The sequence below is a fragment of the Aulostomus chinensis genome, chromosome 9, assembly GCF_037954235.1.
Source record: "Aulostomus chinensis isolate RoL2024-O1b breed Wild chromosome 9, RoL_Achi_v1.0, whole genome shotgun sequence".
Lineage (NCBI taxonomy): Eukaryota > Metazoa > Chordata > Actinopteri > Syngnathiformes > Aulostomidae > Aulostomus > Aulostomus chinensis.
In genome coordinates this window covers 2,346,187-2,417,232 of record NC_141328.1, presented here as the reverse complement: position 1 = coordinate 2,417,232, position 71,046 = coordinate 2,346,187, and the positions used below count along the sequence as shown (strand labels likewise).

The window sequence follows — 71,046 nt, the reverse complement described above, 5'->3', positions numbered from 1 at the left end:
CTTAGGTGGTTTAAGTAGAACCAGGTGTTGCTTCTGCTGGGTTGAAATGAAAACCTGCAGCCACAAGGCCCTTACAGGACCAGTCTGACCCCCCTGGCCTAGAACCACACGCGTCTTCACCTGTGGATTTACAGACCCGCATTCAGGCAGGAGGAGGAAGGCGTCGCCGTGGGCTCTCCTGAGCCCGGAGGGAACACAGCGACGGCGGAAGCTCAGGCAACCATTTCCCAGGATGCTGCGGTTCTACACGAGGTGCTGCAGGTGCCGTGTCACGCTGTTCGACACCAGTCTTCCGTTTGTGTTTACTGACTGTGTGGTGGTGTGTAGTCGTGGCCTGAGGTCTGCTTCCTTACTTGGATTGTGAGCGCCAGATAATGAACGATATTCCTCCCCTCAATGTTCTCCTTTATTCACGGACACATTTGAAGTGAAGTGCTTGTCACCGGCAGCAGCTGAGAGGTTCCGCTGGCCGCTCAGCGCACCTGAGTGACTCATTCGTTTCCTGCGGAAGGAAATAAAACGCCCTTTTGCTTCATCATCAGCTTCCCTCCCGTGAGGGACTCCAGCCTCCGTGGACGTGGAACAGGATCCAACGACCCGGAACTGTTGAGCTGGCGGGTAATTGCGCGAAGGTGTGAGCGCTTTAATTGGCAGCCGGCGGACCAATCACGACCCGGATTTTGCGACCGAACTGTTTTCCAGAAATCACCAAAAACAAACGGCGGCGGTCTGCTTCTGCGTCAGAGAACCATCAGCAGATCAGCGGGGACACGCGCGCGCGCGCGCACACACACACACACACACACATACACAGCAGCGTGTCTCCCCAGTTCTGCTTCCCTCAGCAGTTCCAGCTGCAGCTCATCACCTGACCGGCTGCTTTTGTGCGGATGCAGCAACTGTTGGGGCTCACCGTGTTCTTCTTGTGCACCATCTTATCCAGCTTCTTAGCGATGCGCTCCACCTCCTGGTTCTTCGCCATTTTGCGCGGATTCCTGCCCGTCAGATGGTCTCCTCCTGCGCGGACAAACGCTCCATGGATGTGGAGGAAAGTCTCTCCCCGTGTGCCTCCCTGCCCTTCGCTTTATGCAGTCCTCGCCCAGCTGCTGCCTCCCTCTCGCTTGTTGTTATGTGCCCCAGTGGCGAGCTGGGAGTTGTAGTTTTCTTCCTGGCTCCGCGCTAATTGGAACAGAACCCGTCAGAACCAGCAGCTCCATCGGCTCCTGACTCCATGATGAGAGAGCGGATCCGCAGTAGTTGACGTGTTTTGCAACTGACGTCGTGTCACGTACAGATTTTTTTCTCCTGTTTTGTACTGCTTAGAAGTTTATTGAAGTTCTTTTTTGTTGTACCAAAGCAGATGCACGAGTAGGACTGTGAATCACACACAGGACAACGACCCCAAATATAGACAGGTTAAGTGTGCTCTCTCGAGCTAGTTGGTGCATGGCTTGTGGTTTTCACACAGTCAGTTGTGTGACGCGCGTGTTGTGTCCTGCTGCTGCTTTTGAGATCCCTCCACGAGCTCTCCCGTCTTTTGTGTTTCTCGTGGGAGTCACGTGAGGACAGCTGATGAGTTCCACACAGAAACACGTGCGGTGATGAAGAACTTCAAAGGCTCTCCTGCGGGACTTTCTCGGTGTGACGTCAGAGAATAATTCAAACTACATTTAAAAGAAACGCAAACGCAGTGACGTCTCCGGAGCCCGGAGGAGGACGCTGTGCTGTCATCGCATGCGCTGCCTGCGCCCGTCCTCTAGGTGTCACTGTTGTTACAGTATTGCGTGTCTGCTGCTGAAGGACTCGCGCCTGCTGAATCTATTACGTTCCTAACCAGAACCATACACGCTGAGTAAATCCACATGGACTCGACAAACATTTGTGTCTTGTGACTCTCTCAACAGTCCCCGGGATTCATCTAATAAGAAGTAAATCATGCCGCGTTTCAAGGCAGCTTGTCAGACTTTGAAACAATCTTTTAGGTCTGACGTTGCTCGCCTCTGACAAGAGTTAAATAATGTGACACATGAAGCCAAAGGACTACAGTGCTGCAGATCATTTAGAGTCAGTGACAGAACAAAGCTGCTGGTCCGTTGTTGTGCTCCTCTAATCAGAAACAAACAGCCTCATGTTTCGCTCCTGCGTTCGGATTCCTGATGAGAGCGTCTCACTTACAGAGGATTTCGTTTCTGCTCCACCAAATCATGGCAGGGCTTTTCTCTGGGCATTTTTAGTGCAGGTGACGCTCTTCCTACATTTGATGCCTCCTGAGCCCAGAAAACCCCCCTGCAGCAAATCTGGCAACAAGTGACGAAGCAAGTGATGGAGGGCTTTTCCTCAGCTGTGGAGGCCTGAGGTAGTCTAGGGGTAATTCAGGTTGGAGGCGGTTGTGCTTGTGGTGAGGAGGATCCAGGCCTGCTGGCTGATCCGACCACAGCTGGACAGCTCCAAGTACAGCGCTTCACACCGCTTTTGAAAAAATGGACACTGTTACGGCACCTCAATGATGGTATGATGTCACTGCGGTGTGGATGAGGAGGCCGCGTACTTCTCCTCTCCACAAGCGTTGAGCGATCAGCATCTGGGCTGCACCCTGGTAGATCTCCGGTGTTTGGATCCCCCTGACGGGTTCACGCTGTTCTGATCCGAACTGAGACGGTCAGAGGTGTGGCTCTCACACATCCAGCAAACACACACCCGAGGGCCTTTTCCTCACGGCCGCCATCTTCAGCGCCTCCAGGGGGAAATGAGCCCAACAGACACATTTCCTGGATGTCAGACACATTCTCCTGCTCAAGGTCCCTCCAGGACTGGAATGTTGTGATATGCAAATTCTCCCCGCCTTTAACTTCATCCTGTCAGACTCAAACGGTCCGTCGCCTGAAAAAGCACCGATGATCACCGCGTCAGCCGGATTCCCAGCAGCTCCTCTGAGTGTTTATCCAACTCATTCTGCTTTCATGCCGAGTTTCACTGAAATAAATGAATCGAGTTCATCAGGAGACTGCAGTCCCAGCGATGAGACACACCCGGCTGCTGAGAGGAACCCGTCTGAACTTGATAGATGGGATCTCGTTGTTTTTACGGTTTTGAGTTGAGGCGTCTCGGCGAGTGTGGTCACGTGATGCCCACCATCTTGTTTGTCAGGTGTCAAACAGCAGCTTTCCCCTCCAGACTGGGAGGATCTCTCTCCTTTCTGGGAATCTCCAAATACTTCCTGTTCACTGAAGAGCACCTGAATCCCACGTCGCTCGTTCAAAAAAAAGGAACATTTGTGAATACGTATATATTTGTGTTTGTAATCTGGAACACATGACTCTGTTTCCCCAGCACTGACCCCCCCCCCCCCTCTAAATTTAAGTCAGACTCTCCTCACTTCATTCGAGATGAATAAATAAAAGTTGTTTTTTTTGCCTCATGAATTCTTGCCGCTTGATGTTGGCGGCCAAGAACCTCCTCCAGCCGAGGATCTGCAGAGCAGAGCTGGCAGCAACATCAACAGCTGCTGGGCGAGATAGCTGCGAGTGTGTGTGTGTGTGTGTGTGTATGTGTGTGTGTGTGTGTGTGTGTGTGTGTGTGTGTGTGTGGAGGATGATGCAGAGGAGAGATTCAGCTGAGTGAAAGGAAAGTAAAGCGGCTTCCCCTCCTCATCAGCCTCTTTGCTTTTCTCTTCTTCCTCCTCTCACCACCTCCTCCTCATCATCATCATCATTTCTTCTCCTCTTCTGTCTCCTCTTCTTCTTTAATTTTTTTGTTTTTCATTCTGTCTTTCACAGTGTTACTTCCAAAATGTAACCTGTACTGGATGTTACTACTTCGAACACTTTGCCTCGGCCTTTTCTGTTCTCTGATTTCTTCTTTGTTTTTTCTTTTTCCAATAATTTCCCTTCTTTATTGTTTTTCCCTTTATTTCTTCTCTCGTCTCCCTCCCTACCTTCCTCTTCCTCATCTCTTCCGTCCCTACTTTTACTAGTCTTTCCTTTCTTACAATCTCCTACTCATCCTTCCCTCTAGCTAGTCTCCTCCCCCTCTTTCTCACCCTTCTTACACCATCTTGTTTCCTTTTTTTAATCTTTTCTCATCTTTTTCTCCAACTTCTGTCTATCCTCCATCAGCAGTTGGCTACTCTCCATCCTCTCATCTAAAGTTTTCTTCTCTTTCTCCTCTCATCATTTCTCTCTGGTGTAGGACCCCCTCCACCCATCTTCTTCACGAGCTTCCCTGCTCATCTCCCACTCCTCTTTCCTCTCCTTCTCTCTCTCTGTTCCTCTCCTTCTATTTCCTCCTCAGTAAAGAATCCCTCCAGCCTAAATCGCATCCTAGATTTAAATCACATCTCAGTCTCAGGCAGATCTGTTTGGTTCTGCTCTTGTTGCACCAGATGATGAGGAGGAGGAGGAGGATGAAGATGATGATGATGATGAGGAGGAGGATGAAGATGATGATGATGACCGTATGAAGTCTCCGCGCTCGTGTAGGAAGGAGGAAGCAGCAGAGGTCAGTCTGGTTGCGTGATGTCAGCGATGTCTACACACAATGAGCCGTTACCTCCAGAGTCGTTCCATGAACGCACGTTTGAGATGGGTTTTTCTTGGTGTTGTCATTAGTTTGGTTTTGAAAGTTCTGCCCCTGTGTTTTGTTGTGGGGTTTACTTGCAGTCGAGAGCGTTCTAGAACCAGAACCAGGTCTTAGAACGGGGTGGAACTCCATACGTGTGAACCATCGTCACTCCTAAGTGCCGTCGGGTTTTGGGCTCCTCAACAGCTTCACCGTGGAAACGGTGATGACATCCTGCTGATGTGCGCGTAAGGAAACGTTTCTTCTTGAGTGAGTGAACCTTTATTTTGGAGGCCAACATTTAACCTGCATCTTTGTGGTCGTTCCCCGGGCAGCTGCTGCGTTAGAGGGTGTTTCTTTGTCAGGCTGGCGACTGGATCAGCAGCATGTGTCCGTGTGTTGCTTTGTGTCTCGACTGGTTCGACTCATGGACAGATTTGAATGGAATTCGTTGGAGAGGAAGGAAGGAAGTGATTTGATCCTGAGGATTTAGCAACGTGTCATCGACGAGCTCTGATCATGTTCCTGGAGTCCATGTGAAATGGTTAAAAGAAGATGATCATGACTTCTGGAAATCATTTCCTTCATATAATGTATCTTTGTTTTTTGATAATCAATAAATGATGGCGGCGAACAGACTTTGATGAATTTTGTTGAGATGTATCGTAGGGATGAGTCTTGAGCTCCTGGATCCTGCACTGGTTGTTTACTCCCTGTCCTTGACGGAGCCTCCCGGTCTCTGGTTTCTAGTTGTATCTGACTGGCATGAAGGTTTTGTTCTTGGTTGTGTTTTTCCTCAAGAGCTCCAGAGGCGTCGTACCTTCTGATTGTGGGTTTTGGGATTAGCATCTGACAGCAGGAAGCGCATGTTCCACCTGCAGAAGGCCCATGAAGGCAGGAAGTGTTTGTTCTGTAGGTTTTAGATCAATGGAAGCTGCTATCAGCAGCTGAATTCAGGAAGTGCCCTTTTCTCTTGATCTATGGACTCATTCAGAGTCACCTTTGACGCCAGGAAGTGTTCCTCTACTTCAGCTGGATCTATGGAGTCTCCGCCATTGACCATCCCGTGCAGGAAGTGTCCACTCTCCTTCATCTGGAGCTGTTCGTTTTGACCCTGGGCACCAGGAATTGTCCTCTCCACTTACGCTCGATCTATGGAGGCAGTGCTGGTAATGACCTCAGACAGGAAGTGTCCTCTCCGTTGGATGGATGGAGCCATTCTTATTTCCTTCAGAAAGCGAGCCAAGTATTGTGTGGCGTTGCCTCCTTCTTCCTCTCTTTTGGTAAATGAGTCTCCTGAAGCTTCGTCAGAGCGAACACGGGCAGTTTTCAGCCCCTGGCGTGAGTAACACACTCATTTAGATGTTGGTCGTTTACTGATGACTACATAAAAGTGCAACAATGAGACTGAAAATGCAACGATGGTAGGCTGGTTAAACACATGATGACTGTGTTGTCACGCTGCACATTGCAGCTAACAACTTAATCCTTTAAAATGTTTTGGTAGCCCGGAATCAGCCCTCGCCATGATGTCACCAGAGTACGTCTGCCCCAAACTGATCCGCTCTCCTGTAGGTGGGACAAAAACTTGGGACAACTTCATTTTAGAAGCAAGTGACTGACAACGATGGCGTGTAACACAACCGGAATGATTCAGAGCGTAAACCTCCACCTGTGGGGGCAGAGAATATGAGCCACATCTGAAGGGGGTCCGGCCACATCGAGGGACTGTCTCATCAGCTGAGGTCCGCTGGAGAGGCGGGGGAAAAAAACGCGCTGGCAGATGCGTGAACAGTAGCGCTTTGTGGCAACGTCTGATCAGGTCGAAAGCTCAAAGAGAACGTCGTGGCTGCACCGCACATTCATGGTGGTTTGGTTTGTCAGGAAGTCCCAGGTGTTGTCGATGATTCCAGCGGTGGTTTGTTATCCTGGCGTTCCACTGCAGGACAGAGCAACCTGGAAACCGTCCCTCACAGTTCATTGGTTCCGAATGGCACAGCCCTTCTGTACCGTGTTACTGGTGCAGGACGTCGTTACGAGGCTTTCCTGGAAGTTCCGCCGTGATGTTTTCTAAAATCAAGGAAACAGAAGCAGGAAGGGGAAGCACTGATCAGACCACATCAAAAGTTTTCTGACGCCCATCATCTCTGGGCTGCGTGAGCTCCTGTCAGACACGTCGCGCCTGTGGAGTCGTGGAGCGGCGGTCCGAGCTGCTGAAGGCCCTTTTATCTTCATAAATCTGACGACATTCTGTGTAAGAAAAGAGAGCCTGAATTTTTATCCGACACACAACATTCATGACTTTGTTGGTTGGGGGTTCAAGTCGTGTTGGTCCACTGAGCTCAAACTGCTGGAATCTGGATCTGCTAATGTCGGTTTAGGATCAATGACAGTGATGAAACAAAAGAGGACGCACGGATACAAAATATAAGGTGACAAATAAAACGTGCTCAAAGTATTGAAATACTTGGTAAACTAATGAAGTCTGCAGAAATTAATCAGGCGTTCCACAGAATGATTGGCCCTGCGCCCAACGATGTGCCACACTGGACCGACATTCTCATTCTCTGTCCCAGGATGATGACATCATTTTATTTCTTGTTCCTGACTTCCTGTCTCCTGGTAGGAATGTTGGCATCCAGCCGGGAAAACAAACAAATACACACACACACACACACACTTGTGTACATGCAAATTCATAACTACCATTCTGCACAGAGAGATCTGCTGCGTCCTGAATACCAGGCTAACATGCGCTTTAGTGCATATCTATCTGTCTATCTACCTATCTATCTGTCTATCCATCTATCTGTCTATCTATCTATCTATCTATCTGTCTATCTAACTATCTGTCTATCTATCTGTCTATCCATCATCTATCCATCCATCTATCCATCCATCCATCTATCTATCTATCTGTCTATCTATCTATCTGTCTATCTATCATCTATCTATCTATCTATCTATCTGTCTATCTATCTGTCTATCTATCTATCTATCCATCTATCTGTCTATCTATCTATCTATCTATCTATCATCTATCTATCCATCTATCTATCTATCTGTCTATCTATCTGTCTATCTATCTACCTATCCATCTATCTGTCTATCTATGTCTATCTATCTATCTGTCTATCTACCTATCTGTCTATCTATCTATCCATCTATCTATCTACCTATCTGTCTATCTATCTATTCATCTATCTATGTATCTGTCTATCTATCTATCTATTCATCTATCTATCTATCCATCTATCTGTCTATCTGTCTATCTATCTGTCTATCTATCTATCTATCCATCTATCTGTCTATCTATCCATCTATCTATCTATCTGTCTATCTATCTGTCTATCTATCTATCTATCCATCTATCTGTCTATCTATGTCTATCTATCTATCTGTCTATCTACCTATCTGTCTATCTATCTATCCATCTATCTATCTACCTATCTGTCTATCTATCTATTCATCTATCTATCTATCCATCTATCTGTCTGTCTGTCTATCTATCTATTCATCTATCTATCCATCTATCTATCTGTCTGTCTGTCTATCTGTCTAAAGGGAAATATGAGCACTGAATATATCCCACAATGCAGTTTTGATGATGTCATCTAGAATATTCTCAACAATACTGGACGACGACCAAAGCAGCTCCGGTTTAGCTCCAGTGCTGCCTCAGGTGAGGTGTCAGCGTGAGTTTATCCGTTGCTAGGATACTGGTGATGTCAGCAGGTGGGATCGGCCCTGTTTGTACCAGGTGTGGCTGGAGGACACGCCGCCTGTGAGTGCATACCATTTTTCTTTGTCGTGATATCTCTGGAAACCTTTCAGAGAGTTTCTCCAGATTTGTCTTGAAGTGTCCGGTGGGATGCAGGGATCGATGTCGAGATTTTTAGACGGTCAAAGGTCAAAGGGCAAGGTCGCCGCCGCCTCACAGGTATGTCATGTCTCTGGAATTGCTCAAAAATTTGCCACAAATGTCTGACATCAATATTCATGACAAGAAATACATCACATGTGTCAAAACAGCGTCCGACGATTTTGTTCCTTAACACCAAAGAATTTTAAACAATAGATCCCACTGCTTTCTGTCCTGAAGGCCGGACGCAGTCCAGAGGGTTATTCTGTTGATTCTCTCTTCGGCGAGTGGGCACTGGTTTGGGATGAGACAATACACCTTTTGTTTCTAAGTTCTGCTGAAGGACGTTCTCAGCCTAGAACAAAGAGAAAAGAAACCATGATTTATGAACGTTCCTCATATCACCAGACTGAGATCATGACGAGAAGGCATGGCCGACGCGCGCGCACTTCTGATGTCTCCCTGCTTCCACGTCTTACTTTTTGTGAAACAATTTGTCAATTTGGACTGTGTGTGTGCGTGCGTGCGTGCGTGCGTGCGTGCGTGCGTGCGTGCGCACACTGGGGGGGTTTCCTCTTTGCCAAATCACAGCGGGACTCATTTGCTGCTGGACCATCAGCGTGTGTGTGTGTTTTATGAGTTGTTTTATGATGTGTGTGTGTGTGGGAAGGCACTGGCAGTCCCACTCCCACACACACACTCCAACACCCCCCACCTCTCATATATTCACACTATAGAAACACATTTTCTGTTTTTAATGTTTTCTCCTTTCTCATGAGTTGAGTCACGTTCTTCATCTTTGGACGAAAGATACTTTTTCAAGCACCAAAGAAAAAACATATTGTCACATTTTATCCTTTTATACCAAACAGTGAATTCTTGTTGACAGACTGTTGCCAGTGGGATCTTCAATCATCATCATCATCACTGGTAATAAGCAGCATTGGGATAAATTCTATTGGATGATTGTTCAGTCCATCTCTGTCAAACAAAGGAGGATAGAAATGAAGTGAAATGAAGGCATTTTTGGTCACTAAAGACGAGTGAATACACAGAACTGCAGGGATGGCTTCTGTCTGGAGGCCAGCACAGACATCAGCGCCGCCGCGGTTCCCTCCTCCAAAAGCCAACAGAATCGTTACTCTGCATTCTGGATCACTGCAGAAAATCAACTCTTCTGAAAACAAGAATTTGAGACTCAGAGACTCCAGATGTGCTTCCAGAGGTCCGACCTCGTATCACACAGGCACCCCTGACGGATGTGAGAGAGTGACTTTGACCAATATTCACATTAAAAATGAGCAAGAACTCTCGTCACGAATGTGTGTGTGTGTGTGTGTGTGTGTGTGGGGGGGGGGTTCTTGTTGAAATGTGGGCTAAAAAGTGCAAGTGTGTGATTTTCAGGTTATTGTTAGACAAATGAACACAGCGGACGGTTTATTACATTTATGAGCTCGACAAACACGCTCCACTACACCACGTCTGTTTATTGCCCTACTTTGTTTACTCGTCTTTCTAGTTGTGCATGCGTCGTCATGTCATGCATTGTTTTAAGGCAGGGTGTGTGTGTGTGTGTGTGTGTGTGTGTGTGTGTGTGTGTGTGTGTGTGTGTGTGTGTGTGTGGGTGTGTGTGTGTGTGAGAGTGGTGTTGCTCCTCTGGGGGTTGAGACAGAAGAATAGCAGCAGCTCTGCAGTGGTGTGAAACTGAGAAAGTCTTCGCTCCCTGCATCTTCTTCTTCCTGTCCCTCTGTCCCCCCACATCCACCTCCACTTCCTGTCAGTGGGACTCATGGGAGTTAAAAATGTCTGCCCATCTGTCCGTCTCCCAACTCAAGACTGTTCATGGTTCGTTGTTGGTTCTTTTCCTGGTTGTTTCAATCACTTAAACAGTCCTTCCAGAAAAATGCAGAGCTTTTCGTGATTGTTGCAGGCAAAAATCCTTGATTATGCGTCACGTTTTCTCAAAAAATGCGATGGAATATGCAGGATATTTATGCAATTAATTGCAGGAATTTGGAAAAACTGTGGTTTTCATGAATACTAAAACAAAGTGCTTCCCTAACACTCTGTTCTCACGAGGCTTCTACCTTTAACGTAAAGAGTCGCTTCTACTCTAAAATGTACGCTCCACTGTTCTATGTTGTTAATGTATGAGAACCTTTGTTGTCCTGCACTCGTTCACGGTATCACCGAGTGTGACCAGCTGGCGCGTTCACTTGAACCGCTTGCTTGTGCTGGTCCGCACTTGTTTACACTTTTTCGAATGTTGGTTTGTCTTTTGCTGAAATCAACGTGTTTGTTTTTCTCCTGCTTATCTTGTCTTTCTGTGTGAGTCTCCATGTTCTCCCTGTTCCTGCTGGGTTCTCTCTGGTACTCCAGCTTCCTCCACAGTCCAAAGACATCAAGAGGGACCAGGTTAATCCAGACTCTAAATTGACCGTAGGCGTGGCTGGGAGAGCCAATGGTTGTCTGTCTCTATGTGTTGGCCCTGATGGACTGGTGACCTGTCCAGGGGGAAGGCTGCTGGGATAGGCTCCACCCCCACCACCCTGAACAGGAGGAGAGGGAGAACATGGAGGGAGGGATGGACATTTCCACCCCCCACAAAAATAATTCTATTTTGGAAATTATTTGGTGGCCCACTTGCAATACCTTCACGGCCCACCAGAGGGCCGCGGCCCACAGGTGGGGAATCACTGCTTTACAGGAATTTTGAAGTACTTTCCCTGCAGGGCATGTTGTCTTTACCGTGCACTCACACCAAAAGACCCAGTATCACCAGCACGTGTCAAGCAGCGCTGCTGGCATCACGTGTGGTTGTGGCCGCCATCACGCGTGTAGTGGAGCCATTCAGCAGCCTTGACTGAGACAAGAATGAAAAAGTGAACACGCACTCAATTGTGCAAAACCTCAAGCCTTACATGGACAGAGATGCGTTTAGGGGCTATTCGGTATGATACGTTTGATGACGTATTGATCAGCTGCTGGAACCTGCAGTTTCCTTGTGAATGCCGATATGAAACTGAACAGATCCTGGTGGGACCGTCGCTGCTTGGTGCTGCTAATGAGCACAAAGTCAGCCTGCTCAGCTTCATCTGGCAGCTTTTGGCGCTGAGCTCCCACTGCTCACTGCCGGCTCTGCTCCTGAATGTGTCATTGAGGTTAGGTGGAGGAGCTCAGGAGGACCGCTGCTCCTCCGTGTCCGGAGGAGTCAGATGAGGTGGTTAGCGCATGTGATGAGGATATGCTTTGGGCACCTACTTTGGAGGTATTCCTGGCACGTGCGGCTGCTAGGAGGCCCTGCGGTCGACCCAGAACACACTGGAGGGATTGTTAGCTCAGCTCGTCTGTAAACGCCTCAGGGTCCCGGGCAGCGCTGGAGCTGGACGTCTGGGTTACATTACTCAGTCTGCTGCTGGTGTCTGAGAACGGGTGGATGGACTCTTCTACATCTCTAGCATCGCCTGGGTTATGTAGTGATTTTAGTTGCATTCAAAGTGCTTGTTGGTCATTTTTGAGCCCCCAAATAAATGATCCTGCAGTTACCTAATGTTATTCTTCGACGTCTACAAAGTTTATTCCAAAGGAAGACATGACTTTTATACGCCTTGATAGGGCGGAGACACTCATTTTTTGGGGGGGATGCAAAACTTGAATCGAAAAACAACCCATGAAAAACGAAGGATATCAAAAGGGATTTTTAGAAATCTGATCAGAAAATGTTCAAATCAACTTGAAAACCAATACGATGACAGAAAAACACGTTATCCTCCACTAAGCCAATGAGCAGTCGTGTCTTTGGCCGTCACACTGAACATCCGCGTCTGCAGACCACAGTTTGTTATTCTGCGATGTTTAAAACACAGTCTGGAATGATGAGTTAAATCAACTTCGGCACAATAAATAGGTTTTCATAAATTGAAAAAAACGCTCCAACCACAAAGTCCATGTATTGGGTTGTTCTGGAACTCCACTTTGTCATTCGTTGTAACGGAACACCTCTGTGATTTTGACTGCTGTTTCCGAGCTCTGGAGGTTTCTGTTAAACTGTGTCTGCCTGCAGGCCCTGGCTGGCTGCTGGAATGAGACGTGAAGGCAGCAGGCCGCCGTCCAGCAGGTCAACAGAGGTTTTAGAAGGTAAATAAATGAGTCTCCGTCACTTTCAATCAACACCAAGTACCAGGCTTTGTCTTCGTTTCAGCATGCCTGCCCTCATTATTCTGTGTGTGTGTGTGAGTGTCTGTGTGTGCGTGTGTGTGTGTGTGTGTGTGTGTGTGTGTGTTTGCATGCAAAGTTAGATATGGGTCAGACCAGAGTGTATGCATGGCTTTTTGTCTGTGTGCGTGTGACTTTGAGTGTTGAAAAGCTGCTCTAATCTTTATCCATGTAACAAGTGAAAACAATGACCATACACACACACACACACACACACACACGCACACACACACACACTCCACCCTCCTGCTGCTCAGCATCTCCCCACTGTGGCAGCAGCACAATTCCCAGAAACTGCCCTCAACCAGAACATGCACACATAGACAATCACACACACACACACACACACACAGTATAGATCCTATCAGCTTTGTGTGTAAGTGAACGCAGCACGTTTTACACGTGTGTCGACTGCTGTTTACATTGTGTATGAACTAAGTGCAGCAGGACAATGGTAGGATGCAAAGAATGCGGTACAGTGTGTGTCTGTGTGTGAGTGTGCTTCTGTGTGTGTGTGTGTATACATTGATGATGACTGCGCGCACACACACACAGAAGCACAGAGGAGATGTATGTTTATTTGTGTGTGTGTGAGTGTGTGTGTGAGTGTGTCTTTTGTGTGTCTGTGTTTTCCTCTACACACAGAAAGCACCGTCAGCTGTTTCTGATTGTTTGTTTGTGTGTGCTGATGAACATGTGACCTTATTTTCTGATCTTTGTGCCTATTGGACAAACAAATGGCAGATCTGTGAGGCTGCGCGACCCTGCTAATGACGACGGCATCCGGTCGGTACCACGTCTGAATGTGACTCGTGTTCCGGACGGATCCAGTAGGACTCAGAAGTGAAGGGACAAACGCTGAGCCGTCTTCGGTCACATTTTCAATAAAATAAAGCAGTTCATAAATAAACTCTGGCCATCAGGAGAATTGGGAGATGTGAGTTCACTGCAAGAAAGTAATGTTTGACCTCATCCATCCTTTTTTTATTTTATTTTTTTAGAAATATCCAAAAAGAAGTCAACAGTAGATTCCTGACACGTTCCTAAAGCAGAGAATGATTTGCACGTGTTGTCGCAATGATAAATCCTGTTGTGCTCGTGCTTTGAAAGTACACGCCAGTCATAATTAGCAGAAGATAACGGTCACGACTGTGGAGCACACAGAAGGAAACACAGAGAGACGTTAAGTATGAAAATCTACACTGCAGCGCAGCGCAGATTCCAGCCTGGACAAACTGTAGTTGTGGAGCAGCGGCGAACAGCTTCGAATGGACGCGATCAGTCCACAGTGGTCCGGGTCAGCTGTTTGAAAGTGCTAACGAGGAATGAAACGGTGCACAACGTGTGTAGAGTTACAAGTTCCGTGCGTGAAAACTGTCGCATCTCAAAGACAAGCTGGTACAAACTGGACTGAGAGCATTGAGTGTCAAACAAATCCCTCTTTCAGTTTTACACCGCCATCGTCAGCTCATCACAGTCTGGAACGACAGGTCCAACAATCCACAGGAAGACTGCACTCTGGTGGCAGCAGGTAGCCGGCTGTTAGCTTAACTAGCAGCTACCGTCCAAAACACGGCAAAAGGCCAAAAGGAAAGCAGGCGAAAGTGTGGGTTTTCAAATGCAACATGAGCAGGAGGAGAGGAGGAGCTTGAGCTTTGGTATCAGGAGTCCACTTGTTCATCCGACGCAGTCTCACCACCCAGTCGACAAAGAACGAAGTTTGGTCAAGTCCTCTTGCGTCCACAGGGTCCCCCCTCTGCATCGCTCGACAATGTAGACCGCAAATCCGGCATCATCGGATGATGACGGGAGGGGATTTTGCATGCAAACAAGACGGTGTTGTGGTCCCGAACTCTAACCACTGCCTCTGACCAGTGAAGGAGAAACATCTTTCGACAGAGACAGTGTTGTGGGTGTGCTTGGCCTGAAGAAGACCTTTCACAGGTCGAAACGTCGCCTTTGTTTTTCATATAGAACACCTTCCTCTGTTTATTGATTGTTTTGTGGTCAGTCCTTTCTTTTCAACAATGGAGGATGATGGAGAATGGGTGGTGGTGCGACGCAGGCGCCGTTGCCCACGCCGAGGAGAGGGGGACTGGGGAGATGGGAGGTCTCGAGGTTGGAAGGACCGTGCTTCCCCTTTCTCTCGTGAGAGAGGGACCTATTCCTTTGTCCCTAACCTTTAACTTTACCCTTAACTTAACCCTTACCCTTACCTTTTACCTTACCCTAACCCAACCCTTACCCTTACCCTAACACTAACAACACTAAGAATAGTCAATAAGTAAGCAAAAGGACCAGACGGAAGAGGAAGTTGTAAGACAGAGTCCGGCGTCACCAGTAGAAATGGATGAGAACGTAGCAGAGACAACCATATGACATCACGGGGAACCCCAGAAATAAAACCCTCAACGTCAGCCGACGACGCAGAGGGAGCACTCTACACGTCGTCTGTGGACACCAGGGGGACTTGACCAACCGTCATTCTTTGACGAAGAGGGTGCGAGACTGTGGTGGAGGGACATGCAGGAAATGCAGCGTCACAGTGCAAAAGATGCCGCGTTTATTTTGCCGCCAGTTCGGCGCCTGCATGTGCGCCTGCGTTCCTGCACGGCAGCATCCATGTTGGTCGCTCCACTGTCTTCACCCAGGGTAGTCATGTGACCATACGTACATGCTACACACACATCAGGACACAGTAATGCTAACAGACAAGACACACTCAGAGGATGGGTTGTCACGCTCACTCACTCACTCACACACACACACACACACACACACAAATTTATTTATTTCACAGGAATGAATATCAAGTTATTAGATCAGGCACCGGCAGCCTTTTTAATAGTATGGACTTAGCACTTGGATCGTTAGAAATAAAAAACAACACACACACACACACACACACACACACACGAACACACCCTCCCTTCCATCTTTCACATTTTCTGAATAGTTGCAGTGACCACAGAATACTTTCCCAACGTCTGTGGCTGACAGAAGTGGAGGCTCTGAGTTTCCTGTCACTTCCATGTTGTCCTTCTTCTCTCCGTCCATCTGTCCTCAGTCAACTCCGCTCACTTCCTCTCCTCCTCCAGGAGGATTCTTTTTTTTTTTTTTTACGTTTGCTTTTAATCTATCCCTCGGTTTTCTTCTTTCCTGCCTGAAATGTTGTCATCCTTTTTTCACTTTTCATTTTCTCTTTGTTTTTTTTCTCCCCTGCTTTCTTCTTCTCTCCTTTGAGGAATCTGCCCCGCAGTAAAGTTTTTATTCTGTTTGTCTGAAGGTCTTCATGTTTAGAAGGATCTAATCCGGATGGTAGTAAACAAAGGATTTCCTGAAGGTCATGAAAACAAATAAGATAAATAAAAGTCATTAGTCAGCTGGTTGTTTTCATTACTGCCGGGTGTTTTCTATGGAGCGCAGGCAACGTTTCCATCGGTGCTTCAGGTTTGAGGAGTTTTTCTGGGGAAACTCAGACCAAACTGCATTTGAGCTGCAGCGCAGAGCAACTGCTGCTGGGCCAAACACCCAAAACAAAAAAAGCACTGCGTTCATGTGTTCACTTCTACTGTTTTCTTCGACAACCCAATAAACCCCTTTCACATGATACGTGATATTTTTTAAATCCTGGACATTTTTACAAATCCACCACGCTCATTTCATGCCACAAGATTGCAAGTTCAGAGTTTCCCCAAGTTGATTCAGGATTAAAACAACTTCAACTGCGCGTTTAGGTTCGATAAGACGACATTCCAGAGGCTCTGCTTGCACCGCCGTAAAAGAGTTGATGAAATGATTTGAACGTCCCCATAAAATGCAGCACTTCACCATCAGAATTTGATCCATTTGGGCTGATAGCAGTGGGAGGTCCAGAGCGAGTCGAGGGTTCGTCATAGACTGAATTTACCTCCATATAAACTCAGCTGTTTCTTCTTCTGCAAACACGAACAAGTGACCAAACATCTTGAGGCGTTTATTTCTGAGTACTTGAAAGGCCTAATACACTTTCTGGGTGAAGTATTACTTCATTGGGATCCTCCTTGTCTCGTGCTGCAACTCATTCAGTCTGGTGGAAGTCTGTTTTTACGTCTGTGCTGATGGACAGACGGTCACACGACCTCCTCGGTGGGGAAAAGAACCACGAGCCCGTGTCAGACGTTCTGCTCCAGCGCAGAGATGATTGTGTCCTCGTCAGAGGAGGCAGGAGAGGGTGTGGAGGTCATGCCGGCGGATAAATACAATCTTTGCCTCACCAGAGCTTAACCATAATGTACCATATTACAGAGAGTGAGAAGAACATTGTAGAGAGCAATGACTCGAAATGCTCGGGCAGCCTGAATGATAGTCTTTTAAAGAGACATTCATTTAGTCATTTAGACCATGAAGGTTCATTCCTGCTCACATGTGCCACTTATCCTGGTCGGGGTCACTGAAACCTGATCGCCATCGGCAGTCTGACTGATCCGGTCCAAACGTTCCGAGCGTTCTCCAAGACAAACCATCCGCTTTTCCACTGACGATCAATGAGCTGAGGAGCGAGTGTCCACGGCCAGATGTCCACGCTCTGGAGGCCTGACAGTCCAATGATCCTTCAATAGTTCCTATGTATTTGAACAACAACAACAACAACAATCCAACCCAGCCAATAAACCTCCTCGAACACGGACCTTCTTAGGAGGAGAAAACTGGACCTGCCAGCACTTGGAGAACCATCAGGAGAGAATTTTCCAAACGATTTCTGCCGCATTACCCAGCAATTATACTGGAACTGCGACCAAAAAATTGATTTTTATAGAAATGAACTGTAACCACAGGCTGCCTGAAAGAGAGGAAATCAAAATACAAACCTACTGTATGCTTTGGAAAATGGTCAGCACGATTTCAAAGCACATATAATTTGTATTAACTGAGGTAAAGCATGTAAAGACCCCACTAAGAGGTCAATCGAGGTGACCTACCACACTCTGGAAAATGCAGGATATGTTACACTAATTGACTTAATCCTTCAAACATAACTGAACAGTTTTAAAGAGAAAACGTCTGTGCCAAGAACAACGTCCTTCCCGCCTCTGTGCCGAGTTCCAGCAGTGACGGGAGGCTCCGCTGACACTCCACCGCACTGCTGAGCTCTGTAATGATGCAGTGTCCTCACCTGTGACGTTCCAGCACGCCGTCCAGCATCACGTCCAGGACCCAGCCGCCCGGCAGGTCCTCGTCCTCGGGGGGGGGGGGGGGGGGGGGTCGTCAGTCAGCAGATCAAATATTGGCAAAATACTGATTCCTGCACAGCAATAATTTATCTACTGTAGTGATGTAGGGCATAAATTGTAAAGGACGTGTAGAACGTGGATGTAGTAAAGGACATCGACGTGAAGCTGCTGGAGGACAGATTTCATTTCTACTATTAGAACTGAATCTGTTCGGTTTGTAGTGTCCTCGGCATGTGTGTGTGTGTGTGTGTGTGTGTGTGTGTGTGTGTGTGTGTGTGTGTGTGTGTGTGAGTATTCAGCCACCTCGTGTTTGGTTTTAGTTCCACTTTTACTTTGTAATTCACCTTCCACCTGTGTCTGGGTTTGCTTTACTTCCTGTCTCTACTTCCTGGTCCGTTTCCCTCCTTTTCTGTGCGCTCACCTGTGTCTTGTTTGCCCGTCAGTCTCTGTCTGACCAGCCTTGTTCCTATTGGCCTATCAGCTCTTTCCCCGCCCTCCTGCTCTCCCACCTGTGTCTGGTTGCCTGATTAGTTCAGTTTGGGTTCCTCGTCGGTGTTTGTCGGCTCCTTTGTTCCTGCTGCCTCCTTCTGATGTTTCCTTGTGTGGGTGTTTGTTACTTTGTTGTTTTGGGTTTTTTTCCTCCATCTTTGGAGTTAATATGAAATCATGCTGTAGCTCAGTGGCTACTTACCGACTCGCTGAGACTTGTTCCCTCAGCAAATGAAGAGATTCTGCTTGGGATTATTCATGGTTGATCACAGGATATTATTCTCCTCTTCTTTGTTACATGTTTTATTTGATACACAGCACATGTTTGAGGCATAAAAACCACCCTGTTAGGCTTCAGTTAATGTTGCGGCTCGAATGTCGAAGTCCCAGGCTGGAACAGAACTCTCTGGCCTGGAGCAGCGTTCCCCTGCTGCAGAGGTCGGAACGTCACAGCTCCTCCTTGTCGTCACCGTTCTGCCTGTCAGAAAGCGTTGATACGATGCATGTTTTTGGTTTACAAACTCAAATAACATTGAATGAGTGGTAACGTTTTACATTGGTTGTGGAGGTCAAAGGTCACTGAGGCTCAACTCACAGGAAAATACCAAGACTGTCTTTCTCCTTCTTGATTTGGTTCTGTCCAGCTCCTCTCCTGCATGTCATACAGTGACCTTAAAACCCCCCTGACGTTTTAAATCTGTCACATTTGACGCTTTGACTCCACTGAAGCTGACGACAATATTAGAACGAAGGCAGATATTAAAATGTTGTTGTTATACTTTCCATTTGCCAGCTATAGGACTTATAATTATAAACACTTTAATCACATGTCGCCTGTCCTGATTTAAATTAGAGTGGGGTTTTTCTGCCTCAGAAATTACTAGACTGAACGTCATCATTATCCCGTTCGACCTGTAAATCACTTTCTCTCCTCTAAACCGCTCCAAACAGCTGCAGTCTTTAGAAAGTGCTAAAGCCGTACTTAGGCTGGAATTAGTGGCTTTACTCAGAGAATGACTTAACAAATGGCTGGGCCTGCAGCTTTGGGTGGGACAAGAATCCATCCCATCCTATTCCTTTGGATTAACAGAAAATTATACAAGATGTCCAATTATATTTGGGTCAAAGACTAAGCGCCACTGTTTTCACTGGCGTGTTTTGAATAATCTAAAAGGTACAATTAAAAACCATACTGTAAATACTGAAATAAACACTGTTTTATTCGGCTTCCTACAGACAGACAGCAATAAAACCAAATTACCGTCTTCTCACGCTCTCAGAGCAGACGGGAGAAAACATCTGAACACAACGGCTCATCTTCATCAGATATATTTGTTAGAAATTCACCTGGTCGAGAAACCTCAACTGGACGACAAAAAAAAAAAAAAAAAATCAGAATCGTTCAGTTAAAGGAAATCTTTTTTATTTTTTTTAAGTGAGGCAACTGCTGAAATATTTTCTAGTGTCCCTCTAAACCAGCAGCAGCCCAGAGTCCCAGTTAAGGCAGCACACAGCACTTAACTGGGTTTAAATTAGCGTCTATGTGGGATGGAGCTGGTGTTGTTTTAGTGCTCAGCAGACAAAAGTCGTCCCATGGTGCAGAGCTGTGTTTTCTTTTTTCATCATAGATACTTGGCACAGTTTTAATTAATGATCATGGTGAACCACAAATCACTAGAACAAACATTATAATTATGTCAGTGTGCAGCTAAATCATCTCTCCCAGCTGCCTTCAAAACAACTGCAGCCCAGAGGAATGGCTGGCTGGTCCCGTAGACGCGCTGGAGGTTTGACATTCGCAGCGCTGCTCCATGAGGCTCAAGTCATGTTTGTGTTGGCGCGCCTCACCTGCTGGCTCTGAAGATCAGGGATGTAAAACGTGACACATCAGGAGACTTAGCGAACCAATCAGACTCTTGATGACCTCAAACACAAAGCCCTTGTGCCCTCGAGTCCAGACTCCCTTTAGAAAGACGGTGGTTTTACTGCAGCGAGCCGACCCGGCTCTGCCTTGAGGCTCCGGCCCAGCGGGTCGACCTCTGGGTCGCAGCCTCTCTGAGGTGGATCAAGTGCAGGGCCAGGCAGCAGCGCCCTCCACTTCTAGCTGCTCTGACTGCAGGTCGACAGCATCAGCCGAGTCTGATTGGAGCTGATTGTTCGTCTGTGCTGGGCAGGTCGGTGGCAGGAGTGAATGATCCACTGTCGGTGAGGCGTCTGATGGTGAGGGTGTTTTCAGCTTCTGCCCCACGTGGAGACTCGGCTGTGGACCATCACTCAAACTACACAAAAAATACCGCCGCTCCAGTCTTAAGCTGCAGGACGGGATGGGATCAGGGCATCCAGGTGGAGCTCCTTCTTGGGGAACAGGAGCCAGTCAGGGTGGTGCAGGCGGCTTTCTCCTGGATCACTCCCTGTAGTCGAGACGTGTCCACCAGGGGGAGAAGAGACAGTGAGGGAAGGTTAGAAGCCCAACTACTACAACCTCAGTAAAAAACATTATAAATATTGTTGATGCTGGCAACACGAACCAAAAACTCATCAGCTTTTACAAGTAGAATTCATGTCAGGGCTGTTTACACTGCAGCAGGTGTCCCTAATAAAGTGGCCACCCACTGGACCATCAGGGAGGAGCTGCAGGATATTCTGTTTCCTTCTGGGAGGAATTTCGAAGATGTCACAGAAACATGGACGGACTGACTGGCTTCTGACGTTACATCACCTACGACATCAACTCTCCCGCTGGTACTCACGAGGCTGAATCCCTCCGACGAGCACATGGGAAAGTTTGGAAGATGTGAACCTTGTTTTAAGAAAAACAGACAACAAACAAAATGAGAAAGGCCAAAGAAAATGTGTAATTGGTTGCTATGATATATTTAGCATAGAAAATGAGTCTTGGACCGACAGAAGAGGAAGTGCCGGCCAGGACTGTGAACCAAGTCGAGATCTTGTTCTTAAACTCTGGACGTCTTTGTGTTTCATGTTGTGTATGGGTTTAGTTTGGTATCAGATTCAAAATCCCTGCAGCTTCCCCATCCTTATCGTCCCCCTTCCTCCCAGCCGAGGGCCGGCCAGTGTTTGAGTGTGTCTGACGCTGATAGCATTGACTTCATGAATCACTCCATCTCATTCGTCAGTTCCCACAGGCTCACCACAAAAGAAAAAAATAGACTTCACTTGTACGCCACAAAAATAAAAAAAAAAAACCTTTATCTCCCACCCAACTCCTCTGGTTGAGCCAAACAATCCAAAGTCTCCCTTGTTTTACCCCCTCCCTCCCTCCCTCCCTCACTTTCTTTCTTGTGTACAGTGCAGACTTGGTTTTCTTTTCTCTTGTTCAGAAACACTTGTTTGATGGACAGCAGATATTCGGCTGCAGCCGGAAATGAATAGGACTCGGAAAAATGTGGGGAGTTTACAGAGAGTTGTTGTTAGCGGGATAAACGGGAGAAAAATGTGAAAAATAAGATAAGTGGAAACATATAGACTAAACAGGCCCGCGTTTGTTTGAGAAACAAAGAGTGAATACGTGAAATAGCACACACTCGCTGCCTCTGGTTTCACGCCTACGTGTGAAAGAAACGATGGAAATTATTTTCACAAGCAGAATGCTGCAGATTATTGTGAGGGCCGTTCACGAAACATCTTTGACTCCTCACGATTGCAGCATTCATCAGAGGCAACTCACAACTTCCGCTGCAACGCAGTTCATGCATGACATTAATAAAGTCACTGAAAACACACACGCAGGCGTCGAGCCCAGAGACCACGGAACCAAAGCTCGGCTTCCCTTCGAGCTGGTCGCGTCCCACTTTGAGGCCCAAACTCACGTAGCAGGCGATGAACCTCGACGGTGCGCTGCTAGCATTAGACGTGAAACACAAATAGTCAACACTTAATATTGCAAGATAATTATTTAAAAAAAACAACAACATGAATTTACTCTGAAAATATTAGTAGAAAATGCAGTGCAATGCAGCAAACAGAAGTTGCGACCATCATCCCAGTCCAGTGTTACTATCTGGAACTGATTTAGCGTTTCTAGGTCACATACCACGAAAACTGCTGAGGACGGATCTCCGTCATGTTTTTCACACATCGGAATTATTATTATATTGATGTCACACACAGACGGCAAAATGATTCAATAAAGACAGGGGCGTCCTATTCTGATCGTACCTGCTTCTGGTTCACTAAGTTGACTAAGTTGGTTCACTTCTACAAAGTGCTTCGCGGCTTTGTTCCAATTCTGACCCCCACTCTTCAAAAACCAGAGTGGGATTCAAACTGCCGGCCTTTTTGCTTTGATCCATATGCTTTGAAGCTGCTGGGATGGATGGGAAGTCTGAGCCCTGAATGCACCAAACTCAGAAGTGATCTGGTTTCAAGTCGAATGGCGAAGGATGAACAGTTCAATACATCGCAGTCATTCCGTCACTGATGCCGAGTCACGGGGGTCACCTGTTTGAGTCCCTCGCCGCCTCTACCACGTCTGACTAGAAAACTGGACAAAGATGGATTGACACATGACGCCGCTGCGACCAAAAATGAGAACACAAACCGAATGGAGAAGAAGCTCAACAGAGGAAAACAAACCAAATATAAGTGTGGTTTCATTCTCAGCATCACAGCACCCAGCTAACAGCTGAAATACTGCAATACTGGAGTGTGTACATGTACCGCTGTACTTGTGTGAATGTGCTGGAACTCAGAGGATCCTGACGATGGATGAGGCTGCCGTGGGGATGAGAGAGGTTATTCTAGGTCGCGAGCGGCGCAGCTCGATGAGCAGAGTCCATCAGCAGCCTCTAATTGGGAAATGTTTGTTTGGTGAAGTAACAAACCTCAGGACAACAGTAAAGAAAATCTATTTTCTTCTGCAGAAAACAAACAGCAGCCTGGATCATGAGGCGGCTGAATTAAAGCAGCCTGAGCAATGTTTTTAATCGTGGTAACACTGAGCTTCAGGATGTGTGCTTGAACCTATCACCATGGACCACTGCTTCCCTCGGCGTCACCCAGCTTTACGAGCCACAGCTCATTTTTCTGACTTTAACCTCACTGATCCGGTCGACTCTCGATGTCCTTGTTGTATTTTGAAAATTTGGGCTCCAGGTATTTGTTTACCTGCTCACTCAGAGACCAGGAAGCTCAAGGAAACTGGATCCGGACCCTAACCTCCTAACCTTGTTGGTCTACGCGAGTGATGAAATAATCGGAGTCCGTCAGTGTGCAGAAATGCACTTTTAGAGGGTGGAGTTTGGCATCAGCCAGGTGCAAGTTTGCCTTTCGCGAGAGCTGTCAGACACCAAAAAGTTAGAGCTTGTTCCCTCACTTCAGTTATTTTAAGGTCATGAGTGCGTGCCCCCATCATGACTTGTACTGTGGCACCAGGTCGGTTTATGACCTCCTTGTCATTTATTATTCAAATATTGGGAACAAGTGTTTTAAGGGGAAAAGCTGGACACTGTGGCCCAAAATAATGTATATTTCTCTTAAAGGCTACAAGGTAGTTTTTTCTGCCTTTGGCCAGGGCTCCGTAGTAAAGTTTACCACATAGTACTGCGACCTCACTCCACCGCCATAAATAAGGCGCCGTCCTCAGCTCTGGATATTGTGCCGTACATCAAATGTGTGCGTGCCTTTTAAAAGCATCCTCACTTTACAACATTATTCTCCTAGAAGTCTATTAATCTATTTTTAACAATTTATTGTCAGGCACATGATGTAGAATGTGAAGTATGTGAATACACAAGTCTTAAAAAGCAATAGGAAGGCACTCTGCACACATGAGGAATGTATGTGAGGGCAGCCAAAAACATGCGGCTCACAACAATGCAGAGTTGGGTTTGAAAGAATTGCACTGCAAGCCTCTAAATCATAATTTTCTATGTCTGTGTGAAAATAGTTGCAGGGTGTGCTGTCTGGGAAGTGTGTGAAATATGAGTTACTCTCCGAATCAATTCTCCTCAAAGGTGCTGAGAGTTTGACAGATTTCATCATTTGACGTCTCGTCCATCAAAATCGGCTCTAATGAGCCGCTTCCTGGATGCTGTGATGATAAAAGCCCGACTTATTGTTGCTGTAGTGAATGTCTCTGTGTGATAAAGAAGTTAATTCATGGAGCTGCTGCTTGCTTTCTGAACCTACTGAGAATGAGCGCCAACATCAAAGGACACGCACTCTAACCCCAATGGTGCTCTGATTTAGACGAGAGCAGGACGCCGTCTGTGTTTATTCTTAAAAGTGGTCTGATGTTAGCTCGTCTGCATGTCAGCAAAACCAGCAGATTAGGAGAGCCTTCACTCATCTATCTAGTCAACGTTCCCGTCTCCTGGTCACACGGCGCCTCAGGACAGCGACTCTAACGTTACAATTTTCAATTGTCATCAACCTCCAGTATATTTTCTTCATCCCTGAAGGGGGCAATTTGAGGCAAACCTATTTGCAAACAAGTACACATTTACAATTCAATCACACGCAAAAAAAATATCCAAAAACATTTTGGAACAAAGAGGAGTGGATGGCAGTGGTCAGCCGGCAGCCGGTCACTGCCAGATCATTGTCAGACTGTGAGAAGCGTCTGCAGCTGCCTCACGCACCTTTCTGACATTTGTTGTCTGACAGCCTGTTTTTGTTCTTTAGGCGCTTGTGGGCGTCTAGGAATCGGAATGTTACTGCTTTAATCGCTGAAGTGTCGCCTTGCATGGCACACGACATCCGTCAGTCGCTCAGTTTTATTTACACCGCCACCAAATCACGTTACCTCACGACTCTGGAGGAATAGAAGAGGTCTTAGCGAGACCCAGCAGCTCCGTGGGGAAGCGCATGACAAAGGTGATGAAAACCTGTCTATGAGGGCGGCCATCTGCCTCGACCGGTTGGGGTTCCTCTGTGGAGAATTTCACTGTGAGTTTCCCTCCTGGAACCAAGGCTGGAGGTCACAGCTCATCTCTCGGCGTTACGTTTCAGTTGTCGCAGACATGACATTGATGGCACTCCTCGTCCAGGGTGAGCTCAGCCAGACCTGGCGTACAGAAGACATTCTTTCACTTGCAATGTTGAACGGATTGACCTGATGCGACACCAAGTTCAGTGAAACTCTGCTTCGTGGTTTTTAACGTCATCCTGCCAACAGACAAATAGGAAAACCACCTTAAAATCCATCCATTTTCTATACGGCTTATCCGTTAAAGGGGTGGAGCCTATCCCAGCTGACTTTGGGGAGGAGGCGGGGTTCACCCCGGACCGGTCGCAGGGTGAATAATTTCCCAGTTTCCATTATTGTTTTATTCTCTTTCGGCTCAGCGTCTGCGCAGCCATGTTTCATCCATCTTCGCTTCTTTGTTCGTTAATTTGAAGTTCCGCAACACCCGGTTCAGGTGAGCAGCGGCTAGCCTCAGCTAGCATAGCCTGTAGCCAGCGCTAACGCAAGCTAAATAAGTATCCGTACATGTAGCATTCTTTAATCATCATTTCCTGTCCTGATCCTGATCTTGGTGCATTCCTTTCACCCTCAGTATAACTGCGCTGGACTAGCGGCTGTCTCATGTGTCCTTCCAAGTTTGCTTCCCCATGTTCAAACACACGCAGGCGCCCATGGTTCCCTCTGTATGTGCTCTACAAATACACTTGACATGGATGGTTGAGGACACAAGTATTTAAGTATGCCAGCCATCGAGACTCTGGTTCCACATATTCGCTGGACGGATTTCCAGTCTAACCACAGTGAAACCGCCGAGACGCTTCACTGAGATAACTTTGGCCTCCTCAGTGGTTATTAAAAAGAGTGTGAATTATTCCTTCACACAGTTTCCCAGACAGCAGCAGGGATCAGGACACTGCCTGTTAGGCGCAGTTGCATTGAGTGTAACACGGTTGCAAATGCGGTTGCATAAATCAAATTACTCCTCAGAAAATAAAATGTTGGTGAGCTAACACTTCCTGTCTGTTCATCTCCACACTGGTGGACCAATGCCTCTCCATCGTTGGAGGAATACCAGCTGGAACCACACAGACTAAAGGTTTTCTTCATCCATAATCTAATAAGCTTTATTTTAAATATACTATAGGTTGAGAAATGTCAGCAGCATTTACTATCTGTAACCCCACAATTAGACTGCCTTTTTTCATTGTTTTGCCACCACATTTTTGGCACCACACACACTTGTAATCAGGAGGAATGTATGCTACAGTACGACTTGGCACCTCATGCCTACTCTTAGTGAAATATGTGAAGCTGCTGTGCGTTTCTGTAAGGAGATTGATGACAAAAGGTTGTCAGGAAGCTAAAACCCTCTTTTTTATAGTCCTCAAACTTTGTCATACTTGAAACCTCTGAATGGTGAACTCTTTTTCTTACGGGGTTCTGTGGGTTTCGCACTGCAGGTCTTCATCATGTAGGAAAAACTGGAGTCCCCGCTCTCATTGAGGGTCTTCCAGGGGGCCCTGCAAAATAAAGCATAGTTTCATTCACTCACTTCAGGTCTGGCATTTAAAAATATGATTTTCATAACTGTAATTGTTTTCTCTTGCCATTTTGAAAGAAGTGCTTCTGTAATTTATTCTGATGTAGCTGAGCCTTTCTCTGAGTGGTTGTTATCTCCAGGGTCGTTGTCTTGATTTTTAGAAGAAATCAAGTGCATTCGGGGGGGGGGGGGGGGGATTAGCATCTTAGCAAATTTCTAAAGACACAGCAAAAACAAAAGACTCACCAAATAATTAGCAATATCTCTCTGACTAACTGAGTAAATGAAGAACCATCGTGACTAGAAGACTTCAAACATTTGAGAACCTTTGCGACGTTTTCAACACGAGGCTAATGACGATAAGAGAACCTGTCACTGATCCAGAACATTGAATAATGTCGGTTATTGTTCTCACTTTTATCAGTTTTGGCAAAATCTTTGCTGCAGGGACATCCAGGCTGCATCGGGAGGTAGCGGCGTTCACGAGGAAGATCAGCTTTTAAAGCGACCGTATGGAACTAGTCTCTGATTCTGGGTGTGAGGAGTAAAGTCCCTCTGGCATCCAATTCATCCCATTGTTAAAATGTAAAATTTTTGTGCTTCTTCCTTACAGAAGCCCGTTCGTCGCTGCGGTTCAGTCACTACACAGATAACTCATCAGTTCGAGTGGCGTCTCCCTCAAAAACAAGGTCACCAGTGTGATGGCGTGAACGGCGGTGGCCAGAATTTGAACTCAGGAACTTCCATTTGTGAGTTCACAACTCGAGACATGCAGTCACTGATCTACCCTCAGAAAAAGATGACTCATGTAATCAGGACCATGACATGACACGGCCCACAGGTCACTTTCCCAGAATGCACCTCTTCCCTATCTCCTAACCCTTGCCGCTACCTTCCTTTGTGTCTGCGTGTGCACATGCATGCACTACTGAGAAGTCATGGGAGTTTTACTTTCTGAGCAGTGCTGCACTGAGAGGGAGACATGGGTGGTGAGGGCTAAATGGGAGCTTGATTGTAAGATTGGACACGATTATAAAATAATGACAAACAAATATGAAAGATCGGGCTGTCGAGGGGGCGGCGCTGTTGCCAGAACTCTCGTGAGAATTCCCCGAAGAAGAAGGGAAAATGACAGGGGCGATGAGAGAGGAGAGGACAACAGGATAGGAGAGACAACAACAAGTGTTGGGAACAGAGGCGTCGTGTTCGGTGGGAAAGGTCGTATATTGTGTTGCGGTGCTGCAGCGCATTAATTACAGGAAAATAAATGATAAGCTCTGCTGCAGCGCTGAGAATAGACGCAGACAGACAGACAGTTGGACCAGATGTTGACTGGCTCTGGTTTACTCACAAATCCAGCAGAAGCTGGAAGGTGAAGTAGCGTCATGGAGATCCGGACGTGGAGTTAATGCCCCCATCCAGAGACGGGGAGCCGGTAGAACCACGGGTGCTTCAAGGGCACTTGGATATTCTTGTTGGGCATCGTGGAAATTAGTTTGTTTCGCTTTTTCAGTAAAACCAAGCTCCATCATAACCAACATTTTATTTATAAGTCCATTTAACCTTTATTTAATCAAAAAGACAGGTCATGAATCACAATCCACCTGGTCAGTCTCCGTGCGCCTCAGGTACGTGGCCGGCTCTTCCTGCATTCTGGAGAAGAAGTGATGCAGGAGGGGAAAATGTCTCCTGTTGGTGAGCTGGGGAACAAATTAGTGTGGAGAATCACTGACTGATTGAAGCAGGAGGGAACAGCGATACCATGAGAAACACATTTTGAATTGGGAGACAGATTTAGCGTGATTGTGCTTCGGAGGGCAAATCTGCGAGGTGAGAGAGGGGATGGCGAATGGCATTTAGTGTGGACAGATGCTGATACAGATGTTTCTGTACGTAATGAAATAAAAAGAAATCCCATAGCAACAAGAGAATAACAAGGCCTGAGTGTGAGACGTGTGTTTGTGTCAACCGTTGATTCATTGTTGTACTTGATGCAACTATGGGATTGACTAGCTGTGTGTGTGTGTGTGTGTGTGTGTGTGTGTGTGTGTGTGTGTGTGTGTGTGTGTGTGAAGGGGGGAGGGGTGATGGACTATCTTTGTGGGGTCCCAAACCCAGCAGCATAGTATGCTATATAATTGTGAGGTCTGCTGTGATTTGCGGGACCAGAATGCAGGACCCCACAAGTTTAAGTGTCTGGCTGAGGCTTGTGAGGGCTGTGGGCTGGTTCAGACTTAGGCTGGGCTTAGATGTCCACGATGGCGGTAAAGTAGGAGAGGGGGCTGTCACTGATGGTCCCCACGAGCGGGGTAGCACAAGGACCTGTGTGTGTGTGTCAGGGTGTGATAGTGGTGGGGGATTCCCGCAGTGACCTGTGTTAATAGTGTGTGTGTGTGTGTGTGTGTGTGTGTGTGTGTGTGTGTGTGTCATCCATCATCACACACACTTCCCTCTTTCAGCATGTTTTAAAATAGCACGGTGTGTGAACATGACCTCTCCCACACATAAACACACGCACACACACTCACACACACACATTATGATGCCATTGTGTCTTGGTTTCTTGTCCAGAATGTGCATGTTTGTTTGTGTTTGTTTGGTGGTGTGTGGTTGTGTGTGTGTGTGTCTGTCTGTGTGCGTGTGTGTGTGTGTGTGTGTGTGTGCGCTATGAGGAGTTGTGGGGAAAATGTCCTACTTGCCATCTCCCTCCTTCTCTCTCTCTCGCTCTCTCTCTCTTTCTCTCCCTCTCTCTCCCTCTCTTTCTTTCTTTCTCGCCACAAAGTCTGCAGTTGCTGCCAAATTTCCTTTGTGGCAAAGGTGTGGTTCCACGACAGTGTCTCACGCGTGCATGTACGAACACACATACTCACACACACACACACACACACACACACACACACACACACACACACACACATCCTTGTTTTCTTACAGAGACATCCAGTCGGTGCACAGGACATTAGGTGATATGAAGCCTGGATTTAGGAGCAGACTAGGTGGAGGTGAAGAACGCTGTGGCGCTGTTTCCTCTGCTGAGTCCATAATACCCTAAATCCCTAACCCCCCCCCCCCCCGACTGCATTATCTCATTGTGTCACTTACCAAAGTTAAAAAAGAACAGTGACTTTTGTGTACTTTGGAAGGGAATGCCTTATTGAGAGGTACCCAAGGCTGTCTGTAAGAAGGCGATGACATCAGCGAATGGTTTGTGGATTCCTGTTTTGAAGCCTTTAGTTGCACGTCCTGGTCATCACCATCCTGATATTTTGCAACCTGAGATATTTTGGAATATTTCGTGGTTGAAATGTTGCTCTTTGACTCCTCAATCACAAAGCTGCCACACCCTAAAGCCAGAAATACACTGCCTGATGATAGAACTGACACTGTCTGAACAGATCGTAGCTTTGTGGGCACCTACGAACCGTTCTGGCTGATGAAGATTGTCAATAAAGGTTTGCTTTAAAGCTTCAAGGAAGAAGGAGCTGGTGAAGGTGAATGAATTGTTGTTCAGGAAGGAGTTGTTGAAGCAACATGGCTCCCGTTAAGTCTGTCACGACGGGAGGGAGACTCGTGCTGCGGCCACCGCTCGACCAGCCCCGGCTCTTAGGCCTCAAAATGTCACCGCGACTCTTTCTGACACTCTTCTCTTGGCCTAGAGAGAAAAAGCACTGAAGTCGCTGAAACAGCTCGTGACCGTGCTCCTCCCACTGAGACAAAAAAGGTTTTTAAGTTTTCTGAATCTGAATTAAGAGATGGCCGACAACAAAATCTGACAAACCTGACGTTCATCTGGAGGTCAGACAGCTGCTCCGGAGCAGTGATGGATCCCAGAGTTTGGGCCGGGTTGGAAACGAGTCCCGAGTCTCAAAAATCAGGTCAGGAACAAAGTCATCATACGCGACATGCCAGTGTGAAAGAGGACTGCACCGAGTGTAAATAATAAGAACGGGCTCAGTTATCGGTCCACTGCTCACACATGCAACAATCTGATGAATATGACGTGTGTCTGACATTGTTTGTGCAGACAAACAGCTACAATCCCACATTCAGGAGCACCTTCTCCTGCTTAAAAACTCCAGATTCCAGGAAAATCCAGATATTTGTCACTTGTCATGTTTAACCACTGGAGTCAAACTTACGTCTCCATAAAGTTGGTTCTCTGCTGTCCTGTTGGACCCGGAGACTTCAAACTTGTACATTTTGAATACTGGACCAGCATCAGCGTCCAAAATATTTGTGATGTCACAAATCCTGCACATAGGACGGCCTCCTCAAATCAGACCTGCGGTGGGCTCAGACAGAAACTGACACTTAATGTGAAAACCGTTCACTTTCCAAAGGGATGAGAGTTGTTGTTTTTTTAACTTTTAGTTGCAGCACGCTGAGCTGCTAGAGCGAGAATAACAGTTGGAAACCATCAAACCTCTGAAATTAAATCTTTGTGTCCACACAGCTTTATTGTCCATGCAAAGGCGAGCAGCCACTGGACAACCCAGTAAACCTGAGCGGGTGAAAGATCGCGCATGAGTCAGGACCTCAAATTCAAATTCCGATGATTAAAAAACATTCGAAAACAATCAAAAGCACGATGATGTAAATTGAACAGGCTGGAATATGTGGTTGTAATGTGCTAAATATATTAGGTTCATACAAACAAACAGCTAGAAGTAGGTGGTTTCTGCTGAAATTATGACTTAAATACATGTTTCTAGCCATACAAATATAAACCCCAACACTTACACTCATATAAACTGTGACACAGACACACACACAGGAGCCGGGACAGCGGCAGTGAGTGGGAGGAGTTCCTGGTGGTCAAGCAGGAGGCTCGGAGACGCCACGGCAGTCTCCCCTGGAGCTGGGCGTGGGTAGGAAAGTGTGTGTGTGAGAGTGTGTGTGTGTGTGTAGGGGGGGGGGGGGTTGCAGGATCATTATATTATTTTGGAGGGAGGGGGTGGTGGGTGGGGGGCATGTCCTTGGCAGACAGACAAACACACATGTATAATGTTCATCCCCAGAGGTTGTTGAGCTGAAGAATTTGTTTGAATGTCTCACTTAAAAGAGTTTTTCTTTTCAAATTCACAAAGTAAACAGCCGAGTTCAAGATGGAGATGGAAAAATGTGCATTTGTAGGAAAACACAAAAATGTATCAGGGTGTCCACCCCCCCAAGTGGCGCGCTCCTCTGAGGCCCACCATGACTGATGTCAGAGCTGCTGGCCAGACGCATCACTAGTCGCCGCGTCGCACAAACACACTCGTTATTATCTCACCGGGATGGATTTGGTTTTAAAGAAGACAACAACTTTTTTTTAAATACAAGATTTTGCCAAAAAGCAGTTTTTTGCCTGCATTAATAGAACTAGAGGTGTGTTTAACATTTGTTGTGAACAAAACAAACTTGTTGAAAATGACCAGTTGTGATTATTTTAGTCATAGCAGACCTGCTTTCCTGGCAGGGCGCGCTGATTTGACGCAGCGCCACTAAAACTCCATCATAGCTGAAACGATGCTGCTAATCACGGCTGACTTTATTAGCGAGGTTGAGCACGTCCTTGCGAAGCAGAATAGGAGGAGCTGCAGGCTGGGGAAGCTGAGAGGGAGATGGGCCAGGAGGCGGAGGAAGGAGCGCCGGGTTTGGAAAATCACAACATCTCGTTCTGTTCGCCAGTTTGGAGGATCGTATTTGATGACCTCAGAGACCTCCCTCTCAACTGCCCGACTGCTAACATCCATTGCCGCTAAGCTAACATATAAGACAGCCATTCAATGGGGGTCTGGGGTCCAGAGAGGAGGGAGGGGTCTCTGTCTGCTTCTCTGGCTCTAACTATCATGGACAGAGAGTTTACCCCCCCCCCCCCCCAAAAAAAAGTTGGCATTGTTACTTTGAGATTTCAGCTCCTGCAGCCGCCGTGGCCTCCGTCTGTCCCACCTTGTAAAGAATGTGTATGTGCTTGTGCTTGTCCACGTCGAGCTGCAGTGGCAGCACATTCACAGGCCGCTGGCGGAGCGCTGGGCTTCGCAGGAATGGAATGTACTGTATGTTAAATGACAGGCAGAAATATCACAATCAACCTTTAAGGACTCAACCCAAGAAATCGCATTCAAATTCGAATGGTGAATGGCTGCACTCTGCTTTGAATTCTGTGCTTTTCCCCATAAAACTATCAATTCATCTGGAGTTTTCTGAATTTTGCTGTGTCCATGCAGCAGAATTCCATCAAACATGCTTTGGGAGACGTTAATGAAAGTACATCTGCAGTCACTGGGGTGTATTTGAGCTGCAGTATCACGCTGAACTCAAGAAACTGGCTGCTGCTTCAGTTGAACATTAATGCTGGGAGACAATAGGCTTGAACCCCATCTCCTCCAGCCCCCACCCCACCCCATCCCACCCCACCCCAGCGTCTAATCACCCTGTATGCCTCCCGCTCTCTCTCCCCCTCTCGCTCTCTCACTCCCTCACTCTCAGTTAGTTGTTGCTGAGCTCAACCACTAATCACTCTGGTTGTGACTGTGGTCATCTCTGCACCACTGACGTACCCTCAGATACACACACACACACACACACGTTCACACACTTGCACGCACACACACACACACGCACATACAGACACACACTGAGCCTATATCATCCCATGTAGAACTGAATGTGTGTATTCATGTTTTATTGCTAGTTGTAAACAAACTAACGCTGTCATTTCAGTGTATGCGACTCACGCATGTCGTCGCTGTGTATCAGTACATGTATGAATGCATGTGTGTGTGTGTGCTAATGTGTGTGTGTGATGAATGTGTGTGATGAATGTGTGTATTGATGTGTGTGAGAAGCTCCATTCTCAGTTGGGCAGAAACAATGGAACCTTTCTGATTAAATCTCCCTGTACAGGCGGACAGGGTGTGTGTGTGTGTGTGTGTGTGTGTGTGTGTGTGTGTGTGTGTGTGTGTGTGTGTGTGTGTGTGTGTGATTTCAGGGGGGAGGAAACGATGGTGGTCACCGAGGAGGAAAGAGGGGGAGGCAAAGTTTTAGACCTCCCTCCTCTTTTCTGTCTCCACATCCACTCGTCCCGTCCCCCTTTGCACCCGCCTGGCATCTGATTGGTTAAAATCCCGGCTTTATATTTATCTGATTGGTCAGGGCGGGGTATATATACATAGCGTGGGTCGGTTAAGTCTGGCCACAAGTTTCAAAACTTTCAAGCAGCACAGACAGAAGAGAGACAGTGAGTCAGACAGCGTGAGTGACGGACGGGAATCGAGTGTTGGACAAACCGCTGCACCGCACACTCCAAACAAGAACTGTTGTCTTTTTAGAGAAAAAAGTCCAGAGAAGAAAGAGTCATTGTGGAACATTTTCAGGGGAATATCCTTGACCACAGTTTGTTTTCATTTTTTTCTTTCTCTTCTTCTCTCTCCTCTCAGATCTCCATGTTTTTCTTTGGGATTTGTGTGCCAAATCCATCAAATTCCTCTCCTCATCATTCTCATCGTTGCCATCTGAAACATTTTGACTCACCATTTTTTTCCAGAACATTGCAACCCAACAAACTGAGACAGACGTTTGCTGAATTTCTCTTGGACTAAAAGCAAAGTAAAAGAATACACTTGTGGAATGAATTTAACCGAGTCCAACTTGTCTCGAGAGACTCTTCTGCATCCCAGCCAGGTGTCTCTTGGGGGTCCGTGGGCCTCCGGGACCCCAAGTCCTGCCTCTGATTCAGAAATGGGTTTTGAGCAGAGCCTCTCTGGAGACTGCAGCTCTCCTGATGCTGTTGAAGCTGGAAACATGAGGCGGGCAGAACCGCGGATATCTCTGACACCCAGTTCAGGGAGTCCAGATCTAACGGGAGCTTTGTCTGTGGGTGACGGGAAGGCGGCGGTGGGCGAGCAGAGGATCCGCAGGCCCATGAATGCCTTCATGGTCTGGGCCAAAGATGAGAGGAAGCGCCTGGCCCTGCAGAACCCTGACCTGCACAACGCCGTGCTCAGCAAGATGCTCGGTAAGACCCTCACCTGGGCAACAGCCCTCCCCAACTGTCTGCACCTGAGCATAATTCTTTATTTATGGAAGAAAAACACTGACAGATGTAGGTGTGTGTGTGTGTGTGTGTGCGTGTGTGCGTGTGCGTGCGTGCGTGTGTGCGTGCGTGCGTGCGTGTGTGTGTGTGTGTGTGTCGCCAACACCAGCCACTTGACAAGCTTTGATAACTTTACAATTACATCATTAGGGTCCAATGTTTCACTGTAAAATTAATAAAATGACTGCATTCGTTGACGAGGGAGAATATCCTGAATACAAAGCGATCGCTAAATTACTCCCAGCAGAGCAGCAAGCATGCACAACAACACACAGACACACGGACAGGCCAGCGGAACCCATTCACAGCAGCAGAACTCCAGTTTGAGGAGACCGGTGAAATGTATTAGCAGCTTTTCAAGTTTTAAAAGGAGGGGAAATTCATGACCTGGATCTCTTACAGTTTTCGCATTTATTTTGACTTTTTCTGTCTTTTAGTTTTTTGAAGTGTGAAATCCACCACATCAGGACAGCTGAGACTGTGTGAACTGAAGCCAGTAGAGCAAACAATACAAACCACAAAGAGCAAACAAAGAGCTGCAATAATAACATCTGTGCCACAAATACACATTTTTTTACGACTATACAATGTGGGTTTTTTTTAGTCTTCCCTCAATAAAACTGTCAAAAAGCATCCATCACCTAAATATGATTAAAAGCAAAAGTTTGTTGTAATGTAGTCTGAACAGTATAATTTAACTCCAAAATCTCAGGAATTCCTTCCCATTGCACGGAGCCTCACTTCTCATTGGTTTATTGTGTGTTTATGTTATAAATCCCGATTTTCCAGTTCGCTGCTTGTTTATTCATCCTCTCATTAAAGAAAAAAAAGTCTTGGGTCAACTTCTTTCTGAAGCAGCAAGATAGCTTGAAATGAAATGATTCACGTAAAACCATTTTAGTTTGGTTAGTTGTTAAATTTCTTGTGTGTTTCTGTGTGTGAAAACATATTCATACTCCCAGCCAGGATGTCAGTGACATCACCCTGCTAGTGGCTCTGCTGTCCGTCCGCGTGCTCGTATGAAATCCGCTGTAACGAACGCGAATCCAAACTGACCACAACCACTGTTCTTCTCCAGTGAGGAAGAAAACACAGACACATAGACGGAGTCCATTAAAATCAGAGACTCGGCTTCGTTTGGGACGGACAGCAGGAATGAATCAGGGAACTGAACGTAACCCTCGAAGAAATGAACGAGCAGGAGCGAATCTGTGTTTTAGTGTCTGCTCCGATGGTGTCGAAGTTCATAGCAAACTTGTACCAAGTATTACAATCTTCTTGCTCATGTTAGAAAACTCATGTCCAAGTGTATGAAACCTTCTGGTCAACATGCAGAATCTTAGTGTGTCTGTGCATTGATGAGTGTGCTGCAGAATACGATTCATGTGTGTTTTTCAAGTGTCTGGTGTGTGTCTGCGTGTGCTGATCAGCTGATAGATGGGATGTCTCTAATCATGTGAGATTGTTTCAGATCGTCCTCATTCTTCATTAAAGACGAAACAAAACGACAAAAAGCAGAAGCAGAGAAGAAAACGACGCGTTCCTCTGCTCTCCTCTGCTCTCCTCCAACCTGCTTCTCACTCTGCTGCTGCAGCTGGAGATTTTTCTTATGAATAAAGTTGGTGTGTCGTATCTGAGCTGCGATGGTGAGACCAATAAACGCTCTGTGAATATGTGATACTTCTTCATCAGCCGGCCTGGATCATCATAAATGTTCCAGCAGCTCCTTCACTGTTCCAGCAGCAGGAACAGAGGGACAAACCACGGTTGCGTTCATGGGGAGGCGCTTGACTCGGCCGTGGGTGCAGCACAGGATGAATTCATGTCATCAGCATCTCAAAGGCTGTCCCGATAATCACTGTTTCTACTGCGTAGTACATGTGTGTGTATGTACATTTAAGTGTGTGTGATCGTGTTATATCACAGCAGCTGAGGAGAAGCAGCCCGTCGTAACTTCTTCATTGCCTTTATCTGAAGATGCTAAGTTTATAACGGCGTTTTCTCAAGATAAATGAGCTCATTTCTTTAGACAATGTGTTAATTTAACAGATAACTTACATCTTGAGATAAGTAATGTGTTGTCCTGAGATAAGACGATAATTACCATGTGATCTTGGATTATTAGCCGTCCCCTAAGTAGGAGTAACTTTTGGAGGTTATGGTTTCTATTCTCTGTTCTGTGTCTCTGTCCAGCAAACAGCTGGTTGATAAGAGGATTGATAGACATTAATTAATGTGTCTGTGGCCCAAAAATGATTCTAAAAGGTTCTCCCTCCTCATGGAGATGCAGAGGGGGCTGCTGGGTGTGGGGTCTGTAACGAGGGGCAGCGAGGCCATGCAGTGATTCTCTTCTGTCGCCCAGGTGCTGGATGTTTGATGGTTGATCGTTTGTGAACGAACCTGCCCTCTCTGTGTGTCCCAGGTCAGTCATGGAAAGCTCTGAATGCTACAGAGAAGCGTCCGTTTGTGGAGGAGGCGGAGCGTCTCCGTATCCAGCACCTCCAGGATCACCCCAACTACAAGTATCGGCCTCGCCGCAAAAAGACCACCAAGAAACTCAAACGGGTTGAACCGGGGCTCCTGCTTCACAGTCTAGCCCAGGGTGGGGCGCCTGGCCTGGGACTAGGGCCTGGCATCAACCCCTTGGGTACAGAAAATGTCTCTGGAGGTTCTGTTTATGGACATCCAGGCACCCACCCTCCGCACCACCACCCCTCCCACCATCTGCTGCCCTCTCTGGGGCACTTCAGGGACCTGCAGGCACCGGGACACCAAGAAATGGAGAGCTACGGCCTGCCCACCCCAGAGATGTCCCCTCTGGACGTACTGGAAGAAGGGGAATCTGTGTTTTTCCCCCAACATATGCAGGAGGAGGCAGGGATGGGTGGCTGGAGTGGCTACCACCACCACCTTCACCATCATAACCCACATTACAACCACCCATACAACAACCACAGTCACCATAACCCCATGCATGGTGTCGCTACACACAACCAGACTTCAGGGATGAGTGTCGCTGTGAGCTCTAGTCCAGGCAGAAGCTCCAGAATCGATTCCAGAATGGCCTCCATTGAGTCCAATATGGCTTCCAGCATGAGCTCTGTCACTCCAGCTTTGTCTAGTTCAGTCACTTCCAGGTTGAATCCATCTCACGGTCACCACATTGCCTTGAGGAGTCCCATAAAATGCCCCCCACCTGCCCCTGAGTCCCCGTCTGTCTCCTACCCACAGCCCTCCATCAGCCTTCCTGAGACAATAAAACCCCACCAAGCTCCTCTGAGTACTCTTCCTGTTGGCTACTTCAGCCAAATGTATGGGAGCGGCACCCCCAACTCTACCCAGTTCACCCCTTCACACCTGGGGCAGCTTTCCCCTCCTCCTGAGAGCTCTCCTTCCTCCTGCTCATCCTCCTCCATCTCCAGGTCTACCTTCCTCCCCCACGTGGCCTTAGACCCTTCCAATCCAGAGTCAGACGGCCATTTAGGGTCTTCCTCTGCTGAGTTTTGGTCCGAGGTGGACAGGCATGAGTTCGACCAGTATGTTAACGGCGGGAGGAATCGAGAGGAGGCCTATGGACTGGGTGGGGGCGGGTCCAAAGTCCTGTCCGGGCTGAGCAGCAGTAACTTATGTAGTAACATGAACAGGGATGTGATGAGTGGTGCTGGCGGGTGTGACGAGGGAATCAGCCCTCTCATATCTGCTCTGTCTGATGCTAGCAGTGCCGTCTACTACAGTGCCTGTATCACTGGATAAACTATGAAATGTACCTCCTCACATACTGAACAGAGTATTTGTACTGTTATCACATGACAGGCAGGAAGCGTGTGTCGAGTAGACTTGTGCTGACACGCACTTTAACAACATTAACATTCGCAAGTGCTTTACACGAACGGTCAGTGGAGCCCAACCCATTAAACATCTGCTTACTGCAAAAACACACGACTGACAAAGAGATCTCAACTTAAATGTAGGATATGAAGCGTGTCAGCACGTCGGACGTGAATGAACCGGAGGGCCTCATCAGCAACTGGAGGAAGGACTGCGTGGTGGCTTCATGGTCCTCAGGCATGCAGACGCTAAGCCCTACCCGTTGTAAACAGGCTGCAAATTATTGTAAGATGATGTAAGCAAAAGAATTTCTTTTTTGCACTGTATGTACTTGAGGAATCGACACCACGCAAGACAAACGGGAATTAAAAAAAAAAAATCATCCCTTTTTGACATTTCATCTCAGGACCAGACAAGAATTCATCTCCACTGAAGTTTAGATGAATTTGTCTTTGTGAAATAGAAACATGAAGGATAATCTTGGGAAATGGACGGAGAGAAAAAGACTTGTAGGGAGAACTTGATCCGGCCTCCACATATCTGTTGCCGGGAAAGCCTTGGCCACGAACCCAGAACAGACCACTGATGTCTCCCACAAACGATCAGGATGTTTTACAAGCCGGGTTGGGTTTTTTTTTTTTTTTTTTTGTTTTTTCTGACCGTGATGCAGGCTATGCCTTGTTTCCTCTCCGTCTCAGACCATGACAGGGCCTCATGTCCAACTTCAAGCCAAAATCTCAGAGTTTAAAGTTGATTTTCTACTTGGCGAACACAAATATGATGATGATTCAGAGGTTTTGAACCAGTAAAGCTCTCTGGTATAACAAACATACCACTTGTTTAAACAAAATATAATTTTTCAAGTTTAACAGCAAGGTTTAGTTCAACAAAAAGCGGAGGATTGAGTTCTCAAGTTAAGCTGTTCTGTAAACAGCCTTGCTCTGTATCATGAAAATGTATTTATTTTATGCTTTAAATTCATCGTTACTGGGCGGCAAATGAATGCAAGGCAACCGCCAGAGATCAGAAGATGACCTCTGGTTCCCAACGTCTCACTCTGATTACAACAGTCTATTTGATATGTCTTAATGGCTTTTGGAAATCCTGGTTTGATGTAGCCATTTACTGTGTGTGTGTGTGTGTGTGTGTGTGTGTGTATATATATATATATATATATGTATATATATATATGTATATATATATGTATATTTGAATGCCTGTTGGCAGTATGTGAAGGAGCACGTGGCGTGAGAAATGTTCTCTTTGCACTGGGTCTAACGTTTCAGCTGTATATACTACTTATAAAAGAAAAAACAACAACAAACGTCCGTAATTCTAAATATTATTTTGTACAGAATTTAGTGTTTTGTTTTGTTGTTGTTGTTGATTTCAATTCTTAGTTTTCCATTTTTTTTCCATGAACAGTTTGACATTTTAGGGGGGAAAAAAAAATGTTCAAGATGGATGCAGATCTCATGCGTGTGCGTCATGGAGCGCTGACACAATTAGCTTAGCTTAGCATGATGACAGCAGCAGCAGCAGGCCGGAGTTTCTTTATAATTCAAAAGAAAAAGCACAAAGTCCAACTTGTTAGAGAAGTTGTTGACTCCGACTGGCGTTTGACAAAAGAACACCAGAGCTGAGTCAGCAAACTTTAGAGGGATTTTTTTTTATTTATTTTTTTAATTTTGGAAAAATCAAGCTGCTTTCAGTTTTTAATGCCAAGTTACGCTAATTCCACACAACCATAAGACTGCTACCAATTATGTTTCTACTATAAATCACTTTGTCAAACTGTCAAGCTATTCTTTTTCTAAAATGACACAAATATGAAAACGTCTCTTTTTAATGTTCCTCTAAAATGATTTGTAATATAAACTTGCCTTCAAAAAAATAATTGTACAGATCTCTGGGTCTCCTTTCTTCCACTTGGTGACATCAGCAGACGACAGACTTTCCTTCCCTTTCGCAGGACTTATTTACTGTTTGGCTGGAAATTTAAACTGGAATTTGTGGTTTAGTTTGCGCTGAGAAAATGAAGATTTGCTGCCACGGCAGACATCTCGCTCCTGTCGCACCATGCAGTTTACATACAGCGAGAGCGAAATGCAGAAGTCTCTCCGTGCATTTGCCCTGCATCTGTTCTGCATTAGGCCCGCAGACAATACGTTTTTATACATGGAACAGTAGAAGAAAATCAACTATCTTGTACAATGAAACCAGTTCTATTCACCACACTGTTCCTTGTGGCCGCCTCTTTGAGGAAAACAAAGCAGCAGTAGATTTTTCCGAACGTTTCCTTCGGAGGATGAAGCCGTTACAGTCGGAGCTCCGACTATCAGGAGCGAGAATCAGAAACTCCTCTACATCTGCATTTCACATTCTTTTCCTCTGACACCGAACAAGTGTCTTTTTTCCTGTTTTATTTACTGTGACACACAAAGAACATCAGAGGGACAGGCGTTTTTAAAAAGTCGTACAATAACTCTTGGGCTTTTGGAAATAATTATCCGAACTAAAAAAAAAACAAAACGAGACACACAACATTTTGGAATAATTCAATGGGCATTTTCTCAACAGTCATATAACAACAAATTAGAACCAGGGTTCTCCCTGGAGTTTCACTGTGATGCTTCTAAATCCGTCCGACAGGGATCCTGTTTCTGTTTCTCTGTGTAGAAAATGTTTGTGTTTATATTTAAAGAAAATAAAACTGTGGGTTGCCTGTAAATGAATCTGTTCTGTTTTATAAAATAATTTTAAAAAATAAACACGTCCAAAAAAAAGTACATAGTTCTGTTTTGTTTTTTTTGGGGGGGGGGGGGGGGGTTGCTGTTTTTTTTGTTTCATCCTCACATCTGAATCCTGACCAACAGAACCCCAAAACATTGTGTTTGAGGAGAATTGTGCGGTTTTAGCGCGCTGAATATCACGCTGTTTTACCATGAGATAAAGGAAAGACGTCCATGCACGTGGACCTCTGCAGGGCTGGCGAATCAGAGGACGCTCCATTAGGACTGCAGGAGCTGGGGAGGGAGGCCCATGCAGATATTTCCATTAAATCTCAGGATCAATGGGGCTCTGGGGGAATCCTGACTCATAGATCCCTAAAATGCACTCTTTGTACAAAGGCTGCTTTTTACCACAGGTTTTTTCCAAATCCCAGCCTGATCTCCAACCAAGAAGTGATGCTTGCCCCCCAGACCTACTTCCTGAAGACAAACACTGACCTATTTTGGTGTCTGGTCCAGCATCATCGGCCCAGCAGGTTGAGGATCTTCCTCCCTTTGTCTACAAAAGAGGTCCTGACTTATGCAATAAGCTGCTGCGCGCCAGCATCAGAGCCGACCCTGCAGGCGCTGTCAGCTCCTCTGGAGTCCATGTGGCAACACAGCACATGGAAAACTCCTGCAGCGAGACATGCAAGACCGCGCTGATCGCTTCATTTAATGCTGAATGTATTAAACCAGCAGCTGATTATGTAACCACTGCATGTCATTGCAACTGTAAATTGTGGCTCCACCAACTGAACAGAATCACTCATTCACAGATGGACCTACAACTGCTGCTGGAGGCCACAGGATCACAACAGAGTTCGAATGACGATTTAGAAACCGTATTTGTGTTCACGTCAAGGTTGGACAGAAAGTGCGCCGTGACGCACGCTGCACGAAGTGAGGACAGAAGGAAAACTAAAGGTTGCTTTTAAAGGGATTTTTTATTCACCCAAAATATGTATTTTTCTACTTTCAAGTGCTCATTAATAGGAGTCTTGAACTCATGAAGATATTTTTTTTCTCCTCCTGCATTTCGTCTTTGTCAGTCCAGAATGCAGAAAGAGCCAGCCATGTATATTTAGCTTGAAGCTAACGGAGATTGATGGCTACCGACAGCTAACCTGCGCAAAAATTGTCAGTTTAAAGGCCTCCGGGTGGTCGGCGGTGTGATCCGCGTCTTCTTTAACCATCTACATGCTCGACAAACACGTGACTGTAAGGCAGTTCTCTCCTGCGTTCTGGAGTCGTAACGAAGAGATGCAGCCGTGAAAAAAACATCTCCTTGAGTTCAAGTCCTTCTAGGGACGAGCGCTGGAAATTAGCGGTGATGCGTCACATGTTGAACTCCTGGGCAGTTTTCCTGTTGGACTGAGGTGGAGTGGCACTTTAATGTGGAACAAATGAACTAAACTGGTGCTCAGAATGGGCTTGCCTGTCCTCTCCTGAACAAGAAGCAGACAGGTCGTGAATTCAAGTGATGAACATGACATAGAAGTGCCTGATGGGATTCAGTGGCTGCAGTAATTATCACCACAGCAGGTGGTAGTTATTTAACACTGATAAAATGGGAAGCAGACCCGGATACAGAGGTGGAGGGAGCGTTTGGTTGGATGTTAGATAGACGACAGCACAGGAGGCTTTGGTTGGCCTGTGAGTGGCGGCGGTAGCTGCCGTTTCTCACTCGCTTAACAGGATTTGTGGACATGTGAGGCGATGCAGCAGCAACAGGAGGGGTTCTGGGCCTTAAACAAAGTAGATTGTGCTGAGAAGATGTGTTGTACTGGTTGGAGGACGACTGTTTCCACTGTGGGAGTCTCTCTTTTCCATGCATCTCAAACGTCGAAGCATCTACTGAGAGGAACTTCCCAACCAAACTGCCTTGCGCTGTCAAACACACGCAGAATACTTAAGCACTCCTCGCACGTCTCCTCACACTCATCGTTCCCTCAACCCTCCACCGAAGCTTCTACGCGAGTGAGACGAGCCCAAGTTGTCGGCTGGTAGCCACCATGTTTTGTAGCTGTATGCTGAGGCAAAGCAGGTGCTAACAAGTATATATTTATACAGATATCCAAAGCTTTCTGTAGAACAAATGAGCCACAACTCACAAATTGTTTCTCTACCAGGTTTGAATATTTCAGTCCTGGCGGGTGGAACTCCAGATGCCGATGAATGTCTCTCGCTGATCTGTGCGCCGCTAATTGGCTCTGATATTCTGATCAAAATGGTTCAAGTGGCTTTGCACCCGCAAAACTGTGTTATGTATGAAAGCCAGAGCCGTCTCATATGGTGCCAGAACAAAGGCAACACTGAGCTGCAATCCCACAACTTCTCTCAGAAAACCACATCACAAACAGCGCTGTCATGGGAACATCTGACTGTGGCGCTGGAGAAAAGATCAGAATCTAAAGACAGAAGTCATTAAGAAGCTATGAATTCAGAGTTGTCAGATATGTTTCAGCCACATAGTTTAGCAGCGACCTTAGTGAGAGAATCTGGAGGATGTTTTCTGTTCTAATTGTCTTCTATCATCCATCTAATACATTAATCGATGAGTTGTCTTTGTTCTTTCCTCACTGTCCACGTCCTTCTTCAACTTGCTTCCTGCTCCACCCAGTTTCTGACCTGATTTTTCTGTTTTTCTTTCGAGCAACTAGTGCAGTAAACCACAATGAGCCTTAAATACACCAATTCAAGTGAAAAGTGGATGATAATGACATTAATTGCTGTAATTTGTGAGCTGTCGGAGGAAACGGCTGTCACAGAGAACCGGGCAGGTTGGACACCGGTAAAATGCTGCAGTGATGAGTGGAATTACTCGGCAGCCAACCATCCCTCCATCTTTAAACTGTCTTTGTGGACAATGCAAACGGCGATGACTTCGGTGCAGGCAGGTGAACGTTTTACATGCTGTTCAAAGTCTCCCTGGCAACAACTGTCCAGCTAGCTAGTGGCCACCTCCACGCTGAGAACGGCAAATGTGTTTCAGTGAACAGTTGTAAAGTTATACAACTGTTACTTTCAAACATTTGCTGTCCAACCAGGACATTGCAACATGTTGTGCGAAGTTTCATACATCAAGCGTCGCCTTCGTGTTTTCCTCCAGCGTTATTTTGCAAGAGCACCGTATCCTGGGCTTTTATTGCTGTGATGATTATGACGTGCTAACAAGCTAACGCTGAAGGGTTGAGCCAGCCGGAGCTCCGTCGGGCTGCTGAAGATGAGATTTTGTACCTGGGAGCAGCAGGGCCGTCAGAGGGAGCGTCACAGAGCAGCAGGTCATCATCAGCCATTTCTTTACATCTCACCTGACCCCCTTGTGTGCTAACGCTTGTAAAACCTCCTCCCCTGTGATGCACCATCAAGTCCCAGACGTCTCCTCTTCTCATGACAGCCCAGCGTTCGGACCATGTAGGCTGCAGTGATGTCACACGGATGAATAGTTTTATGATCGTGAAGACAAAAGAAAAACCAAAGTCGAAACTGAATGTCACAGGAACATTCAGACACAGGCTGGAACAACATTGAGACTCTGGGAACACAGACGCCAAAGCCAGTTGACAGATATGTGAGATAAGTAGTTTTATTTTTTTTGTCAATAAAGTTGGGAATGTCATCCCTTTAAAAACGACAACGAGAGAGAAGGCCTCATCACACTCCTTCTCCGTACAATGAGTAGAGACGCAGGTGAGGAGGCTGCTTCCATTCGTATAGCAGAAGGTGAAAAAACAGCAGGAGCGGAAGGACCTTCAGGGTCCAACCTTCCTCAGGGTCTGACTTTCCTCAGGGTCTGACCTTCTTCAGGGTCTGACTTTCTTCAGGGTCCGACCTTCAGGGTCCGTCCTTCTTCAGGGTCCAACCTTCTTCAGGGTCCGTCCTTCTTCAGGGTCCAACCTTCTTCAGGGTCCATCCTTCTTCAGGGTCTGACTTTCTTCAGGGTCTGACCCTCTTCAGGGACGGACCTTCAGGGTCCGTCCTTCTTCAGGGTCTGACTTTCTTCAGGGTCCAACCTTCTTCAGGGTCTGACCTTCTTCAGGGTCCGACCTTCAGGGTCCGACCTCCTTCAGGGTCTGACTTTCTTCAGGGTCTGACCTTCTTCAGGGTCTGACCTTCAGGGTCCATCCTTCTTCAGGGTCCAACCTTCTTCAGGGTCTGACCTTCAGGGTCTGACCTTCAGGGTCCGTCCTTCTTCAGGGTCCGTCCTTCTTCAGGGTCCAACCTTCAGGGTCCGTCCTTCTTCAGGGTCTGACTTTCTTCAGGGTCCAACCTTCTTCAGGGTCTGACCTTCTTCAGGGTCCGACCTTCAGGGTCCGACCTCCTTCAGGGTCTGACTTTCTTCAGGGTCTGACCTTCTTCAGGGTCTGACCTTCAGGGTCCATCCTTCTTCAGGGTCCAACCTTCTTCAGGGTCTGACCTTCAGGGTCTGACCTTCAGGGTCCGTCCTTCTTCAGGGTCCGTCCTTCTTCAGGGTCTGACCTTCTTCAGGGTCTGACCTTCAGGGTCCATCCTTCTTCAGGGTCCAACCTTCTTCAGGGTCTGACCTTCAGGGTCTGACCTTCAGGGTCCGACCTCCTTCAGGGTCTGACTTTCTTCAGGGTCTGACCTTCTTCAGGGTCTGACCTTCAGGGTCCGTCCTTCTTCAGGGTCCAACCTTCTTCAGGGTCTGACCTTCAGGGTCTGACCATCTGTTCTGCTCCTGGACATGCATCCATCTCAGAGACATCTGAGGAGGGTTCGCTGGTTCAGACCTTAAACCCTGTCTGGGTATTTGTGGCAGTAATGATTTCAACGATGATATGAAAATAGTACTTTTTGACCACGAGAGCTGCACAAACAAAGACAGCGATCCAGACAGCGCAACTTCACCCTCCTGACCATCGTCAAGTCCTAAACAGGAGGGCGCCAACTGAGCCGCCGCCAGCCAAACCCAATGTTTCTACATTTTTATGTGTGTTAAACACATGTGATTAAAATGCTGCTGCACGCCTCCACCAAGCCGGCCTCATGGTTTTTTGTTGCAAACAAACAGACAAATGACAGCAGATGAAACATCACCTCTGGCAGCGGTTACCTGCTCCACAAACCAAACAGCAGCCATCGTCACACAATCGAAACCCAGGGTCGACGATGGAAAGGTGTTTAAAAAATACATATTATTTTCTCCTATAGAAGTGGAGATAATCCACCCAGGTAGCTGTTCCTTTGAATGGTGAGATCATTATTGTCCAAGTCCATGTGCATTCTGCTGCTAGCGTCATATTGTCAATATTTTGTACCTTTTCTGGCTTTGTGTTACTTTTGGGTCATGACTCCTGTTGTGATTTAGTGCTTTGGAAGTAAAGTTGGCGTGACTCGTGGTTCCTTACTGCTTGTTTGTATTCATGTTTCTTCATTTCTGCTGTCCCTCGGCTGCAGTAACACAGTGTCATCATTTAATGAAGGAACGTCTCATCTTAGGTCCGCCATTTGCAACCGTCTCTGCTCACTGACAGCAGGTACCAGGCCCGGCCGCCTTCACGTCTTCAGTCTGGATTCTGGGCCAAACCGAGGTAAAGAAGCCGCGTTTACCGGCTCACTCGCTGCTGATGCTGCACTCAGAGGTGTTTTCTGCCGCCTGCAGTAGAAGTCTGCAGTTGTCACCCCGGCGTCGTAATCATCCGCTCTCATTCTGTCCTCCCGCGGTTCAGATCACACGCTAAACCAGTTTGGCTCGGCAGGACAGTTTCCCCCCAAACAAACCGCTGAAGGACTCAAAAGAAAACATTCAGAACAAGGAAAAACTCCCTCTCTCTCCGTCTCCCTCTCTCCCTTTCTCTCTCCCTCTCTCTCTCTCCTGTCTGTTCTCTGTTTCAGCCGTAGTTTAGTGTCTTGTTTTACTTCCCCTCAGCCTCCAGTCACTGTAATTTTCTCCTTTACCACAACTTCTGATTCATCCCATCTTTGTGATATTCTCTCTCTCCCTCTTTCTCATCGCTGTCATTCCATCTCTCCGGTCTCTGTCCCTTCACCTTTCTTTTCCTCTTTTCCACATTCCCTTTTTTCAACCTGTCTTCTTTTTTTCTCCTCTTTTGACCTCTGTTTCACATATGAACCCAGTCTTCTCTTTCACTGATCCTTCTCACATAATCACCTCATTTTCCCATTTCTCCTCTTTTCTCTTTGCCCTCTGTCGTTCGCCAAATGTCTTTTTTGTCATCTTAACTCACCTCTCTCTCTTACCACATTTACTCTTTGCTTTCCATCGTTCTGTTTATTGTTTCCAGTCTTCTTTCACCCCGGGCGTCCTCATTTATCACCGCCTCATTCTCACTGCCACTCCGTCGACCTCCGGCGTGAGAATGGGTCTGATGGATTTGTCACGGTCGATCGTTTCCGCGTCGAGTCTCAGTTATGGAGCTCTAGTTTCGGACTCTTAGTTGTGTTTCTCGTTTTTCTTTAGCGTCTTCGTCCTATTTTAGTTCACTCTGGTCAGTTCCTGTTTTATTTTGAAAGCTCTTCCCTCCTGTGTCTATGTGTGCTTGTCATTTCCTGTCTTGGTGAGGTAATCAACCGTGTGTAGTCAGTGGCTCCGTCCTCGTCAGCCACAGCCCTGCTCCTCGTGGCTCTCGTCCAATCAGCTGCTTCCTGCCCTCTCCCTCTCCCACCTGTGTCTTGTTGTGCGATCAGGTGAGTGTGTCGTCCAGGTTTCTGCTCAGCCTGGATTCTCTTTGTGTTCTCCACTATTTCCAGATTTCTGTAGTTGACTTTTATTTCCTAAATTCAAGCCTAAGCCTTGAGCTCTTCTCCTCGCCTCTGTGGATTCCCCAACGCGAGCATCCATCACGAAAGAGTGGCTGGGTTGTCATTACAATACTGAAAGCATGCAGACATGGACTCCTGGTTTAACTCCTCGTCTGAGGGGGAACCTGCTGGCCTGCCACCGCCAGAGGCAGCGGAGACAAAACCGCCAGCCTAAAGACGTCGAGCGTTCACGCTAATGAAGACTGAACCACTGCGAACGCTTTCAGAAGACAATGTTACGGAACAGCAGCTTTATGTCCGATGCAGTTTCTCATCCAGGATAAAAAAAAAAAAGAAACGCGAGGAAGAAGGAAAGTTCAGAAACAGACAAGATCGTAAACCCTACTGACGTAGTACAGATGCAGTTTTACGAGGAAAGAATTTGCTTTGTAGTAGAAAAGTTCAAGAATCCCTTAAATTGGAGGAGAGAGACATGAAGCTGAGGATGAGGAGGCCTGTAGTTGAGCTGGCCTCTACCCCACATGAGCGTTTAAAGGGGAATTCCCTCATTTTCCAAAATGAATCCAGTCTTCTTCTACTCTTGATTTGTGGTAGTTACCCTCGTCTCACCTTTCAACTCACGCCGCTCACTCTCTCGCCTCCTCCTACTTCATGACGTTCCTCTTCCTTTTCCCGTGATGAACTCTTTTCACCCGCTCTCCCCAGCTTTGTTCTCAAATCGTCTCTCCATCTCTCAGTCTTTTCACTCATGATCCAAACTGTAACCTCTCACTTTTACATCCCACGTTCTTCTTTCTTTGCCTCCATCTCTTTCCACTTTCAGCTTTACCTCTCTTGACCCACATCTCTCTCTCTCTCTCATTTCTTCCTCGTGATTTTATACCTTCTCTCCCTCAGTTTCACCCCATTCACCCCTCCTGCACCTCGTCTTTCAGTCTCCGTCCACCCACCAATTTATTTTGGACTTTAGACTTTTTTTATAAACATTTCCATAAGATCGAGTTGTCTCGCGGTTGGAGACGGTTTCACGCACCTTAACTGGGCTGTAAAAACTAAAGTGAGGATTGTGTGTGTGTGTGTGTGTGTGTGTGTGTGTGTGTTTCTGACACCGGGTCGTGTACTCAGTGTGTGTATTTGCATGTTTCTAGTATGAGCCAGGTTTTTAACAGTTCGTTGCTGAGGTAACTGACAGGAATTTCAAAAACGAGGAGGAAACTGCTGTGGAAGTTTGGGATGTTCGGAAAGGGTGTGTGTGTGTGTGCATGTGTGTGTGTGTGTGTGTGTGTGTGTGTGTGTGTGTGTGTGTGTAGAGAGAGAGGAAGAGGTGTATATTTTTGTGGGAACACCTCATCCCGCTCCTAGTTACCCTGACTGGAAAAGATAACACAAGGCTGGATTCCCCTTCTCCCAGCTGGAAACTAGCACATGTGTGTCGGGGTGTGTACATGGTGTGTGTGAAACAATTCTAGTGTCACTTCACTTTGCAGGCATATAAATAATACACAGTAGTGTTTCAATTTCACAATCTTTGGTTGCGACACTCCAACAATTAAAGCCCTGCTCAGTATGTTTGTCCGATTTTTAGTTGAAACTGTCGTCAAACAGGCTGCAGCCTCAAATCTAAGACAGATTTCAAAACTAACACGGTTTTTGAGTCTCGGAATGCCTGAAGACGCATCACATGACCACTTCCATGGATGGAAATGAGACACACCAGTAGGGAGAGCCGTGTCCTTGCATCCATCCGTCCATCTTCAACCTCTGAAGAAGAGTCATGGAGGCAGCAAACCCACTTCTGCTGCTTGTATCTCTGTTCTGGTTCTGTCCATCACGACCGGGTCTCCTGACCTCAGGTGAACGGACGAGGGCTGACCTGGAGGTCCGGAGCTTTCCCTTCTGGTTCAGCTGACGCTCCATAGTCTAGTCACTCAAGACCAGGACCCCACGACACATGAAGTGATGCCCACCCAACTGCAGCCCCAACAACCACACCTAAGCTTCTAAATCCATGAAGACTGCAGGCCAAACCCCACCAGAAACAAGTCAGGCCTCCTGTCAAGAGCCCACACCAGCTGTCAGAGATGGGGGCCCCTCTTCTACACGCGATACTTTGTAACCACGTCAACCTGTTCTGACGTTTACGGGTTAACCCTCCCAACACTGACGCAACGCTGGAGAGAAAAAACCGTAGCCTTCATGACCGGTGGAGGCAATGCTGAGCCCAGGATACCACGTGACGCCAGGAGGAGTTTGCTACCGTGTATTCAAGAGGCTTGTTTATAAGCTCAAGTACTTTGTGTACTCGTACAACTATTACTTGCTTGCTAGAAACTCCTGTTTCAGAGGAATGTGTTTTTATTCTTTGGAGAGCAGACGGATGGTCAGAGGTTTCCTCACGATGCTGCTCACCGTGTGAATTCATGGTGGCTGAGATGAGATGATCAAGGCTGAGAGAGAAAAGCTCCACAGAGAAATGGAGAAATGCAGGGAGAGGCAGAAAGAATGGAATTTGAACATCCATGTGTTTAAGAGAAAAGAGAGACTGATGAATAGAGAGAGAGCGAGAGAGACAGAGAGAAAGAGAGAGAGAGGGATTTTCCCGTCTCTTTCTGTCTCGTGGTGTTTTATTGGCCACATGTGGTTAGGATGACAGATCAGCCACCACAACTACACACTGACAAAGTGTGTTTGTGTGTGTGTGTGTGTGTGTGTGTGTGTGTGTGTGTGTGTGTGTGTGTAGCTGTGGTTGTGTGTCATTTTGCAGAGTCTGATTTGAGATGACGGCTGGATTACACGGTAAAAGTGTTTGTTTGTGTATTTGTGCAGTTTCTCTCTATACTCTATTTTACAAAATGCGTGTGTGTGTGTGTGTGTGTGTGTGTGTGTGTGTGTGTGTGTGTGTGTGTGTGTTTAGTTCAGGTTGGGGTTAAGGTGTAAATTGAGGTTAGGAGAAGGTAAGGGAAATCACTCCAATGTCCTAACAAGGATAGCTGTGCAAACCTATGTGAGTGTGTGTGTGTGTGTGTGTGTGTGTGTGTGTGAGTGTGAGAGAGAGAGAGAGAGAGAGAGAGAGAGAGAGATTGTTCTGTAATTGTGTTTGAGTGACCAAAACCTTTTCATGCTATGCCCGTGCGCTTTACAATTTCCACTCTGGTTCTAACCACCAAACTTGAAACATGGAAATGTGTGTGTGTGTGTGTGTGTGTGTGTGTGTGTGTGTGTGTGTGTGTGTGTGTGTGTGTGTGTGTGTGTGTGTGTGGATACTTGACTGTGCACCCTTTTATGTTATTAAACCTATTTCCATGTGGTGGTCTAATTGTCTCAGCATCTGCTCGTGTCACAGAAGGTTTGCGTCATGTGTCAGAACGACTCGTCTCTTCTCACGCCGTTTGTTGCGCGTAGATCTGCAGGCCGTGATCCCTGAGCGGCGCAGCACACGCGTCACTGCTGGTTTCCGACTGAGGTGCTGCTCGCTCTCTGGCCCGGCACCCGTGCTGTTTAAATAGCTAAAGAACTTGTGAGTCCTTGGCGTGCTGGTCTCAGAAACGGGTGAGGTCAGACACATTATTGGCGCATTCTCAGCTTGATCAACCAAAACCAGGTAGAAAGATGAGGGATGCATCAAGTGGTTTTCAGATAGGATGGGATGTGACTCAGCTCGCCGCCGAGTCAGCTTCTATGAATGCAGGTCGGCGGGGATACGGTCTGTGTAGCTTCGAGACATGCAGAGACGCTAAGCTGTTACATGGTAGCATCCTTGAGGAGAAGAGACTAAAACAGGAGGGATACTGATACAGGTGCTGATACTCAGATGAGTCACATCAGGACACAACGATGAAAGGAGCAGTAACACTACATATACTGTATGTGCTGTAGTACAAAACCTGTGTCCCTGCTGCTTCTGCTCACCATTAATATCTTTTGTCTATGTCCTGCTTTGCCGAAAAGCGCTTTTCTAGTATTCATGAAGAGATGTTTTGACCTCACAAAGACATTTTTCCCTCCTGCTTTGCTTCTTTAGGACTCCTGGATACAGAGAGAGCCAGCCACGTAGGTATGTAGCTGGAAGCTACTGGAGACTGCTAACGACAGCACGGTGCAAACACGTCTGTTTACAACCTCGTTTACCATCCTCGCCATCTTCATCAAGCGCTTTGCTCTTTTTCCTGTTGTTTTTTTTTTTTGGGGACGTTTTTCTGCTGTGGCTGTTGTTAGCGTCAGTCCCCTGTAGCTTCAAGCTAAAATACGTGCCTGGCTCTTTCTGACTCACAAAGAAGTAATGCAGGAGTTTCCCGGCCGCTACGCCATCACCTCCAGCTTCCACGGCACCGGCGCGCACATCACGCAGCCTGACTGGATTTGCCAACACTCCACCAGGTTTCCTTACGTTCTCCTCAAGAGTTTAGGCCCCACATCAGAATCATATTTAAAGCATTTCATATTGATGCTCGTGTCATTATAAGGTCACTGAGATGTCAGTGATTTAGGGTTCCTGCTTTTTCCTTCACTTCCTGTACAATGTTGTTCCCTAAATATGCCACTGGTGGACACGATGGTTAAACCTCCAAACGTGTCTGAGGCTCCGAACCTCGGCCATCGTCCACAGTGCAGCCCTGCCTGCCTCAGATGTGGTCAGGAGGAGGTTTCTCACTCTTTTCCCTCTCTGCTGCCAAGCTCTCTTCCACCCCCACTACTTCCTGTTTCCTGTCTCTGCAGGAAGTAGCTCTCTTCCTTGGATGCCATCATTTCCTGTCAGAAGGGCTGTTGGGGACAGGAATGAAGGGGAGGTTTACTCTTGCAGCAGCCTCTAATAACGCTGCCAGAAACAGGAGCTGACGCAGGTTTTATCCCGATATTTTTAACCTACTTAAAAAGTACATGACACAAAAAGAAGTCAAGAAAACTTAAAAGAAGTTCAGTTGAAGGAAGGTCAAACTGTGAGCAGAAAACATCAGACTGAGGTCAAGGACAATAACAGAAGGGTCATTCCGGCCTCTGTGTTGGAATCAAACTGTGGGATCCAAATGTTCCCTTTTGGGAGGAAGTGGAATTGTGCTTTTGCCGAGTGTAACCTGGTGATAGTCGGGCTATTTTCACAACTGACAGGAAAGAGAACATCAGAGTCGACCCTAAATGAGGCTTTGAACAGACACCAGGGTCTGACAGATAAATCTGGCACGCCATTTATATTCATATTCCTTTTCTCCTCATCCTGCTCCTCACCTCCACTGCTCCTCCGGGCCTTTTCATCTTCTCCTTCCACATTTCAGCTTTCTCTCAACAGTGTCGCCGTCAATGTATTTTAGTGCCCAGTTTGATGAGAAGGCAACCACCTACAGTGCTGCAGCTGGAAGCTTTATTGGACCGCTGGTTTGATTCCCCGTGTTCATGCTCATGTCTGGTATCCAGTCGCTGTGCAGTGTTTGCAGTCTCGTTGAGCCTCTCGCTCGCTGTTTTTAAGACACAGAAACGCGTGTTCGGGTAGAAGAACGCATGCATTTATCTTCAGCTGGATTGATGGCCGATCTGATTTCAAGCCTTTAACTGAAAACCTGTAAGGTTTCAGATGGAGGAACCGGATGTTATTTCCAGGTTAATTCCTGCACCACTCGATTTCGTATCATGTCTGGGACGGTTTTCTGAGGGCAGGAGTGAGAGGCTGCAATCTCCAAGTTCACCACTAGATGTCATCAGATCCTTCATACGGTCCTGTAACAGAAAGAAGAGCCACACAATATTGAACTGGAAACCTTAAGATTTGGTGACTCATTAAAAGGTGAAGAACTACAATTTTGACAAAGGTTTTATGAGCTGGCAAGGAAATTCACAGTTGCTAACCATAGCGCCGTGTGTGGAGAAAGACCTCTTGTGTTTGTTTGCTTGGCTAAAGGTCCACTACGGACTGGGAACGCTTGACTGATAATGACTCCACAAAAGTCCACAAAAGCTTAAATATGGACAAGAAGTCAGATTGAGTAACACATCTCCTACAGCCTGCTTTCTGTCTCCTGTTTTTCTCTTTCCTATCATCTCTCTTGCTCTCCCTCCTCCCTCTCTTTAGTAGGAGCCAAGGTGTGGGTGTTAAACCTCTGAGGTCTGCTGGTTTGGTGGCCTTGGCTTTGAAGGGCTTGTGGGTTGCGGGTTCAGATCCCGGGCAAGCTTGACCGCAAACCTTGACTGGTAGAACCCATCTATCACTGTGGAAACAGTCAAACCAGCCAATCAACGAGCCAGAATCTGAGTCAGCAAGAATCCAGAGAAAAAGTTTATTTCTATTCTAGTCATTTTCTCAAACTGTAAGGGCTCACTTTTCTACTTTTATCCCTTCTTCTAAAATGTATTGTTCTTGAAGCGTGACAGAGTGAGATGAAAATAAAAAAGCAAAACATGCAAAAAGATGTCGAAATAAGAACTTGCATGGAAACGTGGGAAACCCTGCAAGAAGCCACCAAATGACACAAGATAAGGAAACTAAAGAGAGAAGCAATAATTTGTCAAAAACAGTGGAAACAGAGACACCGGTTGTGTAAGAAAGCGAAAGAAAAACGAATACATCAGAAAATGTTTTAAATGTTGGCTTCATCTTCTGTTTACAAGGTTATAAACACTTTATGTAAGGATTGGGTCATTTTTTTTATTGTTTCACAACACAAAAAGACAGGGGTTCACACGTTCACCCTGTTCCTCGGCTTCATGGGAGTTTCCCAGACACTCAAACGCTCGCTGCGTCCAGAGGATCCAATACAGTTCATCTTCCAATCAGAAGACAGATGTCGATATCTGCACACGTGATGATTGAAAGTTCTCATCAGGTCGGAGCATCAGAACCGCAGCAGACTCGCCTCTGGTTGGCGAGTGAGTTAGAGAACGCGGCTCAGAGTGGACGTGGTGTCTCGTCATGTGACTCGCTGCGTCTTCAACAACGGTTCACTCCCGCTGTGTCTGCGTGTCCAGAAATCCCACAGGTTCACACAGTCAGTTCATTTTAACCCCCTGAACAAACACACACAAACACACACCACATAATTATATAACGTTGTGTTTCACTGAGGGCAGAAATAAAAAAAATTAAAAATCCTCTGTAAACGCAAGGTATTGAAAAAGCCCTGAAACAAACTTTCAAAGAGTGGAGAAAAAATGGGGGGTTGGACGTTTCAAATTGTCTTTTACTTCTATTTTGCATTTGTGCATTTCTGAGCGTTTCTTCATTCAGTTCGATAAACGTGTTCTGTCCGGTTTTCTTGTGATCGGCTCTGAAGCTGCTCAGTCAACGGTTACCAAGCAGATCAGCACCGTCAGCCTCCCAGCACCATTACACAGGACCTACCCCCGGTATGGGGGGGGGGGAGTGGGGGGGCGTCCATTTAAAATTAGCAGCAAATTGTGTTTTTCTCTCCACCTCGCTGGGTGTTGCGTCTCCGATTGCCGTCCAAGAGTTCTCATATCTTCTAGTTAACTCAGCCCACTTCTGGTTCAAGCCCCACCCATATCCTTTAAGCCCCACCCATATCCTTTAAGCCCCACCCATTCTGTGTACAGATACACTTTTATATGTTTTTACGACCCACTGCTAGTTTTTTTGGTTCTGCACTGGAAAAACAAAAAGACTTCCTTTCTCTGAAAAGGCGTTTTAATGTTGTGATGTGCGGTCTCATCGCTCACCTGAAGCTGGGGTGTTGAATAATGAAGAATATTTAGCTGGAACTCTGGGCTGTTTGCTCCTTCTCTTTCCTCCAAAATACACCAAACATTTAAGATGGGATTCAAATGTTTAAAAGAAAAAAAAAAAACGTGGGAAAAGCGGAGCAAGCGAGAGACAAACGAGACCCAAATGTGAGACAGATGAGGACATTTTTAGCGACTGCAGGCTCCCTGCGGTCTGCAGCATCTATTTCTAAACCTGTGACAAAAGTACCCATGCTATTTGAGGATGAACGTCTCCAAAACTTTCTGTTATAATTCAGGCTATTTATCTTTCTGGCTCCCCTGGCTTCCCTAAATCTACATGCGTGTCTAAACACCGGGTTTATGAGAAAAGCACTGATGTGGCAATCTCCTAAAATTAAATGGAATTTCAGCCCCTTTTTATATATTTCTCTGTTGTTGGTTTTGTCCATGGCGTTGTCATTATAACAGGCACTGACGCCACGTGGGTGTGTGTGTGTGGCGTGGTGACCCAGCATGACGCTGTAGTAAGCATCGCACATGGCTGCCAGCAGACACAGAGACAAAGAGTGTGGGAAAGTGAAAAAAGACACAAAAAAAGACACAAAAAAATGTAGAGGAGTGGAAAGATAGAGCAAGAACGGTGACGGTAGCAGGGAAATCAGAAGAACAAGAGGAGAGAGAGAGAGACGAGCAAAACCATCAGTGAGCGATCAAAGACAAAAAAAAAAAAGGGTGAGAAGATTCTGGAAGCATTTTCTACTCTGTGTTTTGTTTTTCAAGCACCACCGTCACCGTCAGTCAAAGGGACGGGGGGGGATTTCTTGACTCCAGCGATGACAGACATGTTTCTCGGTGATCACTTCTGTGCACTGCATGGCACTGAACACGTCTCCAAAGTCTTAGGGTCCCTGAAACTCTGAAATCCTCTAATCTTGCCTTGTCACTCCAATTGAAACAAAAGAGAGCAGATCTGAAACACAAGCAAGAGAAGACAAAGAAATGTGCATGAATTAACCCCCTGAACGGAGCTCATGGAGAATAATAATAGCTTCCTCCCTTTGTCCCAGAGCCACAGTGGTCATAATTTAATTTTCAATTAAACATTCACAGTGAGTCCCTCTGTTGCTCTGCTTGAGAGCGACTGTACAGCAGGACAAATGTCTGCAGTGGACGTATTTACCTTTGCCATTTTTCTTGGCGTGCAGTCTTCAAATTCAGCATTTCTAAAGCAGAGCGTGAAAGCATCCATGGGGCGATGATTATTGGAACCGGTTCCACAGTGGGTCTATTTGAGGCCAGCAGATCTTTGTGAGAGACGGCAGCTCTCACTGGCCTCAACATCAGCACCAAAAACCCAAAGACACGTTGGTCGGGGCGCAACCAACACCAACACAGGTGACCAGTGACCCGAATGAAGTGGTGGAAAATGTTGCATGTCTTGGGAGCTCCGTTAACAGCGATGGAGACTTGGATAGAGAGCTGGGCTGCAGAGTGGGAAAAGATTCAACCGCATTCAGTCAGCTTGGCAAGTTCTGGAGATGTTAGTCTCTCCCCCTCAAAACAAAGATTTGGTTCTACAACTGCAGTTTACAAAAAATCCCACAGGCAGCTTCACTACCATCCAAGTTGCCTCCAGCAACCTCCATCATTCAGGCATCCACTGAGCCTGCTGGGAAATGGAGGAACACTTCTGCCCAGCAGACTCGCCGATGGAACCCAGCCCAGGTGGACAGGACGCCAAAATTGAACCAGGGACAGACGATGGACCGGGACCTCCAGGCAAAGTTCCTAAAACTCATCTAGCCTCTAGGCTCAGATTGCTATTACTACCACCAAGGAGATCACGTGATCACGGCGTCTGACTGGTATCACAAAAATAAATTTGATTTTTTTAATTTTCAAATTTGGTGCTCCTGAGCAACACACTGGCAGAAGATCTGGATTTGGTCCCCGAGAGACTCTCAGGTCCACTGACTAAGGAGGACACGGGCATCAAACAGCATCCCTCTGATCCGTGCCTGCTTGTGCTCTCCAAGAGTCCTCCAGATTGATTGAATGTTAGCAAGATGTTTCAAAAACGAATGGACAGATTTAGATGAGATTTGGTTGAAAGATGGGTAACATGTCACGGAACTAGTGGTTACGCTTTGAAAAGGATCTGGATCGAATTGTAGATCCTGGATCCTGAAGAGGGTTCTTGGCCGTTGGCGGGACGTAGCTATTAGTGGTAACCTCCTTGGCGGAGGTTGTGTTTTCTAGTTATCCATCAGAGTGATTCTGGTAAGGATCCCTGCAGACACGACATGTGTCTTACACGAACCAGAGGTCTGAAACAGGAAGTCTCACTGTCACACCTGCTGGCGGGGCAGCACAGCACAGCTTAGTGATTCCTCACTGATTCAGCCATAAAGTGCAGGGTGTGTTTGTGCACTTCAAAAATAGTGGCAACAAATTGGTGTGACTGTAGGTGATGCTTTCATTTGATGCCCAATTTGTGTCTACTTTGGCTCCACATGGATGAAAAATTTTCGTAGAGTGCCTTGCAGACCATCTGACCAGGGCGACAAACCCTATACCCTAAACCCTAAACCCTAACCCTAAACCTAAACCCTAACCCTAACCCTAACCCTAAACCTAAACCCTAACCCTAACCCTAAACCCTAACCCTAACCCTAAACACTAACCCTAAACCCTAACCCTAACCCTCAACCCTAACCCTAAACACTAACCCTAAACCCTAACCCTAACCCTCAACCCTAACCCTAACCCTAACCCTAAACACTAACCCTAAACCCTAACCCTAACCCTAAACCTAAACCCTAACCCTAACCCTAACCCTAAACACTAACCCTAAACCCTAACCCTAACCCTAACCCTAAACACTAACCCTAAACCCTAAACCCTAACCCTAAACCCTAACCCTAACCCTGAACCCTAACCCTAAACCCTAAACACTAAACCCTGCCACTGCTAGTCTGAGAGTATTTTGTGCTGTTTGGAGAGAAGAGAGATCTGTGTTGACCTGAGATAATCCAACCTTCACACACACACACACACACACACACACACACACACACACACACACACACACACACACACACACACACACATACACACCTGTCTGTCTGACAATGTTGTCACACAAAAATCTGAGCCTCTCAGTGACAACCTTAAACTGCTAACCTTACCCCTCTCACCTTAACCCTCTAACCCTAATCTTAACCCTCTAACCCTAACCTTAACCCTCTAACCCTAATCTTAACCCTCTAACCCTAATCTTAACCCTCTAACCCTAATCTTAACCCTCTAACCCTAACCTTAACCCTCTAACCCTAATCTTAACCCTCTAACCCTAACCTTAACCCTCTAACCCTAATCTTAACCCTCTAACCCTAACCTTAACCCTCTAACCCTAACCTTAACCCTCTAACCCTAACTTTAACCCTCTCACCCTAACCTTAACCCTCTAACCCTAACTTTAACCCTCTCACCCTAACTTTAACCCTCTAACCCTAACCTTAACCCTCTAACCCTAACTTTAACCCTCTAACCCTAATCTTAACCCTCTCACCCTAACCTTAACCCTCTCACCCTAACTTTAACCCTCTCACCCTAACCTTAACCCTCTAACCCTCTAACCTAAGCATTGATGTGGAACTGATGTGTGTTGCCGATCAAGCCTCCTCACTCTACACTGGACCGACTCCAGCAGTCTCTGCTCTTCATCTTGACCAAAAAACATGAGAGTGCAACGCTGGAGATGCGTACAAGCACAGAGACGTTGGACCAGCAGCAAGAGAACGTCATCTAGCCAGGGCTTAATTAGGCTGGAGAGGGTGGTAATTACCTGAAACCAATAGACTTGTGAGTAACAGTCTCGTACAGTAGTTGTGATCTTTGGACGGACTTCATCTCTTAAGTTTTCATTTGGACTGTGCATACATGATTATATAGTATGTAAATGAAACATGCTGAGTCAGACAGAAGGAGTGAGATGAGAAGCAGAAAACAAACAGCGACATGGAGACAGAGTGACCATCTTTTTTTGGTCTTTCGTCTTATTGTTTGTCTCCTCCGTTCAGTTTTCCCCTTCTCAGGTTTCCCCCTCACTATGTTTCCCAACATATCATTGGCGTCGGTGTCGGAGTGTGTGTGTGTCTGGAGCCATGGGATGAAGTGTGTGGTTACCCGCTGGTGTGACCAGGGACAAAGGGGCACCTCGCTCTCTCTCTCTCTCTCTCTGCCGGCTCATGGCTCTCTCACTCTGTCATTTCAGGCTGCCTCTGTCCCTCCCTCCCTTTCTCTCTCTCTCTCTCTCTCTCGCGCTCTCTGTATAATAAGTAATAATGGAGATGTCGTCTGTTCTCAGTCCTGTGAAAGCTGCCTTGTCTGAAATCTGTCAAGAATTAATTCCACCACGATCTCATTAACATATTTTCTTTTACCCCGTCATTATTTCAGTCGGGTTTGAAGACGGCAGCAAAAATGATTAAAGCATTCACACCAAAAACAGAGTAAATATTCACATCACTGCGTTTGCCCCTCGTGAAAGGCGGTCGATCGTGAGTGGGGGTCTGCAGGCGTGCTCTCAGGTAGGGGGTACTTCTGCAGCTGCTGTACTTCTACGAGGTGTTTAGACATCAATCCGTGGTCATTTTATCTAGATGACACTACACTGAGCCGCTAGCAGCATGCTAGTTAGCCTAGCTGTCCTTGTCTCACATCTTTGACCTCTCTTCACGCCTCCAGAGACACTTGAGTCAGTGGCAAACCTGAGGAGGACTCTCGCACGCAAGCGTGTTCTCAGCCAACCAGCAACCAGCCGCAGACCTGCTCAAATACTCAGAGAGCTCTAAACGCGTCATTCGCCATGTGAATTGAGTGTGTTTGCGTCAGTCGCGCCGCCTGAACACACACAAGTCTTCATCTTCGCTTTGACCTGTGCAGTTGAATGAGCAAAACTCTCCAGAGGTGTTTCGGTGGGACGGAGTCGAATACCCGCCCACCAAAGAAATGATCATACTTGTTTGTTTACTTGTGTGATATATTTGGAACATTTTGCCCTCAGACATCCATCTTATTGGTCAGATCAGCTGTTTTATAATCCCCAGCTGCTGCAGAGGGATACAGTTGCAGCCTGTGTGGAACTACGAGGAGCAACTACAGTTACAACAGCTTAATAACAGCACACAACGTTTTGGGTGGAGTAAATCTGCCTTTCAGATGCATCGCCTCACCATTGATTACATCCATGACTGCCACTGCTGGTCTGAGACTGCATCGCCCCCCCCTACCCCCCCCCCCCTTTCCCCTGCTGTTAAACCGGCCTCCTCTCCCATGAACCAGTCTGCCATCCAGTCCCCCATCAAGCTGGCTTGCTCTCCCTGCCTCCCCTCCCATGAATCAGTCTACCATCCAGTCCCCCATCAAGCTGGCTTGCTCTCCCTGCCTCCCCTTCCATGAACCAGTCTACCATCCAGTCCCCCATCAAGCTGGCTTGCTCTCCCTGCCTCCCCTCCCATGAACCAGTCTACCATCCAGTCCCCCATCAAGCTGGCTTGCTCTCCCTGCCTCCCCTCCCATGAACCAGTCTACCATCCAGTCCCCCATCAAGCTGGCTTGCTCTCCCTGCCTCCCCTACCAGAAGCTTCCTTCTTCAGTTGTTGTTAACATTTCCATGTTTCCTCCATTCTGTGTTATAAACTGTTTTCTTGTCTGTAACAACATCTCCTGTCCGTCTGTCCCTCCTGGTGAGGGATCCTCCTCCCCTCCTCACCCTGAGGTTTCTCCCATTTTTCCCTGTTAAAGGTTTTCTATGGAGTTTCTCCTCAGTCGATGTGAGGCTCTGAGGGCCGAGGATGTTGTTATGATGCCATGAAGCCTGGAGACCAACTGGTGGTGGAAATGGGCTACAAATAAAATTGCCTTGCCTCGCCTGTTGAGGTGGCGAGGGGGACGGTGCGTTCTGGTTGTGTTCTGGTTGGACCACATGAACCTTCCTTCGTTTCAAGGACTGATGGACATTGCTGACAGACTTTTGGATCATCAATGCTATGCAGGCTGCAGAAATTGTTGTGATTTTATTTCATCTCTGCTTGTTTCTTTTTTTGTTGAGGCGTATCCGTGTATTACTCCATAGAATCCTACTGCAGTGGAAGTGGATCATCCAAATAGGAAAATCCCATAATTTAGTTAAAACATTTACTCTGAGCAGCAGGTGCTCGACTCTCTAATCCAGATTAGCAGAAACCTGCATGTAGCAGCAGCCAGACGTCGGAGGCTACAACAGGTACAACAGCCAGTTAGTGGTTTGATGTAGAGGCAGGATCCGACCCACAACAACTACAAAACACAAACTTACAGTAGTCAGGAGTACTCTGTGGATATTTTGAACAGTTGTTTGCAGTAGTAAGAGGCTCAAACATGTGCGCTGCTGATCACAGTAAAGAATATTGAGAGCTCCTTGGAGGAGGAGGAGAGGGAGTCTTTTTAAAGCTCCTCTTTCAGGAGGCGGATCTCAAGTCTGGCTTTGGTTTCTGGTTGGGTGAGAGTGATTTGTTGCTCTGCCAGACAAGTCTGTACTTCTGCTCTTTGGGTTTGACTTATAGGCATCAGCATCTTTGTTTGGCAAAGAACGCTTCCAGGCTCTTTTTGGGCGCCTGTGTGGCAACAAGCACTGGCTCCACCCTCTTCCTCAATAACAGGGCTGAAGTCCAGAATAAATGTTTCTACTGCATGATGAGGAACTGGCTCGCGTGGATCCTGGACCATCGTCTCCTGCAACACCTTCAGGCCTCTGGAGGGTTGTTCTGTTTTTTTAATTTAAAAAATTTTTTTATTCCTGTTAATAAAACCAGGAACCGCGTCTGCGTCGTCTCCTGTGCGGGCTTCACCGGGATCGCGGGGAGGAGACAGACTTCCCTCTTGAGCCTTAAGTGCCTCACTAAAAGCCTTCAGGATCAGTTTTTGAGGTTTTAACTCCAGCAACCTTCCAAGTACAAGCATCACACACCGTCTTTCCAAACCCTCCAGCCTCGACTAAACCTCCGAGTCATCATGTATGAAGCCACAGGCCGAACGTCTGGAAGCGTCAAGGGTCAGTGGCTTTGAGGAGCTCCAAGGTTTATGGACGGTCATGGGTTTGATCACAGGGTGGATTTCTGCGTGATACGGGAGCCAGTTTAGAGAGGTCCAGGTCAAGCTGCAGGACAGAAGGTTGCAGGTTTGAAACGTTTCGGTGTAATTCCTGATCGGAGAACATGTTCATTGAAGAAACGCGATCAAAAAACACTCCCAGGAACTCCAGCAGCAGAATCCCTCATGTTGGTGTTGATCCGGTTCACGAGTTGAAATGTTCAAACACACATTTCTGTGTATCACATGCTCAGAAAACCAATAACGTCTATCACAATCTCCCGGTGCATGTGCTCATTTCTTGGCAGCGATGAAAATACATTTTACGTCTGTCTTCCTTTTCCTTAGAACCAGATTTGATGTGTGTGTGTGTGTGTGTGTGTGTGTGTGTGTGTGTGTGTGTGTGTGTGTGTGTGTGTGTGTGTGTGTGTGTGTGTGAGAAATTTCCTGTTTTCAGCGGAGCTGTGTTATACCCTTAAGGGTCCAAGCGTACAGCAGGAGGAAGCAGTAGTAAGCAGCACTGACGTCAGGGCGATGTTGATCAACGGCCGTGCGAGGGGTCACGGTCAAGGTCGAGGTGTCCCACACGTACCAGCACACAAAGACGCTGCTGAAACCTAATTACATCATCCCTGAAGAGAATATTCTAATCATAGTTAATAAGATAGCGAGGATGTTGAAAATCATCTGTGTCCTTTCACACACATTCCATATTCCACTTCACCCAAAACTGACAATATTGTCTTTCTGTAGTCACCCTCAGAGAACATTCTCTCCCTCATGACTGAAGCGAAAGTTGACCATTTTCTAAAAATGAGAGGATCAATAATAAAGCCATAAAATGTCTCCATCCCGGCCGTCAGGGGGACTCTACGTGTGCTCGGTGGACGTCACAGCGTGGAGTTCTGAAAACGACTCGGCGATCAACACCTCAGGACGCTGCTGAATGATCTCAGACCAGCAGAATCGGAGTCGGCTTGTGGTCTCACTCTGTTTTATGACCAGAAGAACGCTGGTCTCCATTCATGCACCCTCTTTTCCTGCAGTGTTTTGTGGACGAAACAAACCTCCCCCACTCTTCCACTGGAATGAGGAGGAGCAGATCATGACTGAACTTTCATTTGTGGGGGGGATTCTCCTTTTATCGTCTTTTATTTATCACGATCAAACATTGAGAGGCAGCAGTCCGGCTGCAGAAAATTTCGTTTACACAATCGACCTCTTCAGAGCTCGCATTCTTTTGTTGGCCTCACTGTGTTCAGGTTGTGCCACCAGGAACGTAGCTTGCCGCCTGCCAGCTAGCGCTGTTCCTGAGTCCATCTTCTAAAATCAGCATTTTAATCCAGGAGGTCAGAGCTGAGAGTCTGAGGTCAGAGGTCCATAATCAGGAAGGGAAATGGGTCCAGAAACCAAACACCAGCGAGAGACGCAACCAAGCAGGAAGTTGACAGGAAGTGAGAAACTATTAAAAACCAACCACGGATGACAGCCAGAGGAAGGAGGACAGAAAGGGTTGAGGACAAAATCCGAAATGATTTTCCATCGTATTTCACAACAGAATCACGTAACCTGACAACTGCTTGACTTTGCTGAACACTTTTGTCATGCGGTGCAGTGTCTCTCAGCAGTGTGTGCGCGCTGCGATGTTGTGTCTCCTGGGTGAGATGTGGTTCTGAATGTGTGGTATGCCGCTTCTCCTGGCTTCAGACAGGGAGCAGTAAAAACTTGGATCCTTCTTCAAGCTTTTATGGCCAGAACAGGAATTCAGCGGAGGCCAAATAGGAGCAGCTGCAGACAAATATCCATCAGGTGTTTCACGCTGCTCCACCCATCACTGGGCTTGTGCTGTTGGATGGCGGTCACGTACGAGCCTCTGGGCTTTAAAGAACTTCCTGAGAATTTCTGCTGCTGAGCCCTATTTGATCCAGAACAGCGACGGGACTGAAGACAATGTCGGAACGCACCATGAACTGCAGGAACTCAGAACTTGGACTGATGCTCCAGAACTGAGTGAGCCTTAGCAGCAAGTTTCTGCAGCCCCTTTGCTTGTTTGGTTTATTAAAGGGATTCAGAACCAAGTTATCACAGTTTCTCTAGAAAATATTAACAGCTGACCAACACACAACCGGTCTAGGCTCACAGACTGAGAGGCTGATCTTTGGGTCGAACCAGGGACCCTCTGTTTTCCAGACAGCTGAGGAATCACTGTCAGCAAGCTGTGAAGATCTGGGTAGGATGCTGAGGGATTGTGGGTATTGTAGTTGGACTAATACGATGCAGATAAGATTTCAAGCTCAGAAATTGAATTATTGCTGGCAAATCCAGAGCATTCATTTACTTCAGGTGGCGAGGCACTGACTGATTTCTCCAGTGAGAGAAACGTGTAAAGACGTCACTTCTCTGTTTGACCACAATCCCTCACGTTAGGATGGCGTCTGAAACATTTTTTTGAGTATCGCTTTTGTCCCTTGTCTTTTAACATGGAGGTGTATTTTGTTGACGTTTTTTTTAACAGTTTTGTTTACGCTAAAACATTCCGTGTCCACATTATTTCGTTTTTTTTTTGAGAAATCACAAATCTGTGGAGGAACGTTGGAAGGCGCAGTGGAGAAAGTTTGGTGACAGATTTCATGACCATTGAGGGAGGACAACGCAGTGATGTAAACTGTTGCCGGCTCGAAGCACATGCGGATTTTGGTTTTCCCAGGATACATTTTAGTTATAAAAGTTTTAAAATGCAGACGGCCGCTGCAGCGCCACCGTCTGGACTACTGACCTACTGCGCCTGCTGAAGAGGCTTGGAATCGGATCTGTGTGGTTTGGGGAGTGCACTGGTTTATTGTGTTTCTTTTGTGTTTGATTTTTTGGTGTATTAATCACCCCCTACAGACGAGAGGGTTAGGTGAAGTGATACAGAGCAACAGCACATCAGCAGCTGCTTCCCCCATGAAGACAAAGCATGAAGTAGGAAAATAGAAAGCCTCATCTGTCACACAGTCCAGAAGAAGGAAATTTATGTTTGGAGAGGAAAAGCGGGTCTTTCAGTGGGCCAGAATCTTCCTGGTGGCTGAGATGTTTTCACTCCTCCAGCCCAGATGACTTAAACACAGTTTGGTTTGGACAGCGGATGGTTTGCTATGAAGTCTAAGTCTTTAAAGTTAATTAAACTAGTATTTTTCTCAAGTTTGGTCCCATCTGAAGACCGGGGTTAGAAGCCATAAGAGCTTCTAGAAAGGTCCAGGTTTTTATTGGTGCTTTGCTGAAGCCAAGAGATCCAGCAGACCACAGTGTGACCTGGACACTTGGCAGGCGAGTCCGTCCAAACTGTATTTGAAACTGTAGATGGTCCCTGCAGTTTGTTTCTCTCTGAACCAGCACCAGGATTTTATTTCTCGTTTGATCTGTTGTCTTAATTAAAAACACCGCGCGCCAAATTTCTCAAATCTGTTTGTTTTATTAATGCTCCTCGCTTAAATTCAGCTCAGCGAAACGGTAGCAATAACTTTGAATTTCTCCAGCTGGCGATTCCAGTGAACACAAGCCAAAAATGACACCGCGTGTCCAATGTTCTCCTCAGCGACTCGATTTTAATAACATTGATTTTAAGGGTCGTTTGAAACTGAGAGACAGTAAATCATTCTCTCTTTATTTTTATGTGTTTTTGATTGTGCGGAGTGAGCCCACCAGTCTGGCCTGCAGCAGAACTGTTGGCCTTACTGCAGGTTACGAATCCGACTCTTGAACATCCAACACTTGAGCCTGAAGGAGCTCAAACGTGGAGAAAGGAAGGCGGTGAAATTTGGTGTTTTTTTACAAGTAGGTGACCTCCACTCTGTCGGAGCTTCACCTCCACGGATGTTTTGTCAAAGCAACCGTCCCTCCCCTCCTGAGCTGAGACCTGCCCTGACACCCAGGTCGCTGCTCTCGTGCCTAAACCTGAACCGCAGCACTGGCGCGTCACCGTATCTTCTTCACGGTCTCGCTCAGCTGTGTGTGAGAGCGAAACTTCAGCCAAAACAAGAGGAAACAAAACTCAACTTTTCAAAAAAACGATGTCATCGAAGAATGTATTTGGTTCTTCCTCTACCCGTACAGCCCCCCCCCCCCCCCCAACACGCCTGATGAAAATCAGCTTTGTGGGTTTAAGAAAATTCTGCTAACAGCAGCGATGGCGCTCCTCCTTGGTGGAGGTGATGGAGGTCAACAAAAATCCTTCAAACATCAAAACCCTGAATTTCTCATTAAAAAGTCAAAATAACTGAAAATATCAAGGTTTTTTTGTACGTTGACACACAACCTCACTGAGGAGAACGCGGTAAAGACTAAACTTCGTTGTGGTTATGGGAGCTGAGACGGGAAAACAATGCTGGGATTGTTTTGTCCAAGTGTCAAAGGTCAAATACAGCTGAGATGGTAGAAGGGGGGAAGAGTAGGAAACAGAGGAAGTAGTGGAGATAAAGAGGGGAAGAATTCAGACCTCCTGTTCTCAGCTCTAAACATCCTACTGGAGGGACCTGGGACCCCCCCCAGCCCTCCTGGGACCCCCTGACCTCCCCGGCCTCCCCTCAGATCTATAAAGTACAACAGCTGCTTCATGTTGCTTCACACACAAGGAAAAAAACTGCATCGTTGCGTCAGATAACTCCATGACACACTGATGCTGGCTGGTTGTTACATGGTGTGTGTGTGTGTGTGTGTGTGTGTGTGTGTGTGTGTGTGTGTGTGTGTGTGTGTGTGTGTGTGTGTGTGTGTAACCTCAGTAAAAGAGGAGAGAGACAATACATTAGCCTCCACGAAATTCACCACAAGCATCAGCTGATCTCCTCTGGTGGGTTGGATGTTGTAATGGCAGGCTGTAACCAGCAGATGGCAGCAGAAGAGCATCTGTCTCCTCCAGCAGACACACAAGTGGCAGAGGAAAGACAGGCACCCTGCTGAGAGCCTCTGTCCCTCTCTCATCTGTCTCACCCTACTGCTGCTATCTGTCTAACCTTACTGCTCTTATCTGTCTCACTCTTATCTGTCTCACCCTACTGCTGATGTGTCTCACTCCTATCTGTCTCATCCTACTGCTCTTATCCACTCTCATCTTTCTCACCCAACTGCTCTCATCTGTCTCACCCTGCTGTTCTTATCTGTCTCACTATTTTCAGTCTCACTCTACTCCTGCTATCCGTCTCACTGCCGGTGTCTGTCTCACTCTATTGAGGACGGTAAAGTACTCACGGCTGGTGAGGAAGTTTCCTGCAGGTCGTGTCCGTGTATTTGTACTGTGATTGTCACGTCTGGGCTTCTTGTGAATTCTTCGTGTTTGCTCAAACTGCGTCGGCGTCATTCAGCACCAACGCGCCGGCGCCTCCAGCTCCAATGACATCTACACTTCTCCCTGGAACTGCCCTGAAAACGGCGACTGCAATGTCAGACACACGACCTTGAAGGACCCTCCAGGTTGTTGCTGTGTTTGTGTTCAGGAGGTTTTAGCAGCAGCTCGCATCAGCCTGAACACAACGACTGACTGTGTGTGCAGCCTCCGTGTCACAGACATTACCTCACTGATGCGCTGTGATGTCATCGCATCCCTCTCCCTCCCTGACGCCTTTCTCTCTCTCTCAGCTCTGCCTCTTTACTCACCTCTTCTTTTCTTCTCTCTGCAACCATCTCGTCCAAGTATAAATCACACATAACTCACACAAACACATTCTTTCTGCTTTATTTCCAACGGATACAGAAAATGAAAAGGGGAGTGTGAAGCCGCATACAAAAATACAAGAATGTGCATAAAGTGTCATCAACAATATTTGACCTAGATGAGGCCTGCGTGTGTGCGTGCAGGGGCAGGAGGAAGCCCCAGCCTATCTGTTCCCACCACTCGTTCAACTGCATACTCTAAGCTCCTTCATGCTAACAACACCCGTTTCTACATGCAGACCTACGTTACGTTAATCCACATCTACGATCACGCACACATATTCCATCTCCAAAGTCTGCCTCATCTCAGAATCTTTCTAAAAACGTGTTTTAAACTGAGTCAGTGCTCGGCTCTGACGTTGCAGTTTTTCCTTAACGCCTTCACAGTCAGAACTTGACGTTGTTCGTCAGCGGTTGAACGACACACAGGCAGGTTGCGTCATCGTTACAAATCACTGTTGGGAATTAAAGATGTTTTATGACGTGTGGATGCGATGGTTCAGGTCCGGTTACATCAAGGTACAGAATCACATGGTTAAGGTCGGGAAACTCATGGTTTAGATTCAAACCAGCACTTCTGTTGAGGTTAGGGGACCATGGTGGTTTTCTAAACACTGGCTTGACTCACCGCTGGCAGCGGGGAGCAGACAGCGGTCTCCTGCTGCAACGCCTGTCCAAACAGCAGCCTCCAGTTATGGGCGGAGACAGGAAGTGATCACCAGAGGTCCAGATCTCCAGGGACCCCTCCGCTGCTGTTCATGGATGGCCGCCACCTCACACTCCACCGTCCTGGTCACCACATCCACCGCTGCCAGTCTGGTCCTGGTCCTGCAGCGAGGGGTTCCTGCTGGCCCACCATCACCACCGACGCGCCACTGGGCAGCTTCCAGATGTGCAGGGGATCAGGGCCCTCAGGGAGATTTGGCTGAACAAGTCAAGGTCCGGCATCAAGAACAGTCGGGTGAGTCGTTCCAGTTTGAAGTGTGAACACTTGGTCCCGTCAATGCTGGGGGAGGCTGAGAGTCTCGGATGCTCTCAGAGTCTCTGGGCTGGATGTGGGACGAGGCGCTCAAACTCGACCGCCAGTCTAGTTTGAGATCCGTTCATGTAGGAAAATGGAGTTGAGACTGGGAGGGAGGAAGTCTCTCCATTCCACGTCACTACACATCGCAGAGTCGATATTTTGTCCCACCATTACCAATATCTATAGATCATATTTAGATGTGCAAACGTTTATTTTTGCGGAGGGGGGGTCAAGTCAGTTTGGAGCGTCAAATCATATCAAGTCTTACTTGCACTTGAAACAAAATGTCTGAGCCCCTCCGTCTTTGCAGAACTGCTGCAGCAGCGTAGACGGAGAGTCAACAGACTTTTCAAGTCCGGCCACAAACTCCTGACTGGATTAAGATGTCGACTGTTGTTTTGAAGCCATAAACCCTGTGTGCTTCTGGCTTCATGCTCAAGGTCTCACTGGAGAACAAATCTAACAAGTAGCTGATTTTTTGGCAAAGGGCATCCGCGCTCCCTCCAGGATTTCCCGCTGCATTCATTTGATCCTCAGCTCTGTCAGGCTGTCCAGCGTCCGCTGTCGAGACACGCCGTCTCCGTGTGACGCTCCCAGCACCGAGCTCAGCGCTCCAAACTTTCAATTTCACTCTAATCAGACAATTCAACAAACTCTCCAGGTGACCTCAGAGTTCCCCTCTGACAGCCAAGCCAACACCGGGCAGGGAATTCATTCCAGGAGGTGTTTTTGTGTTCAGAAATCATCACTCAAGATCAATTGCCATGGTTCTAATATTGAGCGATGATTTTTTCACCTTTGTAATTTGAATATGCATTTGTCTGCTTCATATTCAGCCACACTGAAACTCCAGCAGACTCACAGAGCACTTCTGTTTTTGCTCTCATTGTTCAGGAGTTCAAGTGAAAAACCTTTTGTCTCACACAAAAAAGATCCTTTCTGACTAATTGTGTTCCGTGTGTTTAATCAGCTTTAGTGAGCCCTTCACCTCCGCCGAGGAAATCCCTCCTCCTGACAGGTGTGGTGCATCAGCACGCTGGGTACACAGCAGGATTACTGCACAGCTGCGTCTTATACTGGCTTGGAAATGATCCTGGAGGCTTTATATGGTAATTTCACGAAGGGCTACAGTATTTATTTTGTGGGGTCAAATGCAAAAAAAACCCCAACCTTCTCCAGACTGAGATGGAGCCACACTTTAGAGCAAACAAGCAAATCAGAGAAAACAGCAGGGGAACTGTAAAGCTCAAAGTTAAGCTGATTAATTAAAACAAGGCAAGAAAGAAAAGACGACCAGCAACAGAC

The 71,046-nt window shown here is 46.9% G+C and overlaps 2 protein-coding genes and 2 long non-coding RNA genes across 10 annotated transcripts in view; 2 read left to right on the top strand and 2 right to left on the bottom strand.

Annotated features, from left to right (window-relative positions):
• Positions 1 to 1,604, bottom strand: part of tcea2 (transcription elongation factor A (SII), 2) — a 7,047-nt gene extending 5,443 nt beyond the window's left edge. For 3 of the 5 annotated variants that reach the window (XM_086213073.1, XM_086213074.1, XM_086213075.1), the window contains exon 1: positions 914 to 1,604. In XM_086213073.1, the coding sequence (XP_086069199.1) occupies positions 914 to 982 (69 nt within the window). In that variant the 5' untranslated portion in view covers positions 983 to 1,604. Of the gene's footprint in view, positions 1 to 120; positions 622 to 913 lie in introns of those variants that run through there. The other 2 variants (XM_086213076.1, XM_086213077.1) reach the window with 2 other exon arrangements.
• LOC147255392 (uncharacterized) overlaps positions 1 to 5,181 on the top strand; it is a 5,265-nt gene extending 84 nt beyond the window's left edge. The window contains exons 1-4 of one of the 2 annotated variants that reach the window (XR_015117808.1): positions 1 to 261; positions 4,382 to 4,497; positions 4,659 to 4,805; positions 4,893 to 5,181. The exon at positions 1 to 261 is cut by the window's left edge and continues 84 nt beyond it. This is a non-coding gene — a long non-coding RNA (uncharacterized LOC147255392). Of the gene's footprint in view, positions 262 to 4,381; positions 4,498 to 4,658 lie in introns of both variants that reach the window. The other variant, XR_015117807.1, reaches the window with a different exon arrangement.
• Positions 5,182 to 27,400: 22,219 nt separating this feature from the next.
• Positions 27,401 to 41,480, top strand: sox18 (SRY-box transcription factor 18). Of its 2 annotated transcripts, XM_086213072.1 has the most exons (3): positions 27,401 to 27,553; positions 34,226 to 34,803; positions 37,304 to 41,480. In XM_086213072.1, the coding sequence occupies exons 2-3, from the start codon at positions 34,416 to 34,418 to the stop codon at positions 38,632 to 38,634; spliced, it is 1,719 nt and encodes a 572-aa protein (XP_086069198.1). In that variant the 5' UTR covers positions 27,401 to 27,553; positions 34,226 to 34,415; the 3' UTR covers positions 38,635 to 41,480. The 2 variants fall into 2 exon arrangements, with proteins under 2 accessions (XP_086069198.1, XP_086069197.1); XM_086213071.1 differs by lacking the exon at positions 27,401 to 27,553 and having other exon boundaries at positions 33,993 to 34,803.
• Positions 41,481 to 54,634: 13,154 nt separating this feature from the next.
• On the bottom strand, positions 54,635 to 68,487 carry LOC147255390 (uncharacterized). The gene is made up of 4 exons (XR_015117702.1): positions 68,256 to 68,487; positions 57,076 to 57,379; positions 55,890 to 56,865; positions 54,635 to 55,220 (listed from the first exon to the last, which is right to left on the bottom strand). It is a non-coding gene; the product is annotated as an uncharacterized LOC147255390 (long non-coding RNA).
• Positions 68,488 to 71,046: the final 2,559 nt, after the last annotated feature.

Bases quoted from the DNA above. Each gene is read 5' to 3' on its own strand.
- sox18 (XM_086213072.1), top strand. From the start codon at position 34,416: ATGAATTTAACCGAGTCCAACTTGTCTCGAGAGACTCTTCTGCATCCC. The intron at 34,804-37,303 runs GTAAGACCCTCA...TGTGTGTCCCAG, and splicing joins CGTGCTCAGCAAGATGCTCG to GTCAGTCATGGAAAGCTCTG.